Here is a 72,089-nt window from a genome sequence, read left to right as displayed (position 1 = left end):
ACAACGGGTCCGAGTTCAAGAATCTTCAAGTGGAGGAGTACCTTGAGGAGGAAGGGATCAAGAACGAGTTCTCCGCTCCCTACACACCACAGCAAAATGGTGTGGTAGAGAGGAAGAACAGGACGCTCATAGACATGGCGAGGACGATGCTTGGAGAGTTCAAGACCCCCGAGCGATTTTGGTCGGAAGCCGTCAACATGGCTTGCCACGCCATCAACCGGGTCTACCTTCACCGCCTCCTCAAGAAGACTTCGTATGAGATTCTAACCGGTAACAAACCCAATGTTTCGTATTTCCGAGTTTTTGGGAGTAAATGCTACATTCTAGTAAAGAAGGGTAGGAATTCCAAATTTGCTCCCAAAGCTGTAGAAGGGTTTTATTAGGTTATGACTCAAATACAAAGGCGTATAGAGTCTTTAAACAAATCATCGGGTTTGGTTGAAGTCTCTAGCGACGTTGTATTTGATGAGACTAATGGCTCTCCAAGAGAGCAAGTTGTTGACCTTGATGATGTAGATGAAGAAGACGTTCCGACGGCCGCAATACGCACCATGGCGATTGGAGATGTGCGACCACTGGAACAAAAGGAGCAGATCAACCTTCTTCCTCAACAATGGTGCATCCTCCCACCCAAGATGACGAATAGGTACCTCAAGTGGAGGCGTGTGATCAGGGGGGAGCACAGGATGTCCAAGTTGAAGAGGAAGAAGCACCTCAGGCACCTCCAACCCAAGTTCGAGCGACGATTCAAAGGAATCATCCCGTCGACCAAATTTTGGGTGACATTAGCAAGGGAGTAACTACTCGTTCAAGATTAGTCAATTTTTGTGAGCATTACTCCTTTATCTCTTCTATTGAGCCTTTCAGGGTAGAAGAGGCCTTGCTAGATCCGGACTGGGTGTTGGCCATGCAGGAAGAGCTCAATAATTTCAAGCGTAATGAAGTTTCGACACTGGTGCCACGTCCCAAGCAAAATGTTGTGGGAACCAAGTGGGTGTTCCGCAACAAACAGGACGAGCACGGGGTGGTGACAAGGAACAAGGCTCGACTTGTGGCAAAAGGTTATGCCCAAGTCGCAGGTTTGGACTTTGAGGAGACTTTTGCTCCTGTGGCTAGGCTAGAGTCCATTCGTATTTTGCTAGCATATGCCGCTCACCATTCTTTCAGGTTGTTCCAAATGGATGTGAAGAGAGCTTTCCTCAACGGGCCAATCAAGGAGGACGTGTACGTGGAGCAACCCCCTGGCTTCGAGGATGAACGGTACCCCGACCACGTATGTAAGCTCTCTAAGGCGCTCTATGGACTTAAGCAAGCCCCAAGAGCATGGTATGAATGCCTTAGAGACTTTTTAATTGCTAATGCTTTCAAGGTTGGGAAAGCCGATCCGACTTTATTCACTAAGACTTGTGATGGTGATTTGTTTGTGTGCCAAATTTATGTCGATGACATAATATTTGGTTCTACTAATCAAAAGTCTTGTGAAGAGTTTAGCAGGGTGATGACACAGAAATTCGAGATGTCGATGATGGGCGAGTTGAACTACTTCCTTGGGTTCCAAGTGAAGTAACTCAAGGACGACACCTTCATCTCCCAAACGAAGTACCGACGGGCATGTTGACCTCAACAAAGGAGGTAAGTCCGTTGATCAAAAGGCATATCGGTCAATGATAGGGTCTTTACTTTATTTATATGCTAGTAGACCGGATATTATGCTTAGTGTATGCATGTGTGTTAGATTTCAATCCGATCCAAGGGAGTGTCACTTAGTGGCCGTGAAGCGAATTCTTAGATATTTAGTCGCTACGTCTTGCTTCGGGGTCTGGTATCCAAAGGGGTCTAACTTTGACTTGATTGGATATTCAGACTTCGACTATGCTGGATGTAAGGTCGATAGGAAGAGTACATCGGGGACGTGCCAATTCTTAGGAAGGTCCCTGGTGTCATGGAATTCTAAGAAACAAACTTCCGTTGCCCTATCCACCGCTGAGGCCGAGTATGTTGCCGCAGGACAGTGTTGCGCACAACTACTTTGGATGAGGCAAACCCTTCGGGACTTTGGCTACAATCTGAGCAAACTCCCACTCCTATGTGATAATGAGAGTGCTATCCGCATAGCGGACAATCCTGTCGAGCACAGCCGCACAAAGCACATTGACATCCGGCATCACTTTTTGAGAGACCACCAGCAAAAGGGAGATATCAAAGTGTTCTATATTAGCACCAAGAACCAGCTAGTCGATATCTTTACCAAGCCTTTAGATGAGAAGACCTTTTGCAGGCTACGTAGTGAGCTAAATGTCTTAGATTCGCGGAAATTGGATTGATTTATAGCATACATGTGTTTATGCCTTTGATCATGTTCCTTATGCATTTTGTTGTTTACTTATGGTGCTCAAGTTGTACAAGCACTCCCCGGACCTCACAAGTCCATTTGCAAGTGATGCACACATTTAGGGGGAGACGTGCTACAACTTGACCCCTTGAGACTAACCGTGTGCTTGAGTTTGCTTGATTTAGTCTCAAAGGAGGTTTGAAAGGGAAAAGGTGGACTTGGACCATGAAAGACTTCCACTGCACTCCGATGAGAGGGTAACTTATTCCAAGTTCATCTCATGAACTCTTATTGCCTTTATACTCTTATTTGAAGATTTTGGTGAGGCAATGGGGTTAAGGGGCCAAGATTGATCCCATTTTGGTGCTTGATGCCAAAGGGGGAGAAAATACAGCCAAAGTAATAAATGGATCAGCTATCACTTGAGAAATTTTGAAAATAGTAGAATAGAGCTTTTGGTTTGTCAAAACTTTCTTATTGTCTCTCTTGTCAAAAGTTGGCCTCTTGTGGGGAGAATGGTTGATTATGGGAAAAAGGGGGAGTTTTTGAAATCCTTGATCAATTTCTCTTGGAACAACTCTCTTTATGTCTCTACAAGTGTGTTTGACTTAGAGATAGGAAATTGAGGTTGATTTGCAAAAACAAAACCAAGTGGTGGCAAAGAATGATCCATATATGCCAATTTTGAATCAAAACAATTTTGAGTTTTCATTTGTATTGATGTTGCACTTCTTTTAGTTGCTTTTTGTTGTGTTGGCATAAATCACCAAAAAGGGGGAGATTGAAAGGGAAATGTGCCCTTGGGCCATTTCTAAGTATTTTGGTGATTGAGTGCCAACACAAGTGCTTAAGTGAAAATCTATGCCATTTGATGGACAAAGCGAAAATCAAGTCTAAAGGTATGTTTCTAGACTTAGTACATTGTTTTGAGAACTAATGTATTGTGTCTAAGTGCTGGAAACAGGAGAAATCAATTTGGAGAAGACTTGGCTCGTTCAGCCAAACTCTGCTCAGTCTAGGTGCACCGGACTGTCCGGTGGTGCACCGGACAGTGTCCGGTGCGCTAGGCTGGCTCTTGTGAACTTGCTGTTCTCGGGACTTCGACGGCGGTGTACGGCTATAAATCACCGGACTGTCCGGTGGTGCACCGGACTGTCCGGTGAGCCAACGGTCGGGCGGGCCAACGGTCGACCGCGCGATCTGCGCGGGACACGTGGCCGAGCCAACGACTAGAAGGGGGCACCGGACTGTCCGGTGCGCCAATGGCTCTCAATCTGCAACGGTCGGCTTCGCCAAATAAGGAAAGAAATCTGCACCGGACAGTGTCCGGTGGTGCACCGGACTGTCCGGTGCGCCAGGCAACTGAAGGCAAGAATTGCCTTCCTAGAATGCTCTCAACGGCTCCTAGCTGCCTTGGGGGCTATAAAAGGGACCCCTAGGCGCATGGAGGAGTACACCAAGCATTCTCTAAGCATTCCTAAGCACCAAGACTTTGATTCCGCGCATTTGATTCTTTGTGATAGCATCTAGAGCTCTATTTGAGTTGTGAACTCGTCGGGTTGTGTTGTGAGCTCTTGTTGCGACTTGTGTGCGTGTTGTCGCTCTGATTTTGTGTCTTGTGTGCGTTGCTCATCCCTCCCTTACTCCGTGCTTCTTTGTGAACATCAAAGTGTAAGGGCGAGAGATTCCAAGTTGTGGAGATTCCTCGCGAGCGGGATAAAGTAAACAAAGCAAAACGCCGTGGTATTCAAGTGGGTCTTTGGACCGCTTGAGAGGGGTTGATTGCAACCCTCGTCCGTTGGGACGCCACAACGTGGAGTAGGCAAGTTTTGTACTTGGCCGAACCACAGGATAAACCACTGTGTCTATCTGTGTTGATCCTCTTGTGGTTGTTGTGTTTTGCAAGAACTCCTCTCTAGCCACTTGGCCTTATTGTGCTAACACTTAATCAAGTTTTTGTGGCTTTAAGTTTAAGTTTTTACAGGATCACCTATTCACCCCCCCTCTAGGTGCTCTCAAACCCCCCCTTGACAAGAGAACCTCCCCTGAGAAAAAACAGAAATGCAACAGAGAGTATGAAATAGAGAAAATGCATGAGCTTCAGGAGTATACCAGTTAGAGTGTAAAAAATTCTCTAAGTGGTGCTGTGCGAAGTGTGCAGCAATAAATGCACGTGCTAGCAGATGCTCAAACTGGGCATATGCACAAGATATGTGAAGTGTAAGTATTTTGATTCAGTTTTAAGCAATTTCAAAGAGGTGTTCACCATAAAGACAACACTAAGCATATAGTAAGCAGAAAATCAACTAAGTGCCAGTCACAAGTGAACAAGGTGAACTACCCCAAACAGTGATCACTCATCAAGCTAGAAACATATCTGAAATAGATACCATTTGAAATTTTCAAGGTTTATTGGATTTTACAGCGGATTCCAAATTTCATTGAAAAGCATGTGAGTGCGAGAGGTTGTAAGCATTGTCTAACTTTTCAACCGGGTCTAGCCTATGCAGACAAGCAATTAGAAGCTAAAAACAACGGTTTTGATCATCCACTACACTTGTCGGGGACCATAATTAGGGGTACCCTCAAGACGCCTAATTCTCAGCTGGTAACCCCCATCAGCATAAAGCTGCAGAGGCCTGATGGGTGCGATTAAGTCAGGGATCAGTCCATACGAGCGACTCGATCACGCCTCGCCCGAGCCTAGCCTCGGGCAAGGGCAGCCAACCCCGAAGGGTTTCTGTCTCGCCCGAGGCCCCCCTTTTAACGGCGGACACATCTCCGGCTCGCCCGAGGCCTTGCCTTCGCTAAGAAGCAGCCCTGACTAAATCGCCGCGCCGACCGACCGAGTCGCAGGAGCATTTAACGCAAAGGTGGCCTGACACCTTTATCCTGACACGCGCCCTCCGGCAGAGTCGAAGTGACCACCGTCACTTCGCCGCTCCACTGACTGGTCTGACAGAAGGACAGCGCCGCCTACGCCACTCCGACTGCAGTGCCACTTGACAGAGTGAGACTAACAGGCAGTCAGGCCTTGCCAAAGGCGCCATAGGAAGCTCCGCCCGACCCAGGGCTCGGACTCGGGCTCAGCCCCGGAAGACGGCGAACTCCGCTCCGCCCGACCCAGGGCTCGGACTCGGGCTAAAGCCCCGGAAGACGGCGAACTCCGCTCCGCCCGACCCAGGGCTCGGACTCGGGCTAAAGCCCCGGAAGACGGCGAACTCCGCTCCGCCCGACCCAGGGCTCGGACTCGGGCTAAGGCCCCGGAAGACGGCGAACTCCGCTCCGCGCGACCCAGGGCTCGGACTCGGGCTAAGGCCCCGGAAGACGGCGAACTCCGCTCCGCCCGACCCAGGGCTCGGACTCAGGCTAAGGCCCCGGAAGACGGCGAACTCCGCTCCGCCCGACCCAGGGCTCGGACTCGGGCTCAGCCCCAGAAGACGACGAACTCCGCTTCGCCCGACCCCAGGGCTCGGACTCCGCCCTGGCCTCTGCCGAACAACCTCCGCCTCGCCCGACCCAGGAGCTCGGGCTCGGCCTCAGCCATGGAAGACAGACTCGACCTCGGCTTCGGAGGAGCCTCCATGTCGCCCGACCTAAGGCACAGGCCCGCCACGTCCACAGGAAGCGCCATCATCACTCTACCCCGAGCCGACACGGGCCACAGAGAACAAGACCGGTGTCCCATCTGGCTAGCTCCGCCAGATAGGCAATGATGGCGCCCCGCTAGCCCTGTGACGACGGCGGCTCTCAGCTCCCTTACGGAAGCAGGGGGACGTTAGCAAGGACTCAACCGCTCCGACAGCTGTCCCTCCGCCAGGCTCCATTGCTCCTCCGACAGCCACGACATCACACCAGCAGGGTGCCAAGATCTCTCTGGCTGCCACATTAGCATGTACTTAGGGCGCTAGCTCTCCCCTGCTAGACACGTAGCACTCTGCTACACCCCCATTGTACACCTGGATCCTCTCCTTACGCCTATAAAAGGAAGGACCAGGGCCTTCTTAGAGAAGGTTGGCCGCGCGGGGACGAGGACAGGGCAGGCGCTCTCTTGGGGCCGCTCGCTTCCCTCACCCGCGTGGACGCTTGTAACCCCCTACTGCAAGCGCACCCGACCTGGGCGCGGGACGAACACGAAGGCCGCGGGATTTCCACCTCTCTCACGCCCGTCTCCGGCCACCTCGCTTCCCCCCTTCGCGCTCGCCCACGCGCTCGACCCATCTGGGCTGGGGCACGCGGCACACTCACTCGTCGGCCTGAGGGACCCCCCGGTCTCGAGACGCCGACAGTTGGCGCGCCAGGTAGGGGGCACGCTGCGTGTTGACGAGCAGTTTCCCGTCAAGCTCCAGATGGGCAGTCTCCAACAACCTCTCCAACCTGGGACGATGCTCCGTTTCAGGAGTCTGGAGTTCATGTCCCTCAACGACAGCTACGACATGATACTCCTTCCACCGTCGTGCGACAACGACAATGGCGGCCGACAACCCGCCCGCCGGCGGCGGAATCGACGACATCTTCCCCGCATGGTTGAAGAATGACATTCGAGCTCGCCCCGTCCTCTCCCCCGCCAACGGAGGAGGAGGCGGGGCAACCAAGGCCAAGCGGGAGGCCGCGCTTCGTCGGCTGTCGAGCGAATCGACGTCCCCAGCGCCCCAACGGGGGGCGCGTCGGGCGTCGACTTCGCGTTTGAGACGAAGGCGAGAGCCGTCCCCCCGCGACACGCCAATCCCGAGCAAGTGGACGACGCCAGCGCGCTCGCGGAGGGCCTGCAGGACGTCGCCCTCGTACCTAAGACGACGACGCAATCAGTCCCCGACGTGACTATGTCGCTCCTCGTCGATCAAAAGGTACTGACTGATTCCCATCCTACGTCATTTCGACTCGGCCTCAACCCGCCTAGCGACCTCGCTTTGGTGGGCGCTCTCGTTGAGGCGAGTGCAACCCCTCTGGGGTTTCGTATGTGGTCGCCTTGGGACCGATTGACGGACGTCTCGGCCTACGGACCCTCTGGGTCCGAGGAAGATGACAATCCCATCATCTGTCGGGATTTCTCTAGGTTTGGCAACCCTAGTGCCATGCGGGACTTTATGACCGCATGTGACTACTGCCTCTCCGACTGTTCCGACGGTAGCCGCAGCCTTGAAGACGAGGACTGCGGCCCGAGCCGCGAATGTTTCCACGTCGAGCTAGGGGATCCCTCCAAAGGCAACCACCTCGGCACGCCGGAGGATGGTGATCTCCCTAGGCCGGTGCCTCGCGCCGACATCCCGCGGGAGCTAGCTGTGGTCCCCGTTCCGGCGGGGGGTCACAACCCACAGCTCGAGCAAGTCCGCGGGGCGCAGGCCAGGCTCGACGAGAGAGCAGGAGCGCTCGAGTCGATCCGCCGGGACGTCGGGCAGGTATGGGCGGGCCAGCCCCCGGCCGGAGAAATACGTCACCTGCCCCAGGGTTTCCAGCACCGCGTTGCCAACGACGTCAGGGTCAGGCCGCCACCCGCATCCAGCGAGGTCGGTCAGAACCAGGCAGCCGCGACGATGCTCCTCCGCGCGATGCCGGAGCCGTCAACCACCGAGGGTCGGCGAATCCAGGGAGAGCTCAAGAATCTTCTGGAAGGCGCTGCGGCCCGACGGGCCGAGAGCTCTGCCTCCCGAAGGCAGGGATACCCCTCGGAACCTCATGCCGCGACTTCCCGATTCATGCGGGAAGCCTCGGTCTACACCGGGCGCACGCGCAACACCGCGCCTGCGGCCCCGGGCCACCTCGGCAACGAGCACCATCGTCGCGACCGTCGGGCTCACCTCGACGAAAGGGTGCGCCGAGGCTACCACCCCAGGCGTGGGGGACACTACGACAGCGGGGAGGATCGGAGTCCCTCGCCCGAACCACCCGGTCCGCAGGCCTTCAGTCGGGCCATTCGACGGACGCCGTTCCCGGCCCGGTTCCGACCCCCGACTACTATTACGAAGTACTCGGGGGAAACGAGACCGGAACTGTGGCTCGCAGACTACCGCCTGGCATGCCAACTGGGCGGAACGGACGACGACAACCTCATCATCCGCAACCTCCCCCTGTTCCTCTCCGACACTGCTCGCGCCTGGTTGGAGCACCTGCCTCCGGGGCAGATCTCCAACTGGGATGATTTAGTCCAAGCCTTCGCCGGCAATTTCCAGGGCACGTACGTGCGCCCCGGGAATTCCTGGGACCTCCGAAGCTGCCGGCAACAGCTGGGAGAGTCTCTTCGGGACTACATCCGGCGATTCTCGAAGCAGCGCACCGAGCTGCCCAACATCACCGACTCAGATGTCATCGGCACGTTCCTTGCCGACACCACCTGCCGCGACCTGGTGAGCAAGTTGGGTCGCAAGAACCCCACCAGGGCGAGCGAGCTGATGGACATCGCCACCAAGTTCGCCTCTGGCCAGGAGGCGGTCGAGGCCATTTTCCGAAAGGACAAGCAGCCCCAGGGCCGCCCGTCGGAAGAGGCCCCCGAGGCGTCTACTCCGCGCGGCGCCAAGAAGAAAGGCAAGAAGAAGTCGCAAGCGAAACGCGACGCCGCCGACGCGGACCTTGTCGCCGCCGCCGAGTACAAGAACCCTCGGAAGCCCCCCCGGAGGTGCTAACCTCTTCGACAAGATGCTCAAGGAGCCGTGCCCCTACCATCAGGGGCCCGTCAAGCACACCCTCGAGGAGTGCGTCATGCTTCGGTGCCACTTCCACAAGGCCGGGCCACCCGCAGAGGGTGGCAGGGCCCGCGACGACGACAAAAGGGAAGACCACCAAGCAGGAGAGTTCCCTGAGGTCCGCGACTGCTTCATGATCTACGGAGGGCATGCGGCGAATGCCTCGGCTCGGCATCGCAAGCAAGAGCGCCGGGAGGTCTGCTCGGTGAAGGTGGCGGCGCCAGTCTGCCTGGACTGGTCCGACAAGCCCATCACCTTTGGCCAAGCCGACCACCCCGACCACGTGCCGAGCCTGGGGAAATACCCGCTCGTCGTCGACCCCATCGTCGGCAACGTCAGGCTCACCAAGGTCCTGATGGATGGGGGCAGCTGCCTCAACATCATCTACGCCGAGACCCTCAGGCTCCCGCGCGTCGATCTGTCCTCCGTCCGAGCAGGCGCTGCGCCCTTCCACGGGATCATTCCTGGGAAGCGCGTCCAGCCCCTCGGACGGCTCGACCTTCCCGTCTGCTTCGGAACGCCCTCCAACTTCCGAAGGAAGATTTTGACGTTCGAGGTGGTCGGGTTCCGAGGAACCTACCACGCGGTGCTGGGGAGGCCATGCTACGCGAAGTTCATGGCCGTCCCCAACTACACCTACCTGAAGCTCAAGATACCGGGCCCCAACGGGGTCATCACCGTCGGCCCCACGTACAAACACGCGTTCGAATGCGACGTGGAGTGCGTGGAGTACGCCGAGGCCCTCGCCGAGTCCGTGGCCCTCATCGCCGACATGGAGAACCTCTCCAAAGAGGTGCCGGACGTGAAGCGACATGCCGGCAACTTCGAGCCAGCGGAGATGGTTAAGGCCGTCCCTCTCGACCCCAGTGGCGACACCTCCAAGCAGATCCGGATCGGTTCCGAGCTCGACCCCAAGTAAGAAGCAGTGCTCGGCAACTTTCTCCGCGCGAACGCCGACGTTTTCGCGAGGAGTCCCTCGAGCATGCCCGGCTTACCAAGGGATGTTGCCGAGCACTCGCCGGATATTCGGGCAGGAGCCCGACCCGTCAAATGGCCTCTGCGCGGATGACACCCGGGGGCTGCGCACACCCCCGGGAAAGGCTGCTTGTCATCGTCGACGTTCTGGAGCCCGAAACGCACAAGTTGGCCGGCGGTCAAGGGGAGGTCTACAGCAACGCTCGGAACGTCCGACAGCTACGTCGTGTCTACCCTTAAGACGTTTTCAAGCTGTTCGTACACCTCGCTCCCGCGCAAGTCTCAGTCATCAAGGAAGGGCCGGCCTCGCCTCGGCAGAGCCCGACCCTCCCTCGGGGGCTAAAAAGGGGGAACCTCCCTGCGTAAAGACTGGGTGTACCTCTCCGCGTCCAAAATTTTCGATCAAAAAAAGGCTTTTTTGCGTTCTCCCGGCTATATCAGAAGCAGGGCCCCAAGGAGCAAACGTGGGTGCATGTAAGTGGCAAGGCCGACTGGGCCGAGGGATTCCTATACCTCCGGGTTAAGGACACCCTCACTCGTCACCCGCCACGAAGAATGACCCCTGCTCGGGAAGCCACCCTGTTATTGATGAACAAAGTCGGACACGCAAAATAAAAGGAAGAGTACGACTCCATGCAATAGAAGCAAAGTGTTCAGGCCTCGGCGGCCACAGGAGGACGCGCGCACATCCAACAGAAACTGGTCCAACAAGAGTTAGGCGTCGCCTTGGGAAGGAGTCGTGCCTTCAGCTCCGTCTCCGCCTTCGGTGAGGTCCATCTCGGCTTCCGGCGACGGCGCAGGGGGGAGGATTTCCGCCTCAAAGGTCGCCAGCACTACGCTCGGACCCGCGGCGACCGTGTCGAGTCACTGGATTTCCGCCAGGGCAGCTTCGTCTTCATCAGGAAGACAATACCCCTCGCTAACCCGCTCCAGGTCCACGACGTAGTGGGAAGCGAGCACGGCGAAGGCCCGCCTGACGCCGTGGTGTAGCGCCTCGTGGAGCCTGCCGCGCGCGTGATCGCCTAAGGCTTGAAGGTGGCTTTGAGGGGAGCTTCCTGAGGGGACGTCGCCGGAGCCAAGGGCCCGATAAACGTCCGAGATGGCTTTGGACATGGCCGTGAAGTCGGCTTCCCTCTGCTCGGCCGCCCCGGCAAGCGCCTCGGCAAGCGCCTTGGCGGACTCCTCGAGGGCGGACTCGAGCTCTGCGAACAACCAGAAGAAAAACCTCAAACACAAGCAGAGGAAACAAACAAGAGCAAGAACCAAGGATGGTCAAGGCTTACCCCCGGCCCGGGCGCGCTGCTCCGAGGTCGCGGCCTGGGCCGCGGCTAAGTCGGCCGCGAGGGCGTCGACCCGGCTTTCGGCCTCGGCAGCCCGGCCCCGAGATCGGTCCCGCTCCTCGACGACCTGGACGAGCTCCGACCGTTGCCGTTGCACCTCTGCGCGCGCCGCGGTCGCCTCCATGCGCGCCGCTGCCGCCTCGGCTCTCAGGTCAGCGCAGAGCAACTGGAGGTCCGCTACCTCAGCACCCTGCTGGGAAAGGCGCGCAGTGGCCCTGGCAAGCGAGATCCTCAGGGACCGCAACGAGCCCCAGACATCGACTTCGCGGCGGATGAACGACGACTTGGCGGCGCTCCGACCCGACAGATCCTGAGGGAAGGAAGCGGGGCGTCACGAAAAACGCCTCGGTCACAGAAGAAAAACAAAGGTATGCCCGAAACCGTTACCTGGAGGAGCTTGGGGACGTCCCCGCAGAAAGCCTCCAGCAACGACCGGAGCGACCCCACCGTTGCTTCGGCACGCTCGCGGAGCTCGTCCCAGGACTGGTCCTCCCGTTCATCATCGAGAACGAAGACGGGGTCCGAGGCCTCACGGGTCCAGAACTGGAGCAACTGGCGCTGGACCTCGGGGCTCCGCCGCACAGCGACGAGGCCGTCGCCCGGCAGGACGAATCGAGCCTCCCCACCCGCCTCTTCCGAGGCACCAGGCGCCGACACATCAACCGACTCGGCGTCGACAGCCACCGGACGCTCCTCAACCGGGACGGCGGCGACTTCGGTAGCGACAGGCGCCGGCATGGCCGGCACCACCGGTGGGCTCAGGACCACGTCGGCGTCAGCCGCCTCTCCTATCGCAATGGCCGCCTCGGCAGAGGAGCCGGCCTCGGGAACCTGCTCCACGGCGACCGGCGCCGTCTGAGCCCCCTGAGGTGGAATGCCGTGCGAGAGGGTCGATTGAACGGCAAGGCCCGAAGCGGCGCTGGCCGCACAAGCCGGCGTCTTCTTAAGTGCCTTCCGGGGTGCCAGGTCGGTCAGCCCATGGCTTCGCTTGCTGAGGAGAAAAGAAAAATCACGGCCGAGACCTATGAATAGGAAGCCAAGACAAAGACATTCCGAGGTGCTTACCCACTTCGGGCCATGATCCACCGCGCCTGGGGGGAGGTTTCTTGGATCCCGGCTCCCGAAACAGCTGCCGAGGTCCGCCTCGCCGGCAACTTCGGTGCCACCTTTGCTTTGGACGCCCGGGGAGCAGATGGCCCAGGCACGGTCGCGATGACTCGAGGGTCACTCCCATGCGCTGCCGGTACGAGCGGCGGCCCCTGGGGAGCAGACGCCCTGACCTGGCCCCCCGCAGCCACCTCAGCTCCTCCAGCCGAGGGGTCAGGTGTCCTCTCGGGTCGTCCCCGTGCCTCGGGCCGGGACCCCGACACCCCAACTCCGGGGACTGACGGTGTCGGCCCGCTCGGGGGCTGGCTCGACGGCTCCTGGCCACACCCCAGGCCGGGGCTGAGGCCGAGACGGGCGGCCATGTCGTCCTCCTCCTCATCATCGTTGTCATCATCGTCGTCGGGTGTCTCCGGCGACGGCTCCCTTGGGAGTCCTTCCCTCTCCTGCTGGCGACGGCGTTTCTCCAAGGCGTCCCGAGCCCGCCTCCGCTCGTGGGCCCGGGCCTTCTCCGCGTCCTTCTTCTTCTTCTTCTCTTCCGCGGTGACCCGCCGCGCTGCTCGGTCCACCGCGTCCTCCGGGACCCGTGGCAGGGAGGGCTTGTGCCACCCCACCTCCTAAAGAAGGGGGGAAAGAAACCCAATCGTAAGAGCCAGGAGCAACCCGATGTATGAAGAAGGAAGGAGCGAACACTCACCAGAGTCACGCACCCCTGGTCGAGGCGCATCCGAAGCTGGGAGAAGGCGTGGGAGTCCGGCTTCCCCATCGCAGCCGACACCCGCCATTGGAGGGCGTCGAAGGGAAGAGGATCAGGGGACATCCGCGAGCCCTCCCAGTCGGCCTCCGGGGTCATCTCCCAAAGCGACAGCCGCCGCTCCGCCAAGGGAAGCACCCTCCGATGGTGGATGGCGGCAATCACTCCCGCAGCGGTGAGTCCCCCTTCCCGCAACGCCTCCAAGGCCTGGAGGAGTGGCTCGAGGTTCTTCTGCCTCTCGTGCGGGGTCCTGTGGCGCCAGGCGTCGGTGGCAGCGGAGATTACTCGCTGGGAGAACGGCGGGAGCAACTCGCCGTCGCTCTGGAGGTAGAATCACCGGCGCTGCCACCCCTTGTTCGAGGACGCAAGGATGGCGGGAATATACAGCGACGCCCGCGACTGCCTCAGCAGAAGGGTACAGCCGCCGGCCCGCACCGCTGCACGGACTTTCCTCTCCCCCGTCGGCGAGGCGAAAAGCTCCGCGCAAAAGAAATGGGTCCACAAATCCCAATGGGGGGCGATCCCCAAGTACCCCTCACACACCGCAACGAAGATGGCGGCCTGCGAGATGGAGTTGGGGGTGAGGTTATGCAACTCCACCCCATAGTGGTACAGGATCGCCCGCATGAAGCGGCCCGCCGGCGCGTCGAATCCCCGCTCGTGGAAGGAGACAAAGCTCACGATGTACCCCGGCGGTGGGGACGGAGCGGCTTCACCCGCGGGAGGAATCCATTCCGGTCGCTGCTTATCGGTGAGGGGACGGAGCAAACCCTCGCCGACCAGATCTTCCAGGTCGCTCGCCGTCACCGTGGAAAGGGGCCATGGATCACGCGGCGGAATGATGGTCACCCGCTCAGCCATCACCAAGCTAAAGGGGATGGCGGCGCGAAGGGCAGGAAGGGCGGTTCTCTCTTCTCTGGCTAGATCTCTCGGGTTGCGAAAACCTAAGGGGCAGGCAGGAAGCGGAGCAAAGAACCATCGCCGGACCCTCTCCGGGGTATATAAAGACCAAGGCGAAGACGGTTCCAACGTTCCGCCCGGACCGGACGCGGGATTCAAAAACGCGAAGCGAAACGGCTGCTCCTCGAACGGCTCGCGCACGCGCAACGGCAACCCCGCCAACTACTCGCCCCGTCGCATTAACTCCGCGACTGGACAGGCGGCACTTCTGGCAGGAGCAACGGGCGACGCTTCGCCTTCGCCGAAACAACCGCGCCGAAAAAGGTACGCCGTATCGTTCGGTTTCGTATCCTTTTCCCTTTTTCCTCTTTTCTCTATCTCTTGCGACAGGGACCGGGAAAGGGGGATACCCCGAAAAGGATCCTTCCCCGTGAAGGAACCAGGCTCCGAGCCTCCTTACTGATCAGAGGTTCGAAGGCTGGCCCCCCGAAGGGTTCAACAGCCGCCTCAGATCGCGTGGGCCCAACACCCACTACTGGTCAGAGGTTCGAAGGCCGGCCCCCCGAAGGGTTCCACGGCCGCCTCAGGCTACTCGGGCTCCGCGCCCATTACTGATCAGGGGTTCGAAGGCTGGCCCCCGAAGGGTTCACAGTCGCCTCAGACGCCGAGTGAGGGATGACCAGGGGTACGTTCGATACATAACCAAGGTTCGGGCTGCGCTCCCGAGGTACCCTAGGACATTTCCGAGACCAGCGGGAGCGATCTTGTAACGGAATCCCATCGGAGGGAGGCATCGAGCCCTCGGACCCCGTCGCTAGGGGACCGGGTCCGGCAGATCACCCGCAGGTACTTTTGGGCGTGCCTCTGGGCCCCTAGCCGACCCCCAACGAACGGGGCACGGGCGTCCACTCGGATTACCCGCTTGCAGCTCACCGGAGACACCATGTTCGGTGCCCATCGAGGGTAACATGGCGCTCTCCCCCCCTCCTCCTTGCGGAAAGGCGACGTAGGGGCGTATGTAAAAAAGCCGAGTCTGTCCCTGATCGCCCTCTCGCTCTGTGCAGAGGCTCGGGGGCTGCTCTCGCAAACCCGGCTCCGGCCAAACCGTTGACAGCGTCAACATACCAGCCCGAGAACTTGGGCCCCGACCGTTCACCCGGGCTACGGCCTGCTCGCATGAGGGAACAACCAGACCAGCCGAAGCATTACGCAAGGCATTAAGACCTCGAAGGAGTGAAACCACTCCTCCGAGGCCTCGGGGGCTACACCCGGCGGGTGCGCTCGCGCGCACCCACCGGAACAAAATGCAACCGAGAAAGGCTGGTCCCCTTGCAAAAAAGTGCGACGAAAGCCTCCAAGCGAGTGCTAACACTCCCTTCGAGGCTCGGGGGCTACTGTCGGGGACCATAATTAGGGGTACCCTCAAGACGCCTAATTCTCAGCTGGTAACCCCCATCAGCATAAAGCTGCAGAGGCCTGATGGGTGCGATTAAGTCAGGGATCAGTCCATACGAGCGACTCGATCACGCCTCACCCGAGCCTAGCCTCGGGCAAGGGCAGCCGACCCCGAAGGGTTTCCGTCTCGCCCGAGGCCCCCCTTTTAACGGCGGACACATCTCCGGCTCGCCCGAGGCCTTGCCTTCGCTAAGAAGCAGCCCTGACTAAATCACCGCGCCGACCGACCGAGTCGCAGGAGCATTTAACGCAAAGGTGGCCTGACACCTTTATCCTGACACGTGCCCTCCAGCAGAGTCGAAGTGACCACCGTCACTTCGCCGCTCCACTGACTGGTCTGACAGAAGGACAGCGCTGCCTGCGCCACTCCGACTGCAGTGCCACTTGACAGAGTGAGACTGACAGGCAGTCAGGCCTTGCCAAAGGCGCCATAGGAAGCTCCGCCCGACCCAGGGCTCGGACTCGGGCTCAGCCCCGGAAGACGGCGAACTCCGCTCCGCCCGACCCAGGGCTCGGACTCGGGCTAAAGCCCCGGAAGACGGCGAACTCCGCTCCGCCCGACCCAGGGCTCGGACTCGGGCTAAAGCCCCGGAAGACGGCGAACTCCGCTCCGCCCGACCCAGGGCTCGGACTCGGGCTAAGGCCCCGGAAGACGGCGAACTCCGCTCCGCCCGACCCAGGGCTCGGACTCGGGCTAAGGCCCCGGAAGACGGCGAACTCCGCTCCGCCCGACCCAGGGCTCGGACTCAGGCTAAGGCCCCGAAAGACGGCGAACTCCGCTCCACCCGACCCAGGGCTCGGACTCGGGCTCAGCCCCAGAAGACGACGAACTCCGCTTTGCCCGACCCCAGGGCTCGGACTCCGCCCTGGCCTCTGCCGAACAACCTCTGCCTCGCCCGACCCAGGAGCTCGGGCTCGGCCTCGGCCATGGAAGACAGACTCGACCTCGGCTTCGGAGGAGCCTCCACGTCGCCCGACCTAAGGCACAGGCCCGCCACGTCCACAGGAAGCGCCATCATCACTCTACCCCGAGCCGACACGGGCCACAGAGAACAAGACCGGTGTCCCATCTGGCTAGCTCCGCCAGATAGGCAATGATGGAGCCCCGCTAGCCCTGTGACGACGGCGGCTCTCAGCTCCCTTACGGAAGCAGGGGGACGTCAGGAAGGACTCAACCGCTCCGACAGCTGTCCCTCCGCCAGGCTCCATTGCTCCTCCGACAGCCACGACATCACACCAGCAGGGTGCCAAGATCTCTCCGGCTGCCACATTGGCATGTACTTAGGGCGCTAGCTCTCCCCTGCTAGACACGTAGCACTCTGCTACACCCCCATTGTACACCTGGATCCTCTCCTTACGCCTATAAAAGGAAGAACCAGGGCCTTCTTAGAGAAGGTTGGCCGCGCGGGGACGAGGACGGGGCAGGCGCTCTCTTGGGGCCGCTCGCTTCCCTCACCCGCGTGGACGCTTGTAACCCCCTACTGCAAGCGCACCCGACCTGGGCGCGGGACGAACACGAAGGCCGCGTGATTTCCACCTCTCTCACGCCCGTCTCCGGCCACCTCGCTTCCCCCCTTCGCGCTCGCCCACGCGCTCGACCCATCTGGGCTGGGGCACGCGGCACACTCACTCGTCGGCCTGAGGGACCGCCCGGTCTCGAGACGCCGACAACACTGCTCAAGTTCATCCAAAAGTGCAAATGGAAGCAGTCTCGATACAGTGATGTGGTGACAAATACAAACCCATCTCGATCTTTCTGATTATCACTTATCTTGATTTTGAATTTTTAGCACGATATGAATAAATCAGGACAAGTGAATGACTCAAGGCATGAGACATAGCCACCTAGCATACTAGTAATAGCAAAAAGGATTTCAACACATCCTACACATGCTAGGTGCCAATCTTAATGGTGAACAATTTTAGATTGAGCAAGTAATAGTCAAGTTCATAATTATGAAAACAGCTTAGCTCAACAATACTGTATCAATATGAGCAAAAAGAGCCTAAGCATGCCATAGCATTATCATGTACACAAAGAACATACTACTAGGAGTAGAATCACATTCTACTAGTTATACAATGAAACTCAATATGACATGCAGATATAATACAAAAGTGAAAGCAGAAAATAAGAAGAAAAGACCAAAAGGGAGCCCTCTAATAAAAAGGGAAACAAACACCCAATTCCCCTCACAAATGTCAATGTGCTATTTGAAATGTCAGCAAGCTGGCGAGTGGTATCAATATAGCGCAATTCGATGTCGCCTTTCTCATAATGATCATGAAGAAAGTGAAAGCAAACATCAATGTGCTTGGTCCTCGAATGCAGCACATGATTCTTAGCAACACTTATGGCACTCGTGCTATCACAAAGCTGAGGCACATGATGAAAATCCAAGCCAAAATCCCGTAAGGTAGCCATCATCCAAAGTAACTGTAAACAATAGCTAGCGGCAGCAACATACTCGGCCTCTGTGGTAGACAGGGCAACACTAGACTGTTTTCGAGAAGACCATGAAACTAACAAAGTACCCAAAAACTGACAAGTCCTAGAAGTAGACTTGCGCTCCAAAAGGCAACCCACAAAATCAGCATCAGAATAACAACACAAGGACAGAACGGACGATGAGGAGTACCACAAACCAAACTCAGGAGTGAAACGTAGGTACCTCATAATCTGTTTCACAACCTTTCTGTGAGATGTGCGTGGGGAAGCCTGGAAACATAAACACACTGCAAAGTGTATGTCCGACCTCATCACAGTCAAATACAAGAGAGAGCCAATCATGCTCCTGTACTCCTTTTGGTCCACGGGTTTGCCATCCTCAAGAGTGTCAAGTGTCGTCGAGGTGGACATGGGCGTTGAAAGAGGCTTGCCCTCGCCCATATCAAACTTCTTCAGGACATCCTTTGTATACTTGCCTTGATGCACAAAGGTCCCGTCTTGAGTCTGCTTGATTTGCAACCTAAGAAAGGAATTCAGCTCGCCCATCATGCTCATCTCAAATTCCCTGCTCATAAGATCTGAAAATCTAGACACAAGAGCATTAGAAGAACTACCAAAGATGATATCATCCACGTAAATCTGGACTAAAAGGGTGTCATTATTATGCTTGAGGAGAAAAGGAGTTTTGTCCACAGAGCCCATTTTAAAACCCTTAGAAAGCAGAAAAGATTTTAAATGCTCATACTAGGCTCTAGGGGCTTGTTTCAAACCATACAAAGCTTTTTTAGAGTTCAAAAATGTGGTTTGCAAACTTGAAACTCTCAAAACCAGGGGGTTGCCTAACATATAGCTCTTCCTCTATATATCCATTCAAAAAGGCACTTTTGACATCCATTTGGAAAAGCTTAAAACCCTTTGAAGCAGCAAAGATTAAAAGGATCCTAATGGCCTCTAAACAGACAACAGGGCAAAGGTCTCCTCAAAATCAATTCCCTTTTTTAGCAATACCCTTGGGCAACCAACCTTGCCTTGTTTCTCACTACCAAACCATCCTCACTCTGTTTGTTTTTGAAAACCCATTTTGTACCGATGGGATGGCAGTTAGAAGGAGGTGGCATCAAAACCCAAACCTGATTTCTTTCAAAATTTTCAAGCTCCTCATGCATAGCATTAACCCAGTTAGGATCAGATGAAGCATGTCCAACATCTCAGAGCTCAAAAGTAGCAACAAAAGCTGAGTGAGAAAATGAGAAATGTGTTGTGACCTAGAGCGAGTGACTCGCTCGTGAAGCTCCCCGATCATCTGCTGAGGTGGGTGACGGTGCTGAATATGTTGTGGAGCCTCCCTTGAGGAAGTGGCCTCCCCCTCAACAGCAGCTTCAACTCCTCTAGTCTCAGCAGCAGCTGGCTCGAGCAGACCCCAAGTGGTGGAAGGAGTGGGGTCGGGTCCGTCAACCGTAGTAGTGGAAGCAGGCTCGACTAGGGTGGCCAGTGGAGTTGGCTTGAGAGCAACCCAATCGACATCGTTGTGCTCCTCCTCCACAAAGATGGTCTGTCCCATCTGATCTGGACCTATAGGCTCAAAGACAGGGGATGGACAAGGTGCAGTCTCATTGAATGTAACCTCATAAGTCTCCATAATGCGGTTAGTCTCTAGGTTAAGAACATGATAAGCATGAGAATGTAATGCATAACCCAGAAAACCCCATCAGAAGACCGGGACTCAAACTTGTCCAAATTACCATGTTTCAGCACAAAGCGTCTGCAGCTAAATACCCTGAAATGGCTGACCTTGGGTGGCCGTCCAAATCATAGCTCATAAGAAGTTTTATTTAGAAAAGCCTGAAGAAAGATGCGATTGGACACATGGAAAGTAGTGTTGATCGCTTCGGCCCAAAAACGCCTAGGAGTCCTATGCTCATCAAGCATCATCCTGGCCATCTCAACAAGGGTCCGATTTTTGCGTTCAACAATACCATTCTACTAGGGCACATACGGAGAGGAAAATTGATGCTCGAGTCCCAAAGAAGCACAAAAGGTTGCAAATTGAGTATTTTTGAATTCTATGCCATTGTCACTGCGTATAGCTCTCATGGCATTTTTAGGAAACTCATTTTGCAACTGAAGAATCAAATATCAAGCATGAGTAAAAGCCTCATCCTTTGCTATCATAAATAACACCCAAGAGTAGCGAGAGAAGTCGTCGACAACCACAAGCACATACCACTTCCCTCCAAAAGAGCAAACCCTGGCTGGACCAACAGTGTCCATATGAAGCAATTCGCCAGGATGCGAGGTCATCACCTTGGTGACAGGGGAATGGGAAGCGGCAATCATTATGCCATGATGACAAGGGTGACAAACAAGATCTTTCTCAAATTTTAATTTGGGCAATCATTGGATGAGGTCAAGTAAGCTCAAACGACACAAAAGATCAAAGCTCAAGTGACCTAGCCTCCTATGCCACTTCCAAAGAGAAGAGGAAGATCCTTCCACCAAACATCGAGAAGGGCCAGAAGAATGTGAAAATGAGCACTAAAAACTCGACCAAAAGGGGAAATCTGGCAAATAAGGTCCCCATGAGCATCCAAAACTCGAGACAAGCCCTTTTTAAAGCGCACTTCATAGTAGTCCTCAAGGAGTTGCGAAACTAAAAGCAGATTGAAATGCAGATTCGAAACCAAAGCAACATCCTTGAGAATAAAGCTCTCGTTCACCCGAATTGTGCCACGAGAAACAACCTTACCTCTTGACTTGTCCCCGAATGTGATGTATTCCTTACCAATCATGGGGTCGAGGCTGGAGATCCATTTTGAGCTTCCTATCATATGGCACGAACAACCGGAATCCATGAGCCACGTGTTCTCCAGGCCTCTGTCCTGCACCAATAGTAAGACACGAGGTGAGCAAATGGCACAGCACTGGGGTAAGTAACCTGTGAAGAATACCAACGCTGCGGCATTTGCCCCTAAAAAGTGTTAGGGAAAACACCAAACATCCCCGGTTCCGAAGGGAAGCGATCACCACAAGAAGGAAATTGTGGTCTGCTGTGGAAGTATGAACCAAAGCCTCTGTCACATGGTCCTTGGCCATATGGCACACAACTAGCATCCCATCGGGCACAACCACCATGTGGTCTCACTGCCTAAGACCTAGTGACAAGAGGCAAAACACCTCTAGGCCTCGCAGGACGTCTCTGAACAGGCTGAGCATGAACACCATGAGAGGGGCGGTTCATGTCCTTCCTGCTCGACTCAGAAACCCACCACTCATCTCTCTTCCTCCTAAAGCAAAAAGAAGCTAGATGCCCATCCCTCTCATAATACTCACAATGGTACCTCACCTCTCTCTTGGGTGGATTTTGTTTGTGGGTGGGGCTTTCTTTTTGGATGGCTGAGGAGCTCTAGGAAGGGGATCGCTAGAGATGTCGGGAAAGGTGTCAAGTGTGTTCCTGATATGGTTAGGTTTTGGAAGCCACACTTGTTTCTGAGGAGGAGCTCTCACAGGTTCACCAATCACACCATCTCTCACAGGGGTGATAGGCTTAGCAGGGGTGGTTTTGATAAGCTTGGGAGTGGGTGAAGGTTTCTCTGAAGGTGTCAAACCACTACACTCACCAACCTTCCCAAAGAGAGTGACACTTCCATTCTTAGCAGCAAAGCCTAACCCCGGTCCGCCAGTTCCCCTCTTGAACTGACTGACCATCATGCCCAACTAGGGCTCACTGCACAACACCCAACTCAAGACAGATCGAAGGTATGTGTTTTCTTCCTTGATTCTTGTCTTGACCTGTCTGCAGGACTCAAGGGCAGACTGCAAACCCTCGCAAAGTGCACACTGCGCAGGTGCAGGGGCACTCACTGAGCTAGCCTTCTCAAGCAAATCTATCCTAGCTTCTCTCTCTGCTAGCTCAGACTGCAAGCTAGGACAAACGGTATACACACCCAACAGGATAGACCTAGATCTCAACTCATCACGCTCATCTAGCAAGGTGGAGTACTTGGTCTGTAAAGTGGTGATGTTCAACATGTGTAGAGCGCACTCATCACATTCAGTCTCGTCGGACAACATAACTGAAGCTCTAGCATACTCAATTTCCCTAAGCGTGCTCTTGTACTTGGATCTAAACTCTCTCCTCTCACGAGCAGCCTGCCTAAGCAACTTATCCTGACTAGCCAAAGTAGCATTCGGCTCTTCTATCTTAGTGGCGAGATCATCAGTGGAAGGTAGTACCTCAGAAGTAGTGTCGTCGCCGGTGCCGACCGCGTCATGACCAAGTGCCATGGTGCAGAAGCCTCCTGCGGTGTCAGTGATGAAGAACAACCCATTCAGCTTGTCCTCGACCCTCCTCTCAGTCTCCTCGTCACTCGAGGAAGATACAACATCATCGGAGTCGTGGTCGAGGTCGCCGAGGGAGGCGAGGAAGGCATGCTCCTTGATCTTTGCCTTCTGAAGGTACTTCTTCTTGAGCGCCTCCTTGTCGAATCCTCCATTGTACTTATACTTGCATGAGGAGTACTTGCCCTTGCACCGACCAGAGTGATGGTCGCACGGGCCAGACTTCGATTTGCCCTTCTTGGGGCAGCTGGCAGTGAAGTGGTCGGGATCACCACAGTTGTAGCATCCGTCCTTGGACACGCCATGCCATCGACTTGTACGGTTGTTGTGGAACCGCATGAACCGGCTGGCCACAAGTGCCAACTCCTCATCCCCAAAGCTCTCCACCTACTCCTCTGTAATAGACAACAAAGAAGATAGGGCAAACATAGCAGGTGAGGAGTTAGAAGCAGAACCACCTCCAGAGACTAGGGCCATGGTGGGTGCACTAGGGTTCTCAATCTTGCCCGAGTCTGGTGATCAATCTCTGTGGACTTGAGCTTACTGAAGAGCTCGTCCATGGTGAGAGTCTTGTAGTTGGGCGACACGATGATCGTTGAGACCTTCACCTCCCAAACCCTCCGATCTAGAGCATGTAGTAATTTCAGCGCTCTCTCATGATCACTATAGGGTAGGTGTGCCTTGTTGGCATGCATCTTGTTCACACTTGAATGGAACCTGGAGAACATAGAATCAATGGTCTCTCCAGCCAACTGTGTGAAGTTCTCGTACTCTTGCCTGTACGTATCAAATAGTCTAGTCTTCACATGATTGTTGCCCTCATGGAATCTCTCAAGGGTAGACCAGATCTGATGAGCCGTAGTTAAATGTCCAACTCACTCAAACTCACCAAGTGAGAGACACGAGAACAAAGCGTTTCGAGCTTTGTTGTTTAAATCATGGAACTCCATTTGAATTGGAGTGATCCGATCACTTGTAGCATCGAAATTTGCATCGAGGCAAATTTCCCAAACCCGGTAACTGATGCTCTGAAGATACACAGACATGCGAATCTTTTAGTACAGGTAATTGGTCCCATTGAAGAACAGAGGTTTGCCAACACCTCGTTCCATGTCGCCTACATGGATTTTGAACTGATTAGGGAAGAGAAATCTTTAACAGGCTCTGATACCAATTGTAGGACCGGTAAGGTGACCAGAGGGGGGGTGAATGGGAGCCAATTAGATTTTGTTTCCAAACACTGAAAATGAACAATTTACTTCAATTGAGATGACCCTAGTGCTCAAACCATGAAGACATCAGCGAACGAGTGATCTCATGATTACAAAATGTTCCTAATACTGATATGAGACTAGCAAAAAAAACGGATCACAAATTGGACATAAAAAAGTCCAAAACGGTCTAATACAGTATCGTCAACAAGTGTTGTTTCAGTAGTACGAAATTATATTCTTGAATTCAAAACTTAACCAAACGAACTCCGATTGAGATGAAATTTTACACACACCTGAGCAAATATGTTTCCAAGATCTCCTGAAATATTGAGCTCAATCGTACTTGTGAATCACCCATAGATTTAAAACTACAGCCAGAAATTGGGGTTTTGTTGGGGTTTTCTAGAACGAGTTCAAACTGAGTTTTTCTCAAATCGTGACCAAAATATGCAACAACTAGGTGTATGTAGTGGTACGAAGAGTGCAACTCACCACTAATCAATCCCCAAACCAAAAATCCTCTCAAAGGAATGAAAGGTTTTTCACCAACAACACAAGATCGGGGAAAAGGAGAAACTAAGACTATAAAACTTCAGAAATTCCAGCAAGGGTACAAACTGAGATTTGAAGCTAAAGAGTCCTGTGGGCCGGACCGGCGACCCTTCCTCTGATTAAACTTGAAAATCAAGAACACAGTCGAAGTACAAAATCGATGCAGAACCCTCGGCTCAACTAGTGTCTACCTAGAGAGAAAACTAGGAGCTCTAGAATGAGTGCTCAAAACAAATGGCAGCTAAGAGATGCTGAACTAACAAGCCCTCCCCTCTATTTATAGAGGGTTATTCTCACTTACTAAACTACCCCTATTTGCATAGAGCCTATCCACTCCACCGGGGGCGAAATGGACCAACTCCTAGGTTTTCGATCCGACGGCCACGTCCTTCACCGGAGTTGCTTCGCCTTGACGCACCCTCCGCGATCATGCAGCATGCCGCCACTGGTTCCCTCTGAAACCGCCACCGCCGAGTTTTGAGGCCCAAACTCAGCAAGACCCGCCATCCGTAGCGCTGGGTGGTTTTGAGGCCCAAACCACCAAACCTGTCGTGAGCACCGCACCTCGTGCACGTCCTCCATGATCAGACGCGTGTCCCGCCAGTCTTCGGCTATGCCGCCAACACGATCCACTCCATCATGTCCTCGCGCAAGTGTGTGTCCTAGTTGTCAGCCACCGCGGTTGGTCACTTGGCTGCTCTGATCCGTCAGTCAAGACCCATCACTCGCCCTTCACCGCTACCGGTCCATCAGCACGAGCTCGCATGACCTTCACCTCAGCCATCGACCATCGTTTCTGTGCTTCACACCTGCACACCACAACTCGACTGACATGGTTGCACAAGCATAATCTCACACTCTGGTCAGTCCACTGACTACCCCAGAGTGCTACCCATTGACAATCACTCATTATCAACCTGAACCACAAGAAACAAGTCAACCTTGTGTTCGCACTACGTCGTCTAGATACGTCTTGGGTGGCCTGCCGACCCCAAGACGACCATAAGATCTTGCTTCCCCTCCTGAGGGCAAGATCTACTTTGTCTACTTTACTCAAGATCTTTTTCTTGAATTAATCTCTTAATTCTTAGACGACTCTACGTAGTCTGTGGACACCCAGGTGACCTACCGACCCGGAGCATCCTAAGATCTCTCCCTCAAGGGGCAGGATCCTCCCTCAAGGGGCAGGATCTGGATTCCTGCAAAGAAGACGAAGACCTGCGCCATCGCGGACATAAACATAGCTTGGAATCGTTTGAAACGATTTGTTGTAGGTTAAACAAAGATGTTATTTTTTGTACCGAAATTCCTTAGAAACTTGGAAGTGTAACACCAAGAATAGGGAAGAAGGACATGTGCATTTGGAGTATTGATGACCAGGCTAAGAATCGCTGACTTTTGCGACCTGAAGGAGTCATGACTCATGAACGAATTAATAGCATCAATTTCCAAATCCGCACGGATGCATCATAAAAAGAAGCGAATCACATATCCCACACGCATTTGATTGGGCCAAATCATCATTGTGCGACAAGAATCTCTCAGCTGTAAGGAAAGGAATTCATAATAAAAAAAAATGTTCCTCGTGGTCACTGAAAGGCAACCAATGGCGCGATGCTGGAATATCCTGACTTATGTCCTGGACTCCTGGTTCTATCTAAACAATCATTATATGCTAAAGTTTAGCCAAGTAGATTAGCTAATGAGTTAGATAAAATAAATTTCACTTGGTGACGCCAAATCAAAAGGGTATTTTGTTTTGTTTCACCTACTGCTAGGTAAAAACTTCAGCTAGCTAATAGTATTAACTAATTTTTAGCTAGCTAATGTTTAGTTGGAGTGAAAGTGTGAAACCAAACATGATAATATACCCTATTGTCATAAGAGGTTTTAAGATCTTGAAAATTCAGTTCCTTTCGTATAACGTACACTATCCCCTATCTTGGTAATGACGCATGGATTTCATCAAGACCAATTGTTCAATGACCACGGAATATATATAAATAGACGTTGATGGCTACTATATGCATTTGCGTCGTTCTCTTCTCCGTTGGTTATATGGCAGAGATGTTTATAGTAAAAATTATTGCGCTGTTAAGCTTTTCAGTGTAATAGCTGTTATAATCAAGCTAACAAAAATAATAAAAAGTTCTATTTTTATGTCTTACTAATGGATCAGAACATAAAATTTAAAATATTGGTAGTGTAAATAATAAAGCATATTTACAATTTTTTAAGAAAAAAATTATAATATTTAAATATCTATAGAGAGATTTCACGGCAAGCTTAGATACCGTCGCCGAGTCTATTTCTTGTGCCGTGCAAAGCCACCTAAAGTGCCATACAAGGAAAGCATAAAAAACGCGGGGGTTTTGAAAAGGGGAAGGCGAGGCAGCGACGGGTCGTTCGGGGTTAGGACGGTGTTCGGTTCAGAGGTTGTTATTTGGCCGAGTCAGCCTCCACCACATTAACCTACCCCCCGCGCGACACCTGGTCGGACGCGAAGCAAACGCCCCACCCGCCCAAATCTCCCCCGCCCGGCCCTGCTCGGCGGCCCGCCGTCCCTCCGGCAGCACCGGAAGAAACTCCGATTGCGCCCGGCGCCCGCCAGACGCCGGCAAGCGGCAAGGGACTCTCCGCTCTGGCATCCTCCTGATGGAGAGTCAGTTTTGATCCGCGATCGGACGGCGGGTCCGGCGTGCGCGCACGCCTTCGTGTGCGTAGTGGTTCGGCCCGGTCCGGCGCGTCACGTCAATGTGTAGGTGCGACCCTGTAGCGCGACGCGGTCTATCTTTTGAAGCCAGAGCCTCCCCCGGCACCCGCCCTCGCCGTCGGAGCCCCCATCGAGCCAGTCGCTCTCGATCCCCCGGCCCTGCTGCTGCCCCTATCTTCCTCATCCTCCTCTGGTCTCCACTGCCCGCTTGATACGGCTGGTGACGCGTTGTTTTCTTCGCCCTCTTCTCCCGCGGTGCGGTGTGGAAAGCGAGCGAGCGAGCGGGAGACTAGTAGGATCTATCGGTCGCGTTGGCCCGCCGATACGTACGCCGCGGGTACCTTCCTTCCGTCCATGGCGTGTTGGGCTCGGACGGTGGGTTAGCCGCCGGGCGTGTCGCGCGGGGCGTATGGCCGCCGGTCCAGCCATGGACGCCGGAGCGGGCGTGAGCGCCCCCACCGCCGCGGCGGACGGGGCGTACGGACTCGCCCGCATCGTGGCCTGGTGTTCGTCCTCGCCCCTCTTCTTCTGGCTCCTCACCGTCGTGCTCGTCGCCGCCATCCACATCGCCTCCGGGTCCAGGCCCTCCGGCTCCAGGTAAAACTCAAAGCTTTCTTGAGCTCTGGGTTCTGATCGATCGCGTCGATTGGCGTGTTCGTTGGCACGACCGATTGATGGGCTCTTTTTGTCTCCGTTGCAGGACCCATGGGAAGGAGAGGGAGAAGGAGGAGGAGGAGGAGGAGGAGGAGAAGGCACGCCGCGATAGGTTCGCGGCTGCCGAGGAGAGGGAGGTGTCGGGCAGGCGAGACGACCGGGTTCTGGAGATGATGCGCAGTTTCAGCTTCATGAAGGCCACCGAGGAGGATTTCATGGAGGGCATGACGGCGTACGAGTGCAACGGCCGCGGCGTCGACGCCGGCTTCGCGCACGGGCTTGTTGCGCCCGAGCCGTTTGCGCCGCCGCCGGCGTTGATGGCGACGAGCCTCAGCTTCAAGTTTCACCACCAGATACCTGAAATTCCAACGGAGACGACGGTGGTTTCGAGGGAATTCACAGCAGCAAGAGAAGAGGACGGACAAGAACGAGTGGAAGAGAAGGAACCACAAATTCCCTTGGAATCATTGGTTCCGTTGCAATCTGCAGACAAGCAAGAACACCGACGAGAAGCAGAGGAAACAGAGTTCTTGGTCGATGAGCAGGTAGAAGAGCAGAGCAGGGAGGCAGCGCCACCGAAGATCGTCGCGACCACGCACAACTATCAGTTCTTGACGGAGCGCGACTTCCGGGGGTTCGTCAGGGGGCCGGAGGCCATGACGGTGCGCGTCCAGGAGTCTTTCGTGCCGCCATCGCCGCCTGCGGCGCACCAGCCCGAGGAGCGACGGGTGGTCGACGTATCTTCCCGCACCGGCCGGTTCCTCACGGAGAGGGACTTCCGGCCGGCGAACGACCCCGACGTGTGCGAGAGCGTGGCGTCTTCCGGGAAGCGGACGCCGTCGCTGCAGTCGAAGCCAGCGAGCTCTCCGTCCGTCGCGTACATGGGCGGCGCCGCCGTCGGCGGGAGGACGAGCTTCGCGTCGGAGTTCTCCGGTTTCGGCGACTCCGACTCCGAGTCCAGCGCCAGCGACGGCTACTCGGTGAAGGATCTCGCCGTCGACTCCGACAGCGACTGGTTCCTCTCGGAGAAGGACTTCCCGGCGTCCGCGCGCGACTCCGGCAACCTCAAGAGTTACAAAGCCAAGGTGCTCAAGGCGATCGAGGCCCTGGAGACCGCGGCGGCGGCCAAGCGCGAGCCACCTTACCAGGACTCAGCGACAACATTGTCGCCGGGCTCGGTCCGACAGGACTCACCAGACACCATTCCCGATGGTTCACCGAAGTTCCCTGAGGACATGTGGTCTCGCAGCCCTTCGCCGGATGTCGAGTACAAAGAGGACGAGGAGAAGGTAACACGAGAAGCTGAAGCACAGTACGACGGGGACATCGAACAGAGAAGCACGGCGGAGGATGAGGGGGGCGTCGACATGAGCGACGACGAGCACTCGTCGGGCGGCGAGAAGGGAGAATCTGCGCCAGTCTATGATCTAGCTCCTGTTGCTGACAACTGTATGGATCATTCGGAGAAGGAGATCATCGCTCTAAATGATCACTCGGGAGGTGAAGCTGCTTCTGATGCGCAAAGAAGTCCAGAGGCAGTCTCTGCGAGACAATTAGCAGCTGTACCATCGGATCAAGCTGCTGGCCCAGCCAAGAGAAGTCCGGAGCCATCGGAGCAGGAATTTGTTGGTATTGTTGATCATTCACTTGAGCACAGTTCTGACGACCGGAAAGAAACTGCCAGCGAAAGCGATCAGTCATATGAAATAGTATTTGATGACAAAAGAAAACCCGAACCTCCGGAGACAGGATTCCTGGATACAGCAGAGGAAGAATATGGTGGCACAAATGATCGTTCAAACCATCTCATTTCTTATGAGAAGAAGAAGGTGAGTTTCAGTACTACAGATGATCGGCCATACGCTGCAGTTGCTGACGAGAAGAGCGTCCCAGAGACTCCAGAGCAAGGATTCAGTCTAACTGACCATCGAGATGGAGTAGCTCCTGACGCCACGAACATTTCAGAGACCAGAGAAGACGAGGAACAAGACAGTGCAGCTCGACAGGCCTACGTTTCAGTCGCCGGGAAGGCAAAGGTGTACGACGAAGATGGGGAGGATCCAGAAGTGAGGTGGAAGGATCTTTCAGCCGAGGAGGAGGACGAGCTGGAGTCGCTGTGGGAGCACCAAGACCTGATAGAGCAGCTGAAGCTCGAGCTGAAAAAGGTTCGGTCCATCGGGCTGCCCACGATCCTCGAGGAGTCGGAGACGCCAAAGGCTCCGATGGAGGACCTCAAGCCATGGCGGATCGATGCCAAGTTCCTGCGCGAAGACCCCATGGACGAGCTGAACAAGTTCTACAAGAGTTACAGGGAGAGGATGCGGAAGTTTGACATTTTGTGCTACCAGAAGATGTATGCGATAGGTACGCCTAATTCTCACGCAAACTTATCGTTTACCCATTTTATCCAAAGATGGGAAACAAGAACTGCATTTTAACCTAACAAATGTGACCAACCTATGCGGCAACGGCAACTAGGCCGGTTTTCATCAATTAAGAAGAAAACAGACTCCCAAATTTAAATTTGAGAGAGAAGAGCTTGAATCTGAGTGACTGTGCATATGACCACACATCTCAGTATCTCACCTAACTAGTTAAACTAGGCTCACTCCCAGAAAATGTGCATTTCTTTATGATAGTTAAATTAGGCTGCAAGTCTAAAATACTAGTCAAGTTTCTCTGCTACAACTTTTTTTTTGGTTTGTAACAACCAAGCTTCGTCTACATTTTTAAAGCTAATAGTTCAGTATTGATACAACTTTTCTCTTGATGGATGCATCAAGAAAAGAGATCATTTTAAGGCATCTAGTCATCTAACCCTTAAGACTTGTCAAGTACCCCCTCCATCACAAATCATAGATTAGTCTGGCCTTTAAAAGAGACCATTTTACGGAGGGCAATTTTAAATTTTGGCTGCAGACTTCCTACAGCTCAGAGGCCCCCAGCAATCCAGCAACTCTCTAAAGTCCCTGTCGCCCACGGTGGCATCCATCCTGTCGCACAATTTCCGGTCATCGCGTCGCAGATCTCCGGAGGACCCGTCGGAGCGGTTCTTGAGGGAGCTCCGCTACGATCTGGAGACGGTGTACGTTGGGCAGACGTGCCTGTCGTGGGAGTTCCTCCGGTGGCAGTACGAGCAGGCCCGCGACCTCCCGGAGTCCGACCCTTACCACAGCCACCAGTACAACCAGGTGGCCGGCGAGTTCCAGCAGTTCCAGGTCGTGGTGCAGAGGTTCGTGGAGGACGAGTCGTTCAAGGGCCCTAGGCTGCCGAACTACATCAACAACCGGTGCGTCCTTCGCAGCCTCCTGCAGGTGCCCGTGATCAAAGGTTAGCTAGGGCTAGTTCAGACTTGTTGTTCCGGATGGATTTCTGAATGGATGGAATGCGAGCGTTGACCGTGGTGCCTGCGTTTTTTTTTTGTGTCGTCACAGAGGACAGCTTGAAGGACAGGATGGAGGACCAGCGCAAGGGGAACTACGTGATAACGAGCGAGGAGCTGGAGGACGTCATGGAAGAGGCGATGCACATCCTGTGGGAGTTCATCAAGGCCGACAGGGTCGAGACGACGACGACGGCGGCGTCCGTGCTCAAGGGCCTGTCGAGCGCTCACGTCGAGCTCCAGGACCCTTCGGACCATGATCTCATGGCGCACATCCACTCCACGCTACAGAAGGTAAGGTTGCAACTCGCGACGCAGTGTGCATGGCTGCAGGCAAGCTGTGGCATCTATCTGATCTGAAGCGTGCGTGCAGAAGGAGAAGAGGCTCAAGGACCTCCTCAGGACCGGCAACTGCATCGTGAAGAAGTTCAAGAAGCCCAAGGAGGACAGGTCGAACCAGAACCTCTTCTTCTCGCAGGTGGACATGAAGCTGGTGGCGAGGGTGCTGAGGATGCCGAGGATCACCAGCGAGCAGCTTCAGTGGTGCAAGGCCAAGCTCGACAAGATCGTCCTGGTAGATAGGAAGATCCACAGGGAGGCTTCATTTTTGTTGTTCCCCTGTTGAGAGAGTACGTATATATACTTATTTTTCTTTTCGATCGCGTTTGCTCGATAAAAAAGGGAATACATTCACCCATGTAATCAGTCCACAGGGTGTAGGATTTTTTTTAGTGTTTTCGTAATTCAGTCCTTCACGCAGGTTCGTAATTGTAATTGTAACTTGATAAACAGGCCACAGTTTACGGAGCTCATGGCGCTTCCATGATACCAACATTACCTAGAAATTACAATCACGCCCATTTTCAATCTTTTACCACTGGTCCATCCCGACTATGCCGCAAGGCAATTTTTAACTGCCCTGCCATTCCTGGCCCTGGATGAGCAGTTCTTATGCCCATTCAGTTCGCAACATGAGTTGTTTGGTTTGATAAATAAGGTAGTCTATCATTTTCTCACTTCTCAATTTTTTATTTGGTTTGTGAAATAGAATGAATTGATTTATCATCATTTTATTTTTTTATAAGTTAATAATTAGTAGTAATATGAGGAAAGAGTTCATTCCACTAAATTTATAGAATAAACTTATGATGCACTATCTCACCTATAATAGATTGGTTCTTCCAACCAAACACCCCAATAATGAGTTAATGACCACCACCTCACATTTAGCTGATCTAACAACTCAAAGTAATCGCTGCAAACGCTGCAGCATACTACTATACTGTACACAAGAATAGGAACACACATCTTACATAACTGAAAGCTGACGAAATTGAGATACAACAGAGTAGGCTCAACAGTAGACAGCAGTACTAGCTAGCACAGTAGGACGATCTTAGCACACGTGTATGCGAGATACATATTGGTAGCGTTCAGGAGGTGATTGATAATTGACCAAATATTACTTTGACAAACTCCCCTAACTGTGTAGCTACCGCAGCTGCTGCAGCTATTCGAACTGTCGCAGCTGCAATCCATAGAGACAAAATACTGTAAAAGACGCAGTCATATTAAAGCCGCAGCAAGCCGCCGCGAACAGGAGATGATTTGGTAAAGAAAAAGGTCCATGACAGTGTGGCAAAAGTATGTTAAACCGTAGTTATGGTAGAGAGCAAAACACCAGCCTAAAAACCGACTCTACTCAGTGGTTCAAAATACCTCGTGAAGTATATGTAAATTTCTGGTTCAATTTAAAGCGGCCTTTGGTTCCAGTGGCAAGTACTCAGTTCAATCGTTGTATGGAGTGATCGATTTTAGGGGGGGGGTCGCCCTGTGTTTGTTCATGCTGTGTGAAAACTTATTATTCCGCTTAGAGTTCATATTTTTCTATGGCTCATGTTAAGGGTAAGCTTCTTACAAGAGACAATTTGGTGAAAAGAAAACATCTAAAGGCTAGTTTGGGAACTCCATTTTTCCATGAGATTTCTATTTTACCAAGGAAAAATGAACTAATTTTTCTTGGAAAATGGAAATCCCTTATAAAAATGTGGTCACAAACTAGCCCTAAATGATGAGTACTGCCTTTTCTGTTCGGGAGAGGAATCAATTTATCACCTTTTTTGGTTGTTGTATTGCTAAGAGGATGTGGAGTGTGGTTAATAACTTGTTGAATTGGAATGTGGTGGGAGGATCTGGAATCTGTAGCAAGATAGTGGATTAGCAATAAGAGATATGGGGTGCAAAATACAATTTGTGTTGCTGTTTTGTGGTCCTTATGGAAAACCTGCAATGCTTTGTGTTTTCAGGGGAAAAACTGGATGTGTGTGAAGTAGGTGCTGTGCAGGGCGACTCAAATGCTGAGAAACTGGAAACCTCTCTTCAAGCCAAAAGTTGGGACTTGGGAGGAGCTAGATTTATACACTGGTGCTTTGGAGAAAGTAGCTTGGGAACCGTAGCGCATTTCCTGGCGAAGGAATTCAAATCTGGTTGATCCAAGTGAAGATGGTATCCCAGAAAATGTTGGGAGGAGTTCTAGGAATTTTGAACCGACACAGTGCTTGATAACCTGTTACTTGTTGTTCAGGGATTTTAGCGGACGCACTGGAGTAGGATTTTAAACCTTGTAATAACGTTTGGTTGATACACTTTAACTTTTCGTCAAAAAATTGAAAGCGGCGAAGTCGTAATGTTGAAATCTCCCAGCCTAAAAATTTACCTATTCTAAAGCTACATAATGAAGGTCTTGTTCGGTTATCCACATCACATTGGGATCGAAGAAGAATGACATAGATTAGAAGGGATTTTGACTTGCTAGAGGTTTTAAACCAACTCAATCCACTACCATCCATATGAATTGAAATTTAAACGAATAAGTCCGAAGAAGCCAGGACACTAAAATCATTTCCCCCTCTCTTGGTTGAGACTGAGAGCCTTCTTAGCGAAATTTGTTAAGACTAAGCCAAGGAATAAGATACGAGTGCTTCGAATCATACGATGATTTCTTAATTGCAAACATCAAAGTTGAAGTTATTTTATATGTACCATTTCTAAGGATTGAAGTTTTAGGTGAAAAAGTTACCTCCATTATGTCTTAAACTAAAGTAAGTAATATGTTGCATTGAAACATTCCTACCATTTTTTTGTTAATGATAAATTGTATTATGTAGACTCCATTGCTAACATTTTAAATATCAAAACTTATATGTAGGTTCAAATTCACATGCTATTATTCAGCGATGGAGCGTGGAGAGAAAACAAGCAGGGACTATTTTTTCAAGGCTAGTTTGGTAACTCAATTTTATCAAGTGATTTCTATTTTCCAAGGCAAATTATTTTTTTTTGGAAAAATGGGAATCCCTTAAGAAAATAGAGTTGCCAAACTAGCCCTCAGTGACAACCATAACGTGTGGCAGCAATATGATGGAGTACTACATGTCTCTTCTACTCCCTCCATTTCAAAATATAATTGGTTTGACTTTTTCAAACCTAACTTTGATCACTCATCTTATTCAAAAAATTCATGAAAAATAAAAATTTTAAGTTATCTGTAAAGTATATTTGATAATAAATAAAACCACAACGAATTTCTTGGTTTTTCCATAATTTTTTGAATAAGAAAGTTGATCAAACTTGTGATAAAAAAGTCAAATGAATTATAAATTAGGATGGAGTATCATTGTTTGTTTGTTCTCTGCAGGCTGCAGCCTAGGCTTTCTATTTAGCATGAGCTTCATAGCTTCACATAACAATATAATGAGAACTATGTCAAGTAATAAAGCATTCAAACAAGGGGTTAAGAGCCCAAGTTCGCCCCCATGAGGCTCAGCCAAATGCTATTGTTGATGAGGCGGGATCAAACCAAAACATCATTAGTTAGTTATTTTCAGCCTTCAAACCTTCTATGGTTTTCTAAAAACATATTAAAATTTAGGATTTTGAATTGCATAAACTTCTTAGAAAAAATGTTCGATATTTATAAAATGTAGTGTAGTCTAATCTATCTCCTAAATTATCAGCAAAGTACGATTTACAATTTACGTGAATTTAAATGTTGTAATCAAATATCTTTATTTATACCGCTATATAATCCACCAATTTAATTTTTCACAAAACTCGTCAATCAAATCAACCCTACACCCGTAACATCCACTAAATCCCCAAATAAATTGCATACAGGCTTAACACACCATCAAAACCAACGGTTCAGATCGCTAGATAACCCCTCTTTCTTACTCACTCAAATCCAATTGATAATATTATTTGAATCATTCCCATCCCTCCCTCCCTCTCTCGTGACCTCGTCGCCCTCGACCTCCCCTCCCCTCTTCCCCACGTCGTCATCACCCCTCCCTCTCATTCATGTTGTTGTCGCAGCCGTCAACCCCTCCTTTCGCGCCGTTGCCGTCGTCGCCGACTCCTCCTCTCCATGGGATCGTAGCGTTAGCACAGACTATATGCTAGTTATTATAAAGCACTAGTTTCAACATCGACAATCGTCCCGCATCATATTTTTGCACAAATCTCCCTTAGTCTTCTTTCTATCAACCCGTCGTCATCTCCCCCTTCATCCGTCGAGCGTCGTAACAATCTCCTCCCCCCGTCATGCTCGTCGCGTGCAACAAATTTCATCCCCCCGACCGCCTCGCTCCCATCTGCAACAAATTCGGGGTCACCTTGCTCCCATCTTAAACAAATCCAAATATCGACCCCGACAAGGCCGAGGCAGTGCATCGAGAGGACCCCTCTGACCTCACCGTCGTCTTGGCCCTCGACGACACACTCGCAATGCCCGCCATGAGTGTGCCGTGCCTCCCTCACCCATGACAATATAGACCTCACATCCATTGCCACATCGCTCCTCGCCGACCTCACCGACTCCGATGATCCCTCCGACAAGACATACAAGGTACTGCAGCAGGCGTAGTTGGGGTCCTCGTCGGCGGATGGAATCGTCCTCATCCCCCTGCCTTCTGTCATGCGGTGTTGTCTGTTGTCACCAAGGTCAAAGTGTCCACGCCCTAGAACGACCACATCGCTTCCGCAAGAAGGTATGAGATTCCCACGCGCCCTCACCCGTCAACGCAACACCAAGGTACAAGGCACCATTTCTTTGTCATGTAAGATCCTCCCGCTCTGCCTCCTCTTCTCGCTAGAAAAGGATTCTTGCCACAAACTTTGTATGCATTGATCAGCAAAGCATAGGCAGACTGGTCATATGGAGGTCTAGAAGTGTAATGGTGGTTTACTGAGGGAGCAATTACAAAAGAGCTCTAAAATCTCAAGCTCTAAATGGTGCCTCATCACTAGTTAAAGGAGAAGACAGTGCATTGTTCATCCCAAATGCCTCGAGCACTGTTGAGATTGATATTCAGAGGATGACTTTGGCTGCATAGCATGCAAATGTGTCCCTATTGAATGTGTAGAATACTAAGGACATGACCGAGGAAGAACTAGAGTTCAATCAGATGCTTGATAAGTTGGGTCCTCGTTTTGTGGATTGGTGGGGAACATGTATTTTACTAGTGGACGCTGACTTGCTGCCTCAAAAAATCCTTAGTTATAAAACACCATACAAAGTTCTTCCGACTGGAATGAGTTCGAACCTTACCAACGCAGAGCTGACTAACTTGCAAAAGTTAGTGAGGAACTTTCCATGCCATTTTGCTCTAGGTATTGCTTTTGACAATGCCCATATTACTTTTGACTATAATAGCTTTTACCAATTGGCAGCACATGCATTCTTATAGCTTGCTAAACTTCATTAAAGGAAGAAATCGGAATCATCAAGGTTGACAACAGTAATTGTTAAGCTCTGGGAGAAGAGATTAGTGGTGAAAATAGTTGTCAAACATGGAATGGAACACAAATAATAAGATAATGGCTAAAGAAATAAAGGTTTGAGTGCCATGTTCTTATTTTTTCTCATTGACTTGGCATGACCACTTGGACACTTTTTCTAAAGGAATATTGAAAAAAATAGTTTTTGAAGGTTTATAACTTTTTCACAAATCCCTAAATATCACACAAACACACTTGTGTTATTTGAGGCAACTAAAAATCAAGTGCTATTCCAGATTCCCTTAGCAATCTTATGTTAAAAAAATCACCCAAAGCAAAAGGTTCCTAAAATAATTACTATAAATCATTTTTTATATTAGTAACAGTTTTGCTTTCTATACTTGCATAGCTTGGTTCTGATACGTAAACTCCTCTATCTTCCCAACATTGATGTTGGAAATAGTTCATCAAGGTTGCAGTAGAGAGTGCTTATTATGCTTTATATTTATTTGTTTATTATAGAGGTAAAGCTAGCTTTTATAGAAAGCAAAATATCTGATACATACACATACCATGCAGCTATTGGGAACTTCAGCTTTATATTCCTATGTTGAGATTTCTTATATTTCCAGCTTATCCCCACAGATACAAATCAAGTGTGTTATTGTCTTGTAAGATCTTGTTGGTACTTCTGATTACCCACAACTAATTGCATCAATCTCTATAGAGATGACATGGAGGAATCCTTAGATGATACAGTGAGTATCTGATTCTTAGTATGATTATTTTCCAAATCACTTTCTTTTTCAAGTCCAACAAGGAAAAGATCTCATTTTTAGTAAAGTGATGACAATATATTGTCCTTTTATCTATATGTTCTTACAATTGCTATCCTGGATAGAAACCATTGTTATTCATGGTGCTATTTGCCTTGGGCAGCCCAAACTTTCTACCATCAATACAGATATGAAGTGTTGTGTTTGATCCAGGTAGAAACTTGTGTGCATTTGCTTTTCAGTGGTTACCATCCTATATTCACTAATTTATTCCATAATAAGAAAATTTATAGTTCTAAAATTGCCCTTTTGTGTTTGCAGTAAGCCAACATTTACAACTGGAGTACTTAGGTTGTTTACAATTCAAATATGTTATTCTGCCACATGTTTACAACTACCTTCTATGTAACCTTTGTGAATTGTGTGTTTCGAATTGATATACTTGTCCGAAGACTTTCAGATTTCTCTTACTACCCCCAAAGAAAACATATCATGATGTTCCCATGGATTACCCTTTTGCTAGCTAAAGCGTAATGTGAGTTATAATGGAAGAGTGCTATTTATCTTTCTACAGCTTAATGTTTCACACCCTCCAAATGTATTTGATCTCCCCTACGAAGGATTCACCCAGACAAATTCTTACTCCTGTTGCAAAGCAATGACATGAAGTTATCATCAATTAAACATATATGACACATCTTAATCATGAGTTATCTGTTGGTTCCTAATTGTACATTTCTAGTGGAAACATTTGGGCTGTTGAGAAATACTTGGGATACAACCTTTTTTGCTCATGTACTTGTCTACTGATGATGAATGAGTAATTGGACATCCTTTCTAATTATTGGATATTGTGGCATGTCATATAGGGCAATAATAATATTGGGTATTTGAATGATTCATAAAAAGGATGTGGGTTATGTTGGATACTTCGACACACCTTCAGCTATATGGTGCCCTTTGGATTGTAATGATATCATGTTTATAAGTAGGTAGCACCAACTTTAGTTCGGATGGTTCTTCATCTACTTATCAGTAGTAGTGTTTGAAGCCCCTTTGGATCCATGCCATTGTAACTTACTGAGCTTATTTGCACTATTTTGTACACACTGCAAGAAAAAGGTCCTCTTTTGTTATATTCGTAGTAGTCATTTGGCATATATCCTAAAATATGTTTATCTACATATATTGGTGGACGGTCCTTTGTTTGACAATCATTTATGCCAACCATTTAATTTTTAGTTTCGAAAACTTAGTAGGTCCACTTGTTGGCCACTAGTTTTGATTTTGTGACATTTTGTCTACTCCTTTCCCTTCATCTCTACTATTATAATGCAATGATTTCAAATGTCGTGTGTTTCCACAGTCGTGCATCGTCTGATTCTTTTCATGCATCGTCCTTTCACTTCACCTAATCATTATAATATAATAGTTTCAAAGTTGTGTGTTTCTTTATTTGTTGTTGCCAAAGAATATGTGAGATATTGAGGTCGATAATATATGTGGTCTTTGCTTTTATGTAATCATTGTGCACAAATATTTTGTTTGTTGTTGCAACACATGGGCACCTAACTAGTCCGATTAGAAACGAGTGAAAGAAATCAGACAATCCACCGAAAGTTGGCCATAAAAAGGGCATTTTCTTTGTTTTTTCAGAACTGATCTCATTGTTTGGTGATCCAGGGGTGCAGATAGGGATGGTAATCAAGGGGTAAGACACGGATATATGGTTTTTGTATCCATATTCGCAAAATAAAACTCTACCCATACCCATACCCATATATGTTTGTTGGTATGGATCTAACCCAAACTCGTACTCGATGGATATCTGCTACATGGCTCGCCCACTACAATTACAAGATATATATACCTCCTTGGTATTGCAATATGTCCAAAGTCCAAACGCGAACAATCTATCGAAAGCCATGAACAATCTAAAGAAGTGGAGAATGGGGGCACAAGTCACAAACGATCTATTCAAAGTCCAAACGAGCAAATTGTCCAAATCTAGAGAATTGAAGAACGGGGGCACACGAAGTTACCAACAAGTAGACGGGCAATGGCACGAGGTGAGGGCGGGGGCACGACTCATTGTAGGGCGTTGCACATCAGCAGTAGTTCGATGGAGGGCGTGTGATGGGCACACAGTGGTGCCCAGCACTCCCTGCAGGGCACGATGCAACAGCAGCGTCTCTCCGCACGACGCTTGGGCGGTTGGATGCGGCGGCCTGGACATCCAGCCTAGCACCTGGTGGTGGGCGGTGGCTTGGGTGAAATGGTACCAAGGATTTAAAAAATCGGCGGTAAATTGTTCGGTTTACCGAAATCACCGCTCGACGATATTGGTCTACCACTAATTTTTTAAAATTCACTCCAAATTTAAAATATTTGAAATATATAAAAATGTAAAAAATATGATACAAAAACTAAATGTTCTAGTGAGTAATATGGTATACAAGATAACTAAATTTAATTTAGTTTAGCCTTAAAATAGAAAAATATATGGAGTCATTAGTGAACCTGTCGATTTATCGCCAGAAGCGGGCAGTTTACCACGATAGGAGCTAGTAAACCGTGTTTTAGTTCCGATAAACCAGATTAAGTACCCATATTTAGTTCTATACTATGTATTTATTGCTCGGATTTAGTTTTGTGGTGTTTAGGGTTTTAGATTTAGTCTCAATAATATATTTCAGATTTATATATGTTATATGTTAGTATTGTTACATATGTGATTGAGAGCACCTAGAGGGGGGGTGAATAGGTGATCCTGTAAAAATCAACTTTAAACAACACAAACTTGGTTTATAATTGTTAGTGAAATGAAAACCAAGTTGCTGTGAATAGAGAGAGAGAACTCTTCACTTGATTGTTTCTTTATGATATGTATTGAACTTAGGAACAATAGCGCAAGTGAATATATCAAAACTCTATGGAAGAAAAACAATCACACTAAAGAAATGCACAGGAGACACGATGATTTTATCCCGTGGTTCGGCCAAGGCCTATTCCACGTTGTGGTGACCTCCTTTGGTCAAGGATTGCACTCAATCCCTCTCAAGTGATCTAAAGATCAAACTTGAGTACCACTGTTTTCTTCCTTTTCTCAAGTATTCCCTTTGTGAGGAATCTCCACAATTTGGAGTCTCTCACCCTTACACAATTGATCACAATTAAACCACAAGAGTAAGGGAGGGAATAGAACCACACACATGGGACAAACTTGCAGCGACTCACGCACACAAAACGAGAGAGAAGAGAACAAGAACAGCACAACAGAGTTATAGCTCAAAACTAGTGCCCAAATCTCAATCTACTAAAGCAAAGGCGTGAATTCTATGTCTCGGTGTTGTTGGATGTTCAATGAATGCTTTTTGTATTGGTCCATGTGCCTAGGGGTCCTGATAGAAGACGCGGCCCGACCTTCCGTGAGATACGATAACTTGATTGAATGGAGATCTCGACGTTGATTATCCAAGGCTCCGAGCGAACGGTTCCTCGCAATCACTACACCACAGCTCCGTTGGTTATCACCCATGACACACGAATGACCTCGCCACGAAGGCTTATCCCTGCAAGCGCAATCAAGAACACAGGCAAGAACAAGAAAGAAACGCAACCAAAATTGTATTGATTACGAGATGGGGTCTCACAAACCGATGACGGCGACACTGTTCGATGACAGAATTCATCTAAGCAAAACCCAAACCTTATGTGGCGGCAGCTACTAAATAAATAGAGTATTAGGGTGTGCGCGACCCCTGGACTCGCCCCTAATGGGCTCCGACACGATACACGGCCCAACGGCCCAACAGATGGTGTCGCAGCACCAAAACAGAATCTGAACGCTGAATTGTTTCGACGATTCCCGTTGACTCCGGATGAAATTTAGGGTGGAACTAGTTGGGTTGGTTAGATAATCTCTTTATATTTCCAACCATATCAAGTCCGTCGCAATCAGAGTCCGGATGCATCTTGGGCGTCCATTTTAGTGTAGACTGGTCCTGGAACCCGAGATGGAGTCGCAACCGAGTCGGACTTGATCTCCTTCCTGTTGTGGGCGCCCTTGCTGCTCCTCCTCAACACCTAGGCCTTTCCAAATTCCTTGATTGTCCTCTCCAAGGTTCCTAATTATCAAAACATCCATGGCCCCAAGCGTAAGCTCTGAAACACAATTGACTAGGGTAGAACGAACCTAGAGATTTAGCTGTCGTGCACGCAATCGTGTTATCGGTCCATTCATTGTATGTATAGAAGTGATATCCTCATCCTCCTCCTCCTCTTGAATTGGAGTCATCCTCGACTCGATCTCATCTTCGTCACCCATATATGGGTTCAAATCTGAAATGTTAAGGTCCAGAAGGTCCTGGACCTGGCGCTGAATCTCCTTAGTCTCCTCGGGGTTGGTCCTGTAAACAACACGGTTGGGCAAGCTCGCCCCTAGAATTAAATCAATCTTGTGCTCAATGCCTCGTGCATGTGGTAATCCAGGGGGTATCTCAGAGGGAAACACATCCATATACTCTTGCAAAAGGTTAGCAATAGCCGGTGGCAAAGCAATAGATGTATCATCAATGGAATAGAAAGCATTTTTGCACACTAAGGCATAGCAAAGTCCAATAGAGGCATGTAACTCATCAAGATCAGATTTAGTGGCTAGCAAAGTAGGAGTTTTTAACTTAATAGGTTGCTGATTTTCATAGTTCAAAATACCTTTTTGCTTAGCATTAGTCTTTTTCTCATGTTCAAAGTGGACAATTTCAGTGGGAGTCATAGGAAGCAACACAATTTTCTTTCCCTTATGCATGAAAGTATATTTATTAGATCTACCATGGTGAATAGCATCAGTATCAAACTCCCAAGGACGTCCCGGTAAAAGGGAGCAAGCATCCATACTCACCACATCGAAATTAGCAAAGTCATGGTAAGAGCCAATAGAAAAATGCACCCTTGCTGTTTTTGTTACCTTAAACTTACCGCTGTTGTTAAACCATTGAATTTGATAAGGGTGGGGATGCTCTTGTGTGGTCAAGCCAAGCTTCTTGACCACCTCAACGTTCACCAAGTTGTTGCAGCTACCACCGTCAATGATGGTATGTACACGGCAGTCCTTGACGATGAGGAACATGTTGAAGAAGTTGTGGCGCTGTCTGTTGTCGTCGTCACTAGCCGTGGCACTCAAAGCTCGTTGCACAATCAAGGCCTTATAGGTCTCGGTCGCTGTTGTACCAAGAACCTCTTCATCACCATCATAAGTCTCTGCAATGTTAGCTCCAACAGTATCTTCATCTTGAACATCAGAAGCACTAACATACCCACCATCACCAGTAGCAATGTATGCCCATTTGCTGGGGCAATCTCGCTGAATATGGCCAAGTCCCTGGCAGCGGTGGCACTTGATCTCGGAGGAGCGGCCTGTGGAAGAGGTAGTTGTAGCAGGTTTTGCTGCAACACCCGAAGGCACCAAGGACTTGCTGTTGTTGTGTCCTTGTGATGCCGAAGGTGCGGTGCTGCGTGTGCCGCTGGTGGTGGAAGATGTGGACGTCCATACGCCCGAAGAGGATGACGCCTTGGCTAGCACCGGTGGCGCGAAAGTGCTCCTCCTCCGCTGTTGACGACCCTGTAATTCTTTTTCTGCCAACATAGAAAGATGGAACAAGCGTTGTATAGAATGATATTCTTTATAATCAACAATATCCTGAATCTCCCGCCTCAACCCCCCATAAAACCTAACCATTTGATCCTCCAGATCCTCAACTACCCCACATCGTAGCATACCTTTCTGAAGCTCTTGGTAGTATTCCTGTACCGACATGTCTCCCTGATCTAAGCGTTGCAATTTTTTTCGAAGATCATGTCTATAAGAAGGGGAACAAAGCGAGCTCGCATCGCCTCTTTTAACGCATTCCATGTTTGTGGTGCAGTACGTGTGTTAACAAGTTCATTCCACCAAATGATAGCAAAATCTCTAAATTCACTAGTGGCTTGTCTAACCCTATGCTGCTCAGGAACAAGATGAGAATTAAATTTTTGTTCTACCGTCATCTCCCAGTCTAAGTAAGCTTCAACATCATAAGAACCCATGAACGATGGAATAGAGAACTTAATCTTAGCAAATGGATCATGGTCTGGTTCAGGATTATGATGACAACGTCTACCATTACCTCCCATACCTTGTCGATTACGTGCGAGGCGTTGTCGCAGCGGTGCATAAACATCGTCGTCATCGTCGTCGTCGTCCACCGGAGAGTGAGCTGGGGCTGGAGTTGGTGGTGGGGGACGAGCCTCCAGTCCGTCCATGCGTGTAACAAGTTCAGCAACTCGTTGATCAAGTTGCTCATAGGATGTCGCCGCAGAGTCCTGGTATTTTTTAAAAGCTTCAGTCATCGCGCGCATCATCTCCTTCAATTCCATCTGAGAGACACACTCATCGTCGTTAAACTTAGGCCCCTTGTCCTTGTCCATTTGATTCTTTGGTCCTATCATTGTTACCACAAAACAGAGACAAAAAGGCAACAAATAATGTGAACCCTACAACTATCTCTCAGGGTGGTGGTGGAATATAAATTATGAAGCATCTTACCCCGCTCTTACAAGGTTCTTACCAGCACTGCAGGTGGCAAACGGTGACCAGTGTGACTGTCCAACGAGCGTGGGTGTGATTGCAAAGGAGTACCTGTTCTGCTCGAGAGAAAGCTGGAGCCCTGGGAAGGCTGATTAAATATATATGTGGCACACAAGTCAGTAACAGATAGCAATGCTGAATAAGTGTTCCAAGTACTCGTCCTAGTTGCTGGCCTAGAAAATGTAATATAACAGTTGGACCAAGGCACAAGAAAGGGGGTACAAGTATATGGGTGCAGCAAGAAAACAAGCTTTGGGCAAAATAATCACAGAGGTGCACAGAACACTGACGTTTCTGGTTATGTGCTACCATTTTTGTGATTTTTTTCAAATATTGTTTTCTATATTTTTCTCTTTTGCAGCAGCACATAAGAAGATAACACACCAAGTTTCATATTTTTTGTGCAATGACGCGTCCTCTGGAATTTCTGCAAGTTTGCCCTAAAATCGGGATAAATGTTTGGAAAATGAGAAGTCCTATTTCCAAGCCGAATTTGGGAATTTTAAAACAGTGAATCCGGCAAAGCCGGAAAGAATCGGATGCAAAATTTAATTCTGTGCGATTTGAAAAAAATGGGCCCGATTCGAGTTCTGAGGCGAAAGTTATGGCCGTTTTAAGTTTAGACTCCGAATTAGAGTTTCTGGCAAGGTGTTGGAAGAGTGGGTGGTTCGGTTTTATGGATAGAGTCGGTTTTAGAGATAGGATCTATTTTGTGGATAGGGTCGGTTGTAGAGATAGGATCTATTTTGTGGATAGGGTCGCTTTTAGATATATGATTTGTTTTGTGGATATGGTCGGTTTAGATACAGGATCTGTTTTGTGGATAGGGTCGGTTTTAGAGATAGGATCTGTTTTGTGGATAGGGTCGGTTTTAGGGATAGGATCTGTTTTGTGGATAGGGTCAGTTTTGTAGGATGGAAGCAGATGGACAAAATCAAACTGAACCAAAACAAATCTAAACCAGCAACCAAACTCAACCTAGAACACGAACTGAAAACTGCGGACTCTAAAATTGAATTGTGCAAAGGCTAAGGTGATGGTTTTAGGTTAGAATAAACTGATCGTAATTATATTTTTTGGGCTTTTTGTGGACTATGGGACGAAACAAAACTAATCTAAAGGTAGGATTATACCTCACGGGAAACCTGGAAATCTGATACCAATTGATAGAAGACGCGGCCCGATCTTCCGTGAGATACGATAACTTGATTGAATGGAGATCTCGACGTTGATGATCCAAGGCTCCGAGCGAATGGTTCCTCGCAATCACTACACCACGGTTCCGTTGGTTATCACCCGTGACATACGAATGACCTCGCCACGAAGGCTTATCCCTACAAGAGCAATCAAGAACACAAGCAAGAACAGGAAAGAAACACAACCAAAATTGTATTGATTACGAGATGGGGTCTCACAAACCGATGTCGGCGACACTGTTCAATGACAGAATTGATCTAAGCAAAACCCAAACCTAATGTGGTGGCGACTGCTGAATAAATATAGTATTAGGGCATGCGTGACCCCTGGACTCGCCCCTAATGGGCTCCGACGCGATACACGGCCCAACGGACCAATAGACGGTGTGGCAGCACCAAAACAGAATCTGAACGCTGAATTGTTTCGACGATTCCCGTTGACTCCGGATGAATTTTAGGGTGGAACCAGTTGGGTTGGTTAGATAATCTCTTTATCTTTCCAACCATATCAAGTCTGTCGCAATCGGAGTCTGGATGCATCTTGGGCATCCATTTTAGTGCAGACTACTCCTGGAACGTGAGATGGAGTCGCAGCCGAGTCGGACTTGATCTCCTTCCTGTTGTGGGCGCCCTTGCTGCTCCTCCTCAACACCTAGGCCTTTCCAAAGTCCTTGCTGGTCCTCTCCAAGGTTCCTAATCATCAAAACATCTATGGCCCCAAGCGTAAGCTCTGAAACACAATTGACTAGGGTAGAACGTACCTGGAGATTTAGCTGTCGTGCACGCGATCGTGTTATCGGTCCATTCATTGTATGTATAGAAGTGATGTCCTCATTAGGTCCCTTTGTAGCCCCAAGGCAGCTAGGAGCCGTCTGAACTCCATTTGGAAGGCTCTGGTTGCCTTCTGTCCGGGGCGCACCGGACAGTGAACAGTGCGTGATTCCCTTACTTTCCTAGAGAAGCCGACCATTACCAGTTGCTGATCTTATGGCACACCGAACAGTCCGGTGCAACCATCTGACCGCTAGCTGAGCCACGTGTCATCCACTGATTGCGCGGTCGACCATTGGCTGGGCATGTGGCTGGCACACTGGACAGTCCGGTGCACACTGGATAGTCCGGTGAATTATAGCCTCGGCGCCCTGAGTTTTTCCCAAGAGCGGCCAGTTCACTGAGCGCGGCAGCCTGGACACCGGACAGTCCGATGCACCATAGCCTGGTGCAGGTTTGGCTGAACTTAGCCAAACTTCTCCCTTTGAATCTTTCTTGATTTGAGAAGTTTTCTAGCACTTAGTAGAACATAGTTAGTAGCAAAAACAACTTACTAAGTGCTAGAATCATACCTTTGCTTTTCCATTTGCATCTCTTTAACTCTTAGCTCAATGAAGTCATAACTTTATGTGTTGGACATCTAATCAACAAAACATAATAGAAATGGCACAAGGGCACATTTCCCTTTCAATCTCCCACTTCTTGGTGATTTATGCCAACACATCAAAAGCAACTCAAAATGTAACAACATTTTCTAATGCAAGCTAAAGAGTGCAACTTGATGTCAAATTTGAAGACCAATTAATCTAACATAGGATTTGACATATTTGGATCACTTTTACCACCACTTGGTTTGTTTTCACAAAACAAATTCATTTACCTATCTATAGGTCAAAAGCACTTGTTTTGGCAAATCAAAACATTTTGAAGACTAGATTTGATCAAGTACCAAAACTCCCCCTTTTTCCCATAATCAAATTTCTCCCCCACAAGAGAGCGGTTTTTCAATAAGAGGGGTTTGATCAAAAACCAAGTACTCTTATACTATAAATTTTTGAAAAATTCACAAGCGGTAGCAGATCCAGTTGTTTTGGCCTTAATTTGTAACAACCCTAGTGTTACAAGAACTAAAACTTGGACATGGCATCATATGCATTGACATTTCATTATGTATGTTACACCTAGAGTGCATCCACTAGGCTAAAACTTCGAATCAAGTTGTGATGTGATGACTTGAAGGGATCCTTAACCCTACGATAGGGTACTTAACCAAGGGATAGAGGTATGTGGGTGTATGTGATAACAAATTGGAGTATGATCTCAAGATATTAGTGGAGATGTTCAAGAGAGACTACACTTGGAAAGTTAAGTGCCACTTAAACCCTAGTAAGGACTCTAGAAACCCTAATTTGTGCTCTATGAGATGAGATCAATTTCTATACACTTTTGGACCAAAGTGCCTATGTCAAAGTGGTAGAGTATCAAAAATTAAACAACTTTTACATTTGAAGATTTCTAAGTTTTGTGGAACAATTTGGAGTAAATTGCAAAAAGTCGGCACTCATATGGTTAACTCTGAAACTAGTGATATCAGCCTAAGTTCAGATCCTATTATCTCTTAATCCATGGAGATTTTTCCATGGGTCATTACAACAAACTTATAGAGCTATTTTAGTAGTTCAAGTTTAATTAAGTGATCTAGCCCTAGAGCTTTCTAGAAATTGGAGAAAAATGGACCTGAAGTTGGACTGTCAGTCACATTAGATGCTGAAACTTGACTGACAGTGTATTCTAATGAACTTTGAGATCGAATTGCGCATGATTCGATGAGTATCTAATCAAGAACCCTATAAAAGAAGTTAAAACTGATATATTAGGCAACAACTTTGTTGTAGTCGGATTAGTGGGTTGTCAGATGAAAATTGGAGAACAAAACCCATCAATTCGCTCTGTCAGGCGCACTAATGAGGATCACATGGTACAGTAACTGAACAAGATCGCTGGTGCAGTGTATCTCGTCGCCGGTGATCTCCGCACGAGGATTCGTGTTGGTCACGGCGATTCGTGCGGGGATCGAGAAGGATATTACAATGGACGTGAAAAGATCGGCGGGGGAGTGAATCGAGCCGACCTCACCGTACCCACTTGCCCACCAACGTGGCTGCGCGACCATCGCCGTCGTGACCGTCGTTTACCGGAGTCTGCCACGCTACATGCCATAGTACCACATCGCAGTAAGTCATGATGAACGGACAACTACTATCCCGAGCCTTTGCCCTAGTGAGTGCTGAAAGTTGCCTAGAGGGGAGGTGAATAGGCGTAATCTGAAATTTACAACTTAAAACACAAATTACAAGCCGGGGTTAGCATTAGAATTAAAACCGAGTCTAGGAGAGAGGGGGAAACAAATCAAATGGGAATCAAGCAAATGAACATGGTGATTTGTTTTACCGAGGTTCAGTTCCAAGGAACCTAGTCCCCATTGAGGTGGTCACAAAGACCGGGTCTCTTTCAACCCTTTCCCTCTCTCAAACGGTCACTTAGACTGAGTGAGCCTTCTCCTTAATCAAACAGGTCACTTAGACCCCGCAAGGACCACCACACAATTAGGTGTCTCTTGCTTTGATTACAAGTTGCTTGAGAACAAGACAGAGAAAGAAAGAAGGCAATCCAATAGGCAAGAGCTCAAAAGAACACGAAATCACTCTCTCACAAGCCACTAAGTATTGGAGGTGAATTTGGGACTTGGAGAGGTTTTGATCTTTTGAATTGTGACTAGGAGTGAATGCTAGAGCTCTTGTAATGAATGTGATGCTCAGAAATCTTGGGTGCTTGGAGTGGTGGTGGTTGGGGGTATTTATAGCCCTCAACCACCAAATGGCCATTGGGGAAGGCTGCTGTCGATGGGCACACCGGACAGTCTGGTGCGCCACCGGACAGGCACTGCGCCGCCACATCACCCAACCGTTAGGGTTCGGGAGTAGTCGACCGTTGGCGCCGTTGTCTTCTTGTGGCACCGGACAGTCCAGTGCCGCACCGGATAACTCCTCTTCATTGTCTGGTGCACCACTGACTCTGCGCTCTGACTCTGCCGCGCACTGTTGCGCACTGTTCATCTGTTCATCGCCTTTTGCAGTCGACCGTTGTGTGAAGTAGCCATTGCTCCACTGGTGCACCGGACAGTCCGATGGTACATCGGACAGTCCGATGAATTATAGCGGAGTGCGCCCGAAGAAACCCGAGAGTGGCTAGTTGGACTCTGTATGGTCCTGGTGCACCGGACACTGTCCGGTGGCACACCGGACACTGTCCGGTGGCACACCGGACAGTCCAGTGCGCCAGACCACAGCACACTTGGTTTCTTTTGCTCCTTTGAATTTGATCCCTAACTTGAATATTTATTGGTTTGTGTTGAACCTTTATGCACCTGTAGAACATGTATTCTAGAGCAAACTAGTTAGTCCATATATTTGTGTTGGGCATTCAACCACCAAAATTAATTGTGGGAAAAGGTTAACCCTATTTCCCTTTCAATCTCCCCCTTTTTGGTGATTGATGCCAACACAAACCAAAGCAAATATATAAAGTGCAGAAATGAACTAGTTTGCATATGGTAAGTGCATAGGTTATTTGAAATTAAACCAATTGATAGTCTTACTAGATATGAATGGATTGCTTTCTTTTATTTGACATTTTGGAACACTTTTGCACCACATGTTTTTGTTTTTGCAAACCTTTTTCAAAGTCTTTTCAAAATTCTTTTGCAAATAGTCAAAGGTATATGAATACGATTGGGAGAAGCATTTTGAAGATTTTGAAATTTCTCCCCCTGTTTCAAATGCTTTTCCTTTGACTAGATAGAAGCTCCCCCTGAATGAAATTTTCCCCTTAACTTTCAAGAGGGTTTTTAAATGGATACCAATTTGAAATCTTATTTTCATGATCATAGATACCAATTGATATCAATTGAAAAACAAACATTTGTGAATACCAATTAAATCTTTTATTTCGAAATTTTTTGAAATGGTGGTGGTGTGGTCCTTTTGCTTTGGGCTTAATATTTTCTCCCCCTTTGGCATTAATTGCCAAAAACAGAGAACTTTGGAGCCCTTTTTTATTTTCTCCCCCATTGATAAAAGAAATATGAGTGAAAGATTACACCAATTTGAAAGATGGTGGAATACCGGCAAAGGGTAAATAATTGTAACACCCTGAATTTGGGGGTAGAATTTTTTCTTCTTTATTAGTCACCAAATTCAGGCGTTACTCTCTTTTCTCTTCCTGTTTCGCTCTTTCTTCCCAATTTGAAAGCAGTATAGCGACTGTTGTTCGTATGGTGTGTAAACAAAAACGTAAGTTGACATGGGTGTTGCATCATGCCGAGGCAAATTTCTTTTGCCTGATGTCGTGTTTAATCGCGTGTTCGTCTTGTCTCGTTTCGGATTTTGATTCGCGAGTGGATTCCGATCAGTGGTTGTGCGTGTCGTGGGATTTCGACCCGCGACGCGACCTAGCCCGGCCCGGCCTGGCCCTGCTTGGCCCGACCTTGGCCCGTGTGCCCCTGGCGCCCCTGCCCCTCCCCATGCGCGCGCCCCCCTCCTTCTCTCCCTTGCCCTCATTCAGTTTTCCCGCGCACAACTCCCTCTCTCTCCCATCTCTCTCTCTTCCCCATTGTGCCCTAGGTTTTGGAGACGGTGATCGTCGGATTTGGACCCCGAGGTGAGCTCCCCTCCCCTCTCCCTCTCCCTCTCTCTCCCTCCCCCTCCCCCTTCTTCCCCTGCTCGCGTCCCCCTGCGTGCCCCCTGCCCAGCCCCCCCCGCGCGCCCCTGTGCGGCCCCCTGCTGGCCCTGGCGGCACCCTTGCCCCGCTCGGCCCCGGCGGCGCCCCTCCCCTACTCGGCCTCGATGGCCCCCCGCGCGCCCCCCACGCGCCCCTCCGTGGCCCCCGGCGGCGCCCCTGTGCCCCCCCGTGCGCCCATGCTCAGCCCCAGCGCGGCCCCGCTCGGCCCCAGCGGCGGGCCCCTGCTCGGCCCCTCCCCGGTGGCGCCCGCCCTGTCCCCGGCGCGGCCTCGCGCACCTCCGGCACGCGCAACGCGTTCCCACGCGCGCAGCCCCACACGCGTGGTGATTGGTTTTTAGTTTTAATTAATTTTAAACTTTATTTAATTAACGTGTTGCGTCGCGCGCTTCGTCGCCCGACAAATTAGTTTGATTTCAGATTCTATTAATATGCTGCATCGCGCAACAATCCATTTTAATTTTAGATTATTTAATGTGTGGTGTCGCGCGTCCAGTCGCACGATATTTCGTTTTAAATTCAGTTTAGATGACGTATGCCGTCGTGCGCTTCATCGCACGATGCTTGACGTTACTTTCATAATTAGTTCAAGTGTCTCGTGGCGCGCTCCGTCGCGCGACGAGTCGTTTTATTCATAATTCAATCTAAGGGTTGTGTCGCGTATTTCGGCGCGCGAAAATCCTATTTTTAAATTTGCTTTGGTCTGTTTATAATGATTTAACATGGAACATGACTTTATCCTATACATAACGCGATGACCAAATTAATACTATTCTGTTTAGATGAGTACTTTGATTTATAACGCTTAAAGTGATCGCCCTTCGACCGTAGCCTCGACCCTTACTCTCTCTTTCTCGCTTAGTCGTAGGTGTGAGCCCTGCACCGAGCATCTGTCTATTTACTATATTTTATTGTCTGGTGTACTGTTCTTTGGTATTAAATTTATGGAATGTATGTTTGAACTCGTATAGATAACAGTCAGTTGGTGGAGTCCGAAGGAGTTGCAAGTGAAGACCCTGAGCAGCAGTCGGTTGGTGAAGGCAAGTACCCTTGACCCATCTATGTCCTATACATTTTATAATTTACTCCTCGTATTTACACAATTTATACCTAAGGATTGACTAGCTTTTGTTCATCTTGTCCATGCTTACCTATTCTGGTTGGGTTATTTTGGTTTAGCTATATGCTAGTGCTTCACATTAATCAATGAACATGATGAGATTATCTATGATACGCTATTTTCCCTTTTGATTATGATGATGGTACTGTGACACTTAAGGGGACTCGAGCTGTTTCTCGAGTGCCTCTCCGTAAGGACTGGTTCGTTGGATGACCGCCCGGGAAAACAGTGCAACCATGAGGGTGGAATGGGACGCCCTTAGCTGAATAATTAGAGGAACCGGGGTGTAGTTCGCTTCGCCGTCGTGCCGTCAATGGGGCTCGGTGTATGCGGCCCACTCTGCCAAGGGTGGTTTGCCCCTTGGGGAGGAGTGTGGTACATTTAGGAAACCTAACGGGCGACTGCAGCCTCAGGGAATCTTTGTAAAGGCTACATAGTGAAACCCTGCCTGTTCACCTTGGTAGTGTTTAAGGGTTTGATTAGTCTGAGGCAAGAGGGAATCATGACTTGTGGGTAAAGTGCGCAACCTCTGTAGAGTGTTATGAAACTGATATATCAGCGGTGCTCGCGGTTATGAGAGGCCAAGGGAGCTCCATTGATTAGAGATACATTGATTAGAGATACTTTGATCAGAGATGTTTGGTTTACAGGTGGTGATGAGGATGATGGTTATGATTATGCTTATGGTAATGGAAAGTGGTATTCTTTCCGTTTGGAAAGGGTACTTTTGGGTTAATAACTTGGGTTAATGCTAAAACCTGGCTTTCTACTAGTTATAATAACTTGACCAACTAAAAGCAACTGCTTGACTTAACCCCACATAAAGCTAGTCCACTACAGCCAAACGGGACATTTTGCTGAGTATGTTGATGTGTACTCACCCTTGCTTTACACACCAAACCCCCCAGGTTGTCCACGTTGCAACCACTGCTCAGGAGAAGATGAAGTCGTGGAGGAGGACTTCCAGGAGTTCCAAGAGTACGATGAGTTCTAGGCGTGGGTTAGCGGCAAACCCCCAGTCGGCTGCCTGTGAAGGCCGTATTTATCTATGTTTCTTTTCCGCACTTTGATAATTGTTAAAGACTATGTGGATGTCTCGGACATCATGATGTAATCAACTATTACCTTCCTTTATGTTATTATTTGAGCACTGTGTGATGATGTCCAGTTATGTAACTGCTATGTACGTGAAATGCTGATCCTGGCACGTACATGGTTCACATTCGGTTTGCCTTCTAAAACCGGGTGTGACATAGGTGGTATCAAAGTCGTGCTGACTGTAGGACCGCTAACCTAGAGTAGAACGGTCGTTCTAAGGATTATAGACCCCTATTATCACCTTGACTTTGGTATCCCTTCAAAAGTTGGTCATATCGATCCAATCTATGTTCTACTATCACAACAGAAAACTGGTTAAATAACGTGGGTGACAAACCGTCGAACATAATGTAATAAGCCCTCGAACTTATCGTAAGAACGTGGGTTTACCGACGAATATAGCCGACGAACTTAACATTAAGAACGTGGGTACCGTCGAACTTAACATTAAGAACGTCGGTACCGTCGAACTTAACATTAAGAACGTGTGTTTTTAAGTTCGACGGGGGCCGTCGAATTTTTTCCCATAAGTTCGACGACACCCACATTCTTACGGTTAAGTTCGACGGGGCCACGTGGTCGTCGAACTTATGTGTCCTGCGTGGGTCTGCGAGGGCTGCACATTAAGTTCGACGGTACCCACGTTCTTAACCCTTTTCCAGAAAAAAATAAAAAAAATAGAAATGAAAAATTAGACACACATAATATCACATGCAACACAGAATATCACATACAATATAGATTTCAAACACATTGATATATGTTCATATCACAAATTCACACAAGTCCAAATATATAAGTTCACAAATTCACATAAGTCCAAATACATAAGTTCACAAATTCACACAAGTTCACATCCATAGTTCACATTTTTAGTTCACAAGTTCAAACACACAAGTTCAAACATTAGCTCCATCGCTCTCGATCAGGACATCGGATTGTTGTTCAAAAGCTCATTCAAATTCCCACACTTGGTGACTTGCTTAGCACTGTCCATTACATGTTGCAATGTAAGCTGAAAGGAAAAGCTAATTAGTTGGAATAAATGTTTAATAACTTTGTAACTAACTAAATGTACTAGTTTTGTAAACTGAAGTCCTAGTTTAAGGGGCTGGAAAAAATAACTAAAACATTTGGTCGGACTGAAGATTCAATAGTTGACAGCATGTACTAAACTAAATCAGCTTGCCATTTGTGTTTAGGAAAGAAATACCGAATATGCTGCCGTCAGAACACAGTTTAAGGTCTTATTCCTCCCGCAACTGCAGAGATTATCTACACAAACATATCAACGACTCAGGTGTCGAAGGGTCAACACATAATTATTGCAAGTCAAAATTTCACTAGTGTGCAGGTCAATCGGACAATCAACTAGTAGCATGTGTACTAAAAATTATCTGGCAGCAAACACTTGCGATGGAAATCAACTCCTTGTTCCTCATGCTTTTCTAACATAGGAATATGACATACCATCAACATAAGAGCAACCCAAACTTGAGTACCATGCTGCTTCTTGAAAAAATAAGTTTCCCCAGAAGCAGTCAGGACATTGGCGACATTCTTCAATATAGTCAGCATGGCAACATTAATGTACTTCAAACTGAAAAGTAAAGAAAATATTTAGGAATAAAGTAAATAAGTTTATAAAAGGCTTCCAATTTCAGTCCGAACATCCTTGCTACAAATACAAGGTTGAGTGAGAAACTGAGAATCGTTCACAACTAATATGGAAAATATTAATAGAAAATGTTCAACAAAACGACCAAAAAAGTTCAGGTTCATCTTTGTACAAGGCACTAAATGACCCTAAATAGAGCATATTCATGAAACAAGCAACACAATTTTCAAAATTTAAAATCAAACAGCTGTCAGCCAAATTAAATTCATCTGTATTTTTTAAAAAGAGAAATAGCCTAACCATTTTAACCCAGAATATATCAAACTTCAACACTGATTCTCAAAACCATCATTAGTACTTATGTAATCTGTATTTGTAGACTAGAAGGTGAGAAAATACTAGATTTGCATTCATGTTCATTATCCCGAAGAGAGTAAACTTAAGCACATTATGAGTCTAAAATGGAAAAGACAAAATATCTCCTGAAGAAATTAATCATATTTAACCGCTAGAAATGAAGCTAGGAAGAACTTCTCTACTTGATACACCAAACTGATGCTGAAGTACATACCTAAACATGCTTGTGATCAGCATTCCAACAAAGATGATATTCCCAGGCAACCAAACTTTGATTAAATTCCATGTCAATGATTCAGTTGGAACAGCACCGGACAGGGATAGTGTAGAAACTATGGTCACTAAGACAATGTTCTGCAGTAACCGAACATGGAAACAATGCTTTAAAGAAGGAAGACAACTGCATTGCATGAAAATTTGGAAAGTAAATAGTCAGCACTAGTAGTATACCTGGTAAAGCATCAAAAATACTGGGGCACTAAAACCATAGCTAGATAGAACAAATTTGTTGACCAAGATCATGCTTTTTTTCGAACACGCAGGAGAGCTGTGTATCATTGAATTAAGAAGAAGGGTCTAAAATTAGACCAAATACAAACACAACAGAAAAAAGAAGAAATAAAGAAGAAAAAGAAGAAAGAAAATAAACAAGGCCTACTGGACTCTCTACTAGAGCCCTACATGACAACTGGAATGGGAGCTGTAATAAGGGCAAGATGCTTGGCCCCCGCAAACTTCCAAATAATAATTTCTTCTTCAGCTCTTCTAATAGCCCCCTCCAGGCTAGGTGTAACTCTATCAAAAACACATCCATTTCTATGGTTGACTAAGATCATGCTGCATGATGATATTCAGTAAGCCAGACCAGATAAGAGAGCCTGATTCTGAATCTTTGGGAGCCTGAGTGACTATGCAGAACTCTCCCTTTCCTTTGAGGCCTTACCATCTTCCAAGTCATTGTCATCAACACAGAAGGACCTTGTCGACGATCTGGAGAACATGAAACTCCATTATTATCCAGAAACATAGCAGATGGTGTTAGCTTGAAGAGCAGTTGCTGCGGAGACATTTCATTACATAGGCAGGATAATGTTTGTGAATGTCTTTTTTCAGTTATAACTATCTGTGGAGACATTTTCATTCAGATAGAGAAGATCAGTGTTTATGGAGTTATTGTAAGTTTCTAAGTTTTAACTAATTATCTGTGGAGACACATAAGTTCTAAGTTTCTAAGTTTTAACTAATTATCTTTTGGGTTTCTCCAATGCCCCATTGTTCTGTCTTCTTCCTCAATGAAATTTCCGGTAATAAAAAATAATTTCTCATATTATTGGAAAATTGTGCATTCATTTAGTAAACATGCAAATCAGAAATCATAGGTTCCTTGCCTGCTCGATTTCAGCATTTCTTAAGGTTCATGCAGTCTCGTGAGAGATTGATTATATATGAACACGACATGCCCGCATTTTGGAAGCTCACCACAACTCTAACAGAATAGTAAACCGTACGATAGGCTCCATGGCAAATTGCAATTGGTTGATAACTATAGTACAAAACTGCAAGTAGTACTGATTAAGAAAGGATGCAAGAAACCAAATTGATGAGGAAATTTCATGACTGACCAGGGGAACCATGGGCGACGCCATAGGATTCGAAGGTGGGCTGTGTGTCGTAGATGGAGCCCTTGTACGGGAGCCCCTTCTTGAGGTTCCACCTCTCCTTGATGACCCTGCCCCACCGCCTCCCCTACACGTGCATGCCCTCGAATCCTGGCCCGCGGAACCACCCCTTGTGCTCCTCGTTGTGGATGTACTCGTCCCAGGTGGCCGAGAACGGGGAGCCGTCGGGCGGCGGCGGTAGCGCCCCAATGAACGCCGTGAAGGGGAGGTCATGGTTGCCGCAGAGGAATACATGGTGTTGCGCTAGGTAGCGCGTCGGGAGCGCGAGGAGGAAGTTGAGGACCCTGCGGGTGTGCGGGCCGCAGTCATTGTAGTCGCCGAGGAAGATGACCAGCGCGGTGGCCAAGGCGTCGGCGGGGAGTGCGGCCTGGAGGTTGGACCAGAGGCTCTCCAGCTTTGTGATGTAGCCGTGGACGTCACCCACACATATCACCATGAGGGGTGGCGGCGGGGCACACGCGACGGGGCGCTGGAGGCGGGCGCGCGGCTAGCAGCTAGCTGCGGGCGCTCGCGGTATACAGAGGGAAAGAAGAGAGATGCGCGGCGGCGAGAGATTTAGGTCTTTGTGTTAAGTTCGACGGTGCCCACGTGGCCCACGAATTTAATTTAAGAACATGGGTACCAACGTTTCTAATACGATAAGTTCGACGGTTTTACCACGGGCCCACGAATTTAATTTAAGAACGTGGATACCCACGTTCTTAAATTAACCCACGAACATAACCTAATTAAGAACGTCTCTACCCAGGTTCTTAAATTAATCCACGAACATTTATTAGTTTCTTGTAGTGTATATATATTATACCTTGCTGAAAAATTGGTTTTATTCTAATTCCTAATTTTTTATGGTTTACTTGCTGGTCATATTAGCTATGCTCTCACTCTTATGCTTACGGTGTCTTTTGTAGATGGCTCATCTTAGACACACTGCACGGAAGTCAGTCATTCCTTTCTTGCCCTCTCGTCTCGTGGAGCATCCTCTTCGCCGCCCGGTGACTGGTCAGTCTAGCCATTTGGAGAGGCTGCACCACCGCCTGCACGAGGAGCAGGAGCGTCGGCAACAGGAGTTGGAGCAGGAGGGCTCTTCTTCCTCGCTTCAGCAGGAGGTAGAGTCTGTGAGGAGCTGCTCTCCTGTGCCCCCGATGGAGGCGCCCCTGCACCACCACTGGGCATTCCGGCCGCTGGAGTAGCTGCTGGAGGAGACCCAGACGACGGAGGTGACGATAGCAGCTCGAGCCACAGTATCGACCTCTCAGAGGAGCAGGAGCCAGAGGTATGGGTTGCTCGACCCATCACTCGTGACGCCGCTCGCGGGTGTCACTTTCACGACACGCTCGACACCTTGCTACGCCAGACACTTGACAGGCGTACTTGGTCTATCGAGTATCGTTGTGTTATCTTCCAGCACAGTCGTGGGGTTTACCCGGACCGCTGGGAGGCGACTTGCTTGGTGCGCCGTCCAGAGAATAGTCTCCGGGGTGCGGAGGTCTGCTCAGAACATTACTCTATTTCTGAGCGGGACTCAACCGAGGCAGCCATGCAAGATGCCGCACGACGTGCGCTTTCGCACTACTGCTCAGTGTTCGGTGGGGTGGCCGATGGTCTTAACCTGAGGTATTACCCCCGCCGTCCATCTGGCAGCACATGAGGTGTGGTTGTCTCACCTGTTGGTGAGGACAATCCTAGGTTGAGCAGCACAGTCAACCTAGCAGCCGTGCTAAACACGGAGCTAGACCACGCCTTAGATGAGCTGAGTAGGGCTTGTGCTGAGATCGCCCAGTTGTGGGCTGAGCGCGCGGAGCATCGTCATCTAGTGGATGGTTCTCCCGCCCCCATCGGGACTCGGCACCCGTACCGCTCACCTCAGCGTGGACACCATGCTTATAGTAACCCCGACTGCAGGACCAAGATAAATTTAGAACCATAGATCATCAGCGTCGGATCTTGTAATTAATGTTTAAAGATAGAAGTTATAGTCTTAGCCTTAGTCTTACTCTTAGTTAGTTTTAGTTAGACATGGTAGTTTGCTTATCCTGTGTTTTTATGTTTGTCATGATGAACAATGATGGATTTGGATCTGTGTAATGACTGTCGCCAGAGTGTGGGTATCCCCTACACTTTGGTTTACCTATTAAATGTTAATAAAATTAGTTATTTAGTTGGAAAGCCCTTGTATTCTACTTTCCTCTTTATTTGAGAAGCTATGTTTGCCTGTGTTGGGAGTCAGTGAAGATGCTCATCTGCTCAGTATTGTGAAAGAATTCTATACTCTTTTCTTATGCTGCAAGGTTTGTAAGATCAGTTCAGATGTGTGATTGCATTCTGTAGATGTTAGACAACAGGCGCAGAGGAGGAAGGTGTGCTCAGCAGGAGCAGGTAGCACCGCAGGATGAGGCACCCCGGCAGCAGCTGCCACCACCGCCCCCGATGACGATAGAGCAGTTGTTCTTGATGTAGACTCAGGCAGTTCAAGCCATTGGTCAGACTCTGGCCGATATGCAGCAGCAGCATTAGCCCCCACCTCAGCCTCAGATGCCTCAAATGCCTAGAGACAAGCGTGCTGAATTCATGAGAGGTCATCCCCCAGTGTTCGCTCACTCTGCTGACCCCATGGATGCTGAAGATTGGCTGCGTACCGTGGAGCGGGAGTTGCACACCGCTCAGTGTGCCGACAGGGAGAAAGTTATGTATGGTCCTCGTTTGTTGAGAGGAGCAACCTAGTCTTGGTGGGAGTCCTACCTCGCCACCCACGCCAACCCCGACACTATCACATGGGAGGAATTCAGAGACAATTTCCATTTGTATCATGTTCCAGCAGGTCTGATGACAGTAAAGAAGGAGGAGTTTCTGGCGCTCAAGCAAGGGCCCATGTCTGTCAGTGAGTACTAAGACAGGTTTCTGCAGCTGTCCCACTATGCTTCTGAAGATGTCAACACAGATGCCAAGAGGCAGTATCGTTTCTTGAGAGGCTTAGTCGATCCCCTGCATTATAAGCTGATGAATCATACCTTCCCCACCTTTCAGCACCTAATCGATAGAGCGATCATGATAGAGAAGAAGCGCAAGGAGATGGAGGATCACAAGCGCAAGATTGGTGGACCTCAACCTGGAAGCAGCAATCACCCCCGTTTCTCAGGCAACTCGCCTCAACAGTTCAAGCAGAATCAGCGCCCGCCTCAGTAGCAGTTTCAGAGGTAGTACCCTCAGCACTAGCAGCAGAATCGCCAGAACAACCAATCAGAAGGAAGTCAGTTCTAGAGGCAGAATCAGCAGGCACCTCGCCTCCCTGCCCCAGCAATCAACCAGAACAGTCAAGCAGCCCCAGTTCAAGGCGGAAGCAGAGCATGTTTCCATTGTGGAGAGCAAGGCCATTGGGTGATGCAATGTCCAAAGAAGGCAGCCCAGTAGCAGTCAGGCCCTAGTGCCCCAGCGAAGCAGAATGTGTCTCAGCCAGGAGCAGGCAACCGCGTCCAGACACGCTACAACCATGGGAGAATGAACCATTTGGAAGCTGAAGCAGTTCAGGAAACACCAGGCACGACAGTAGGTATGTTTCCAGTCGATTCCCATATTGCAGAAGTATTATTTGATACTGGAGCAATGCATTCTTTTATTACCGCATCATGGGTAGAAGCACACAATCTTCCAATAACTACCATGTCAACACCTATTCAAATTGACTTAGCCGGTGGTAGAGTTCGAGCCGATAGTATTTGCTTGAATGTAAGTGTGGAAATAAGGTGGATAGCATTTCCCACTAATCTCATAGTAATGGGTGCTCATGGAATAGAAGTCATCCTAGGGATGAATTGGCTAGATAAGTACCATGCAATTATCAGCTATGATAGGAGGACAATTAAGTTGGTGTCCTCACTAGGAGAAGAAGTGGTAGCTGAGTTAGTCTCACCTGAGCCAAGGAAAGGAGGTTGTCATCATATGGCAATTGATAGCAAGGAGGCAGATTCACTCGAGACTATCAAGGTTGTGTCCGAGTTTCCGGATGTGTTCCCGAAAGACTTACCAGGTATGCCACCTGAGCGAAAATTTGAGTTTGCCATAGAGCTTCTTCCTGGCACAGCTCCCATTTCTAAAAGAGCCTATAGGGTATCTGGACCAGAGTTGGTTGAACTCAAGAAGCAGATAGATGAGCTATCAGAGAAAGGTTATATCAGGCCAAGCACCTCGCCTTGGGCCGCCCCTGTCCTGTTCGTGGAGAAGAAGGATGGCACCAGGAGGATGTGCATCGATTATTGAGCTCTGAATGAGGTCACGATCAAGAACAAGTTCCCCTTGCCAGAATAAAGGATTTGTTCGACCAGCTAAGAGGTGCCAACGTGTTCTCAAAGATAGATCTGAGATCAGGTTATCACCAGCTCAGGATTCGACCTTTAGACATTCCAAAGACGACATTCATTACCAAATATGGGTTGTATGAGTTCACTGTTATGTCTTTTGGTCTAACAAATGCACCAGCCTTCTTCATGAATCTGATGAACAGTGTATTCATGGATTATCTTGACAAGTTTGTGGTGGTATTTATTGATGATATCCTTATATATTATCAAAGTGAGGAAGAGCATGTGGATCATTCGAAGATGGTATTGCAGAGATTGCGAGAGCAACAGCTGTATGCAAATTTGAGCAAGTGCGAGTTCTGGATTGATGAAGTCCTGTTCTTGGGTCACATAATAAACAAAGATGGATTGGTTATGGATCCGAAGAAAGTGACAGGCATTTTGAACTGGAAAGCGCTAATAGATGCCCGAGGAATCAAGAGCTTCATTGGAATGGCCGGATATTATCGGCGATTCATTGAAGGGTTTTCGAAGATTGTGAAACCGATGACAGCTTTGCTAGCCAACAAAGTGGAGTTCAAGTGGACCCAGAAGTGCCAAGAAGCCTTTGAAGCGCTAAAAGAGAAGTTGACTACAGCGCCTATCCTAGTCTTGCCTGATGTGCACAAGCCATTCTCAGTGTATTGCGATGCTTATTACACTGGCTTGGGATGCGTATTGATGCAAGAGGGAAGAGTTGTAGCTTACTCGTCCCAACAGCTGAAAGTTCATGAGAAGAATTATCTAATCCATGACCTAGAGTTGGCAGCAGTGGTTCATGCACTAAAGACATGGAGGCACTATCTGTACGGACATAAGTGTGATGTCTACACAGACCACAAGAGTCTGAAGTACATATTCACTCAGTCGGAGCTGAATATGAGGCAAAGAAGATGGTTAGAGTTGATCAAAGACTATGAATTGGAAATTCATTACCATCCAGGCATAGCGAACATAGTGGCAGATGCTTTGAGCAGGAAAAGTCAAGTCAATATGATGGTCGCTCATCCGATGCCTTATGAGTTGGCCAAAGAGTTTGACAGGTTGAGTCTCGGATTTCTGAACAGCATGCGAGGAGTAACAGTTGAGTTAGAGCCCACCTTAGAGCGGGAAATCAAAGAAGCACAGAAGAATGATGAGAAGATCAATGAAATCCGGCAACTGATTCTGGAAGGAAAAGGTAAAGATTTTCAGGAAGATGCAGAAGGTGTGGTATGGTTCAAGGACCATTTGTGTGTTCCCAATGTCCAATCCATTCGGGAGTTGATCCTCAAGGAAGCTCATGAGACACCTTATTCCATACACTCTAGAAGTGAGAAGATGTATCATGACCTGAAGAAGAAATTTTGGTGGTACGGAATGAAAAGGGAGATCGCGGAGCATGTGGCCATATGTGATAGTTGTCAGAGGATCAAGGCAGAGCATCAGAAGCCAGCTGGATTGTTGCAGCCGTTGTGAATTCCCTAGTGGAAATGGGATGAAATCGGGATGGACTTCATAGTTGGATTGCCTCGCACTTGAGACGGCTACGATTCCATTTGGGTAGTGGTGGACCGCTTAACCATGTCAGCCCACTTCATACCTATCAAGACCAGCTACAACAGTGCAGTTTTGGCGGAGTTGTACATGTCTCGGATCGTTTGTCTTCATGGTGTGCCAAAGAAGAATAGAAGATAGTGTCAGACAGAGGAACCTCCCATTTCTGGCAGCAGTTGCATGAAGCCTTGGATACACATCTGAATTTTAGTTCAGCTTATCATCGGCAGATAGACGGTCAGACAGAAAGAACTAATCAAATCCTTGAAGATATGTTCAGAGCCTGTGCATTGCAAGATCAGTCCAGATGGGACAAGAGATTACCGTATGCAGAATTCTCCTATAACAATAATTACCAGGCCAGCTTGAAGATGTCACCATTTCAGACACTTTATGGAAGGAGTTGTAGAACTCCGTTGCAATGGGATCAGTCTGGAGAAAAGCAAGTGTTTGGGCCAGACATTTTGCTCAAAGCTGAAGAGAACATCAAGATGGATCGGGAGAACCTGAAGATAGCGCAGTCAAGGCAGCGAAGCTATGCAGACACAAGGAGAGAGAGCTGAGTTTCGAAGTTGGAAATTTTGTCTACTTGAAGGTATCGCCTATCAGAGGAGTCAGAAGATTTGGAGTCAAAGGCAAGCTAGCGCCCCGGTATGTTGGTCCATATCAGATTCTCGTAAAGCGTGGAGAAGTGGCCTATCAGCGTAGTCTGCCAGAAGGTTTGTCAATGGTGCATGATGTCTTTCATGTGTCTCAGTTAAAGAAGTGTCTATGTGTGCCAAAGGAGCAGTTGCCAGTGGAAGTTCTGGAAGTCCAACAAGACTTGACCTACATAGAGAAGCCAACACAGATTCTTGAGACTGCAGACAGAGTCACTCGGAGGAAAACTATCAGAATGTGCAAAGTCAGATGGGGTCATCACTCTGAGGAAGAAGCAACTTGGGAGCGTGAAGATGATCTGATGGCTAAATATCCCGAACTCTTTGCTGGATAACCTTGAATCTCGAGGGCGAGATTCTTTTAAGGGGGATATGTTTGTAACGCCCTGAATTTGGGGGTAGAATTTTTTCTTCTTTAATACTCACCAAATTCAGGCGTTACTCTCTTTTCTCTTCCTGTTTCGCTCTTTCTTCCCAATTTCAAAGCAGTATAGCGACTGTTGTTCGTATGGTGTGTAAACAAAAACCTAAGTTGACATGGGTGTTGCATCATGCCGAGGCATATTTCTTTTGCTTGATGTCGTGTTTAACCGCGTGTTCATCTTGTCTCGTTTTGGATTTTGATTCGCGAGTGGATTCCGATCAATGGTTGTGCGTGTCATGGGATTTCGACCCACGATGCGACCCAGCCCAGCCCGGCCCGGCCTAGCCCAGCTCGGCCAGGCCTTGGCCCGCGTGCCCCTGCCCCTCCCCATGCGTGCCCCCCTCCTTCTCTCCATTTCCCTCATTCAATTTTCCCGCACACAACTCCCTCTCTCTCCCATCTCTCTCTCTTCCCCCATTGTGCCCTAGGTTTTGGAGACGGTGATCGCCGTATTTGGAACCCAAGGTGAGCTCCCCTCCCCTCTCCCTCTCTCTCTCCCTCCGCCTCCCCTCCCTTCTTCCCCTGCTCGTGCATCCTATGCGCCACCTGCCCACCCCCCGCGCGGCCCCTCGCACGTTCCCCGGCGCGGCACCCTACTGGCCCCCGGCGGCTCCCCTCCCCTACTCGGCCTCGGCGGCCCCCCGCGCGCGCCCCTCCGCGGCCCCCAGCGGCGACCCCCTGCTTGGCCCCTAGCGGTGGCCCCGCGCGCGCCCCTGCGTGGCCCCCCGCACGCCCCTACGCGTCCCCTGCTCGTGCCCCTCGCAGCCTCCGGCGGCGGCCCCTGCGCCCCCCCCGCGCGCCCCTCTGCTTGGCCCCTCCCCGGCGGCGCTCGCCCTGTCCCTGGCGCGGCTGCGTGCCCCCGGCGCGACTCGTGTGGCCCCCGGCATGGCCTCGCGCGTCCCCGACACGTCCTCGCGCACCCCCGGCACGCGCAACGCGTTCCCACACGTGCAGCCCCATGCGCGTGGTGATTGATTTTCGGTTTTAATTAATTTTAAACTTTGTTTAATTAACGTGCTGCGTCGCGCGCTTCGTCGCCTGGCGAATTAGTTTGATTTCAGATTTTGTTAATGTGCCGCGTCGCGCGCTTCATTGCGCGACGATCCATTTTAATTTTAGATTATTTAATGTGTGGCGTCGCGCGACGTTTCGTTTTAAATTCAGTTTAGATGACGTATGCCGTCGTGCGCTTAGTCGCGCGACGAGTCATTTTATTCATAATTCAATCTAAGGGTTGTGTCGTGCGTTTCGCCGTGCGACAATACTTTTTTTAAATTTACTTTGGTTTGTTTATAATGATTAACATGGAACATGACTTTATCCTATGCATAGCGCGATGACCAAATTAATAATATTCTGTTTAGACGAGTACTTTGATTTATAACCGCTTAACGTGATCGCCCTTCGACCGTAGCCTTGACCGTTACTCTCTCTTTCTCGCTTAGTCGTAGGTGTGAGCCCTTTGTCGAGCATCTGTCTATTTACTATATTTTATTGTCTGGTGTACTGTTCTTTTGTATTAAATTTGTGGAATGTATGTTTGAACTCGTATAGGTAACGGTTAGTTGGTGGAGTCCGAAGGAGTCGCAGGTGAAGACCCTGAGCAGCAGTCGGTTGGTGAAGGCAAGTGTCCCTTGACCCATCTATGTCCTATACATTTTATAATTCACTCCCCGCATGTAATACCCAAAAATGTAAGATGAAAGCATAGTTGAGATACATACATGGTCTTTGCCTATGTTTATTGTAACATGTGAACCAACACCTCAAAAGTCATTAATTAATTAGTGACACTTAAAGTAATTTGTGCATCATGCTGTGATTTCTTTGTTTGTGCATTCACTCATAAAGATAATGATAAAAGAAATATGCAAATGGTAAAATCAATAAAATATAATTATGTTAATGTTGTGAATTGAGACTTAATTTACAATTCTAGAAATTGGAGAAGTAAAGGAAAACTACTATACAAAATAAAACAAAATATGGGATAAATGAAACCTTGCCATGATGGTTTGACCAAACTACACAATTAAAATGGGTTCAAATTCCCAAATAGGTTTGAATTCAAATTTGGATTTAAAGGAATTAAGGATAAAAGAAAACAGAAAATAAAATCCAAAAAAAAGGAAAACATGGCAACTGGGCTCACTGCTGGGATTTCGGCCCACCTAGTGATTTCCTCGCGCCAGCCCGCTACACCGAATCCGTGAGTGCGCCGACAGGTGGGGCCACGTTGTCATCTCTCTCCCTCGCAACCGAGCGCGAAGTCTTCGCCGCAACGACCGCCGCGAGAACGCCGGAGCTGCTGGTGGCCGAACCCTCCGAACCGCGCGGCGTACGACCCGGTACTACGCCCTGCTCACCATTTAATAGCCGGGTCTTTCCCCTCCTCTCCTCCCCAATTCCACGCGCGCCGCCATTGTGGGAGTGTGCCGCCGTCGGGTAGACTCCCTTCTGGTCGTCCTCTGGCCTTGGACCTGAGATCAGGAGCTCCTTCGGAACCCAAGGAAGGTAGTCGTGGCCAAGCCATTCGGGGATTGCCGTCAACGCCGTCGGAATTCCTCGCCGCTGTGACATTGCCGTGGTCGGCCCGCTCTGCGCCGTGGCCAGCCCCTCTCTGGCGCTCAACAACGGTAATCCCAACCATCATTCTCCTCGCCATGTCCTTCTCAACATCTTGCACTGGTCAATTTGGGATCGGGAGGTGTTGGTGGCCGGATTTTGCCCTCGCCGGCGAGCTGGCCGCTGCGGGAGCCGCGTACCGTCGCCTGGGGGCGCTCGGGTTGGGGAGAAGGGCGCGGACCGTCGATCCCACGGTCGACGGATCGGATCAGCCCACGCGTACCCGTTCGGTAGGATGTATCCTGCGCGTCGATCTGCGATCGTAGGGCTGTTACGCCATCAGTGTTATTTAGAGTCTGGACCGTTGGATTGTGATCGAACGATCTAGGGCGCTTGCTGGTTTATAATGGGCGAGATCTGATCCTGGCCATTGGTTCTGATCGTGCGGTCTGGAGCGCACGATACCCCTTCGCGGGGCATTTTTCTAAAGAGACCCCGAGGAAAGCAGTAATCAACCCGCCATCCATAGCTGATGTGGGCTGAGTCTTAGAAATCTTGCGGCTTAGCCCCTAAACTTCTTTGTATTAGTGCGCCCAGTCCAGAGAGTCAGAAAAATCAGAAAGCAAATATAGAATTGGATTTTTAATGTAGAAATAAATGCTAGAATTGGTTTAATTCATAGAAAATTCATATGATGTCCAAATTAATCCATTTTAATTGCTATAATTTTGTAATAATGTTGTTTATCACCTAATGCCTCTGTTTTGACATGAAAACAATAATAAAATTGATCTCTTAATTAATCTCGTATCAAATACATAAACCTTAGGAAATTCGTATCTCCTCCGTTTTAACTCCGATTTGATCCGTTCAAGTTGCGTTAGTCTCGTAGAAACGCGTAGATCATTATTACTCAGTTTTTACTTATGTTTGGTGTGATGTTAATTTTATCTATACCATGTTTGTTTGTATTGCTACGACTAGCGCGAGGCACGGGTCATCTGAAAAGCAAGTTGGTACCTGGAATCTCAAGTGCCAGGCAAGTTGTGCCCTTGATCACTTCTTTTACCCACTCATGTTCTAATTAATCATAATGATCTGCATAGGTTAATTTTGATGGGACCCAATAGGTTACCCTAGTTTGTCTATCTTTATACCTTGTTTACCACTAAACTTTTTGGGTAGTACTTGCTAGTGCTTTATGTGGTTTTGGGTATGAAGATACATTATTCATGATCACACTTTTATTATCTGTTTATTATCACTGTTCATGATAAGATCATTATGTTAATTGGAACATGGAGAACCACCCGGGAAAACAGTGCTACCACAAGGGTTTAATGGGACGCCCTTGGCCGATTAATTAGGAAAGCTAGTGGAAGACTACCTTACCCGAAAGGGGCAAGGGCAGTAGGGGAGTGGTCAGTGTAGGGAGGCCCTCGGGAGGATTTTGCTGTGATGGCGGTCCTGCAAGGGATTCCTGGGAAGGCCCTCGGGAGGATTTTGCTGTGATGGCGGTCCTGCAAGGGATTCCTGGGGAGGCCCTCGGGAGGATTTTGCTGTGATGGCGGTCCTGCAAGGGATTCCTGCATTGGAGCTTCCTATAAACTGTAGCGGGTTTTCTGAAGCTAGTGGAACTTTGTAAAGGCCTCGTAGTGTTACCCTGCCTCGCCTCCTCGGTAGAGGTGTATGGGAAGTCGCGATCCCTTGGCAGATGGGTAACATGACTTGTGGGTAAAGATGCGCAACCTCTGCAGAGTGTAAAACTGGTATACTAGCCGCGCTCACGGTCATGAGCGGCTCGGACACTCACATGATTAAATTATGGAACTTAAACTCAATTTGTCATATGCATTGCATCGCAGGTGAGGTTGTTACTTTTGTTCTACTATTTAATTGGGCTGGTATTTACTTATACTTAGTAATTGCTAATAAAATTTTGACCAACTTTAAAAGCAATGCTCAGCTTCAACCATCCTCTTTGGTAAGCCTTACACTTCACATGAACTCCCACCTTTGGCGAGTTCATTCACATTATTCCCCACAACTTGTTGAGCGATGAACGTATGTGAGCTCACTCTTGCTGTCTCACACCCCCCCCACAGGTCAAGAGCAGGTACCGCAGGATGAGGCGCATGGAGGATGCTGTGGCGAGTTCGTGAGAGGTCTAGGTCGTCGTCTCCCAGTCAACTTTGGGTTGCTGGACCGTTGTCTCCTTATAATGTAATTATTTATTTATTTTGTACAGAACTCCTATTATATAGTAAAGATGTGACATTCGATCCTGTGCCATGATTCATCATATGTGTGAGACTTGGTCCCAGCACACCTGGTGATTATGTTCGCGCCCGGGTCTTGGTGCCCCGAAACCCGGGTGTGACAGAAGTGGTATCAGAGGAATGTTGACTGTAGGACGAAACCTAGATAGAACTGGACAACCAATATTTACTTACCTTTGCTACTCTGATTCTTTTCTAAACTTTTCTTAATCTTTTCTCATCTATTTCCGCTTTACTCTGATTATTCTTACCTTTTCTTTCTAAAGACAAATGTGGATTTCACACTTTGAAGTCCCGTACCTAAAGTGACTTTTAGGACTAGGAGACCTAATCTTAGGAACAAAAAACAAACTATTTTTTTATAGGTATCTATACGCTTGAGTGTTTGTTCTTATGATACTTGTCTGATTTGGATCTTTGATTGAGTGCGATGGGTTGTGGAGTAATGTCCACAATTACATCTGCATATACATATAAAAAAATGCTTATAAAAATAACTAGACAAATTAGATTATTCCTCATTAAAATATATCTAGCTTAATAGATCTATCTTATCTTAAAAGATTCTCTCTTATCTTAATAGATTCATCTTACCTTAAAAAGATTCTATCTTATCCTCCCGACTTGTCATAACCACTTTGCTTACCTCATCCTAGAGTAACAACCATGATCTAGCCTAAAATAAATAGATCTTATCTAGTTATACCAATCTGATCTAGATCCCACTAATCTAACATGAGCTAATCCAAATTGAGTTACTAAGTAAGTTAGACATAAATTAGGCCCCGATTCTATAAACATATCTTACCCTAAATTAATGCCTTGGACTAACTCATCCGTAAACAACAACCTAACCTACATCATAGGTTGCCTAATCCAGATATCCTAAAGGCAAAGTAAAACTCTGTTTAAATCTAACTACCTCATGTACCCTAGCTATCCTAGCTATAGCCATATGTCCTCAACTCGGATGGCAACTCCAGGAGGAAGGCCAAAGAAGACCAACATCGTCAAGGAAGGAGAAGGAGATCAACCTCGACATAGAAGAATACGAGTCAAATCAAGATCTCGAGATAATTCAAGATTCACCACCCAAGATGAAGTCTTTCCTTATTATACTCATCCTTGCCACGACCTATACTTGCCATAACCGTACCTCATCTGACCTAATAGATGGCTAGACATACAATATCCATGTGTTCCAAATCGTCTACTAACCGTTATGTAAAAACTTGAACAAAACTTTGATTTCCAAAACCCAAATGAGAAACTAAAATTCTAGACCAAAATTATTGTATCCCTTTTCTTACAAATCTCGAGGACGAGATTATTTTTAAGGGGGGTAGGCTTTGTAATACCCAAAAATGTAAGATGAAAGCATAGTTGAGATACATACATGGTCTTTGCCTATGTTTATTGTAACATGTGAACCAACACCTCAAAAGTCATTAATTAATTAGTGACACTTAAAGTAATTTGTGCATCATGCTGTGATTTCTTTGTTTGTGCATTCACTCATAAAGATAATGATAAAAGAAATATGCAAATGGTAAAATCAATAAAATATAATTATGTTAATGTTGTGAATTGAGACTTAATTTACAATTCTAGAAATTGGAGAAGTAAAGGAAAACTACTATACAAAATAAAACAAAATATGGGATAAATGAAACCTTGCCATGATGGTTTGACCAAACTACACAATTAAAATGGGTTCAAATTCCCAAATAGGTTTGAATTCAAATTTGGATTTAAAGGAATTAAGGATAAAAGAAAACAGAAAATAAAATCCAAAAAAAAAGGAAAACATGGCAACTGGGCTCACTGCTGGGATTTCGGCCCACCTAGTGATTTCCTCGCGCCAGCCCGCTACACCGAATCCGTGAGTGCGCCGACAGGTGGGGCCACGTTGTCATCTCTCTCCCTCGCAACTGAGCGCGAAGTCTTCGCCGCAACGACCGCCGCGAGAACGCCGGAGCTGCTGGTGGCCGAACCCTCCGAACCGCGCGGCGTACGACCCGGTACTACGCCCTGCTCACCATTTAATAGCCGGGTCTTTCCCCTCCTCTCCTCCCCAATTCCACGCGCGCCGCCATTGTGGGAGTGTGCCGCCGTCGGGTAGACTCCCTTCTGGTCGTCCTCTGGCCTTGGACCTGAGATCAGGAGCTCCTTCGGAACCCAAGGAAGGTAGTCGTGGCCAAGCCATTCGGGGATTGCCGTCAACGCCGTCGGAATTCCTCGCCGCTGTGACATTGCCGTGGTCGGCCCGCTCTGCGCCGTGGCCAGCCCCTCTCTGGCGCTCAACAACGGTAATCCCAACCATCATTCTCCTCGCCATGTCCTTCTCAACATCTTGCACTGGTCAATTTGGGATCGGGAGGTGTTGGTGGCCGGATTTTGCCCTCGCCGGCGAGCTGGCCGCTGCGGGAGCCGCGTACCGTCGCCTGGGGGCGCTCGGGTTGGGGAGAAGGGCGCGGACCGTCGATCCCACGGTCGACGGATCGGATCAGCCCACGCGTACCCGTTCGGTAGGATGTATCCTGCGCGTCGATCTGCGATCGTAGGGCTGTTACGCCATCAGTGTTATTTAGAGTCTGGACCGTTGGATTGTGATCGAACGATCTAGGGCGCTTGCTGGTTTATAATGGGCGAGATCTGATCCTGGCCATTGGTTCTGATCGTGCGGTCTGGAGCGCACGATACCCCTTCGCGGGGCATTTTTCTAAAGAGACCCCGAGGAAAGCAGTAATCAACCCGCCATCCATAGCTGATGTGGGCTGAGTCTTAGAAATCTTGCGGCTTAGCCCCTAAACTTCTTTGTATTAGTGCGCCCAGTCCAGAGAGTCAGAAAAATCAGAAAGCAAATATAGAATTGGATTTTTAATGTAGAAATAAATGCTAGAATTGGTTTAATTCATAGAAAATTCATATGATGTCCAAATTAATCCATTTTAATTGCTATAATTTTGTAATAATGTTGTTTATCACCTAATGCCTCTGTTTTGACATGAAAACAATAATAAAATTGATCTCTTAATTAATCTCGTATCAAATACATAAACCTTAGGAAATTCGTATCTCCTCCGTTTTAACTCCGATTTGATCCGTTCAAGTTGCGTTAGTCTCGTAGAAACGCGTAGATCATTATTACTCAGTTTTTACTTATGTTTGGTGTGATGTTAATTTTATCTATACCATGTTTGTTTGTATTGCTACGACTAGCGCGAGGCACGGGTCATCTGAAAAGCAAGTTGGTACCTGGAATCTCAAGTGCCAGGCAAGTTGTGCCCTTGATCACTTCTTTTACCCACTCATGTTCTAATTAATCATAATGATCTGCATAGGTTAATTTTGATGGGACCCAATAGGTTACCCTAGTTTGTCTATCTTTATACCTTGTTTACCACTAAACTTTTTGGGTAGTACTTGCTAGTGCTTTATGTGGTTTTGGGTATGAAGATACATTATTCATGATCACACTTTTATTATCTGTTTATTATCACTGTTCATGATAAGATCATTATGTTAATTGGAACATGGAGAACCACCCGGGAAAACAGTGCTACCACAAGGGTTTAATGGGACGCCCTTGGCCGATTAATTAGGAAAGCTAGTGGAAGACTACCTTACCCGAA

General features: G+C 48.7%; 1 protein-coding gene and 2 pseudogenes across 1 annotated transcript; 1 reads left to right on the top strand and 2 right to left on the bottom strand.

Annotated features, from left to right (window-relative positions):
- Positions 1–26,484: 26,484 nt before the first annotated feature.
- LOC103632738 (uncharacterized) lies at positions 26,485–31,716 on the top strand. Its single transcript, XM_008654480.3, has 5 exons — positions 26,485–27,403; positions 27,507–29,824; positions 30,380–30,790; positions 30,895–31,136; positions 31,216–31,716. The coding sequence occupies exons 1-5, from the start codon at positions 27,216–27,218 to the stop codon at positions 31,465–31,467; spliced, it is 3,411 nt and encodes a 1,136-aa protein (XP_008652702.1). The 5' UTR covers positions 26,485–27,215; the 3' UTR covers positions 31,468–31,716.
- Positions 31,717–53,928: 22,212 nt separating this feature from the next.
- Positions 53,929–55,994, bottom strand: LOC103634107 (GDP-mannose transporter GONST1-like; annotated as a pseudogene).
- A 277-nt stretch (positions 55,995–56,271) lies between these two features.
- Positions 56,272–66,190, bottom strand: LOC103634106 (tyrosine-protein phosphatase RLPH2-like; annotated as a pseudogene).
- Positions 66,191–72,089: the final 5,899 nt, after the last annotated feature.

The sequence above is a fragment of the Zea mays genome, chromosome 7, assembly GCF_902167145.1.
Source record: "Zea mays cultivar B73 chromosome 7, Zm-B73-REFERENCE-NAM-5.0, whole genome shotgun sequence".
NCBI lineage: Eukaryota > Viridiplantae > Streptophyta > Magnoliopsida > Poales > Poaceae > Zea > Zea mays.
Note: the sequence above shows the minus strand (reverse complement) of the source record. Positions and strands in the feature narration are given on the sequence as shown.

Excerpts from the sequence above, each read along its gene's own strand:
- LOC103632738 (XM_008654480.3), top strand. The coding sequence starts at position 27,216 with ATGGCCGCCGGTCCAGCCATGGACGCCGGAGCGGGCGTGAGCGCCCCC. Across the intron at positions 29,825-30,379 it reads CCAGAAGATGTATGCGATAG|ACTTCCTACAGCTCAGAGGC; the intron begins GTACGCCTAATT and ends TTTTGGCTGCAG. Across the intron at positions 31,137-31,215 it reads TCCACTCCACGCTACAGAAG|AAGGAGAAGAGGCTCAAGGA; the intron begins GTAAGGTTGCAA and ends GCGTGCGTGCAG.